Source organism: Tasmannia lanceolata, unplaced genomic scaffold (genome assembly GCF_043159265.1).
Source record: "Tasmannia lanceolata isolate RefF3 unplaced genomic scaffold, GAP_Taslan_0.1 ptg000011l, whole genome shotgun sequence".
NCBI classification, from domain to species: domain Eukaryota; kingdom Viridiplantae; phylum Streptophyta; class Magnoliopsida; order Canellales; family Winteraceae; genus Tasmannia; species Tasmannia lanceolata.
In genome coordinates, this window is record NW_027518688.1 from 21143233 (window position 1) to 21204180 (window position 60948).

At 39.7% G+C, this 60948-nt stretch overlaps 3 protein-coding genes across 3 annotated transcripts; all 3 read left to right on the forward strand.

Moving 5' to 3' along the window:
* Positions 1-16268: 16268 nt before the first annotated feature.
* Positions 16269-17884, forward strand: LOC143886250 (endochitinase-like). Its single transcript, XM_077390190.1, has 3 exons — positions 16269-16697; positions 17112-17268; positions 17361-17884. Exons 1-3 carry the CDS (start codon positions 16274-16276, stop codon positions 17728-17730), a joined length of 951 nt encoding a protein of 316 aa, XP_077246305.1. The 5' UTR covers positions 16269-16273; the 3' UTR covers positions 17731-17884.
* A 20301-nt stretch (positions 17885-38185) lies between these two features.
* Positions 38186-41603, forward strand: LOC143886251 (basic endochitinase C-like). Its single transcript, XM_077390191.1, has 3 exons — positions 38186-38667; positions 40836-40991; positions 41083-41603. Exons 1-3 carry the CDS (start codon positions 38186-38188, stop codon positions 41450-41452), a joined length of 1008 nt encoding a protein of 335 aa, XP_077246306.1. The 3' UTR covers positions 41453-41603.
* Positions 41604-46570: 4967 nt separating this feature from the next.
* LOC143886020 (uncharacterized) lies at positions 46571-48552 on the forward strand. The gene is made up of 4 exons (XM_077390022.1): positions 46571-46750; positions 47138-47329; positions 47937-48010; positions 48138-48552. The coding sequence occupies exons 1-4, from the start codon at positions 46571-46573 to the stop codon at positions 48550-48552; spliced, it is 861 nt and encodes a 286-aa protein (XP_077246137.1).
* Positions 48553-60948: the final 12396 nt, after the last annotated feature.

The window sequence follows — 60948 nt, forward strand, 5'->3', positions numbered from 1 at the left end:
CTTTATACCGTTCAATAGACCCATCCGATTTGGTTTTGATCTTATAGATCCATTTGCATCCAACAACAGATTTTCCAGGGGGGGAGATCGACAAGATCCCAAGTATTGGTCTTCTGTAGTGCTTTGAGTTCTTCTGACATAGCCAGCTGCCATTGTGGGTCAGAAGCCGATTGAGGCTCATGAAGAGATAAAATAGTGGACAAAAAACAATGATAATCTCTAAGCTTGGCAGGTAGATGATGGTCACGTTGTGGATGGCTACGAGTAGGAGCAATGAGTGATGGATCACTTGTAGGGGAAGTGTTGTTGGTGTCAGGCACAATGTAATCAGCAACGGGACCTTGTGAAATGACAGCTGGCAGTGGGCTAACAGAGATGTTAGAATCATCAGTAGAGGTAGAATTAGAAGAAATATCAGAAGGGGGATCAGAAAAGGGATCCACAAGTTGAAGAGGCTCTGAGGAGAGAGTAGAGGAGATGGAATAGAAAGGTATTTTCTCCCAAAAGATGACATGATGAGAAATACGCAATCTTTTTGCTTCAGGGTCATAACACCGATATCTTTTTTGTTGAACACCATACCCTAAGAACACACAAATAGCACTCCTTTTACTCAACTTATGTCGTTCTTGTGTGGGTAGAAGTACAAAGCAAGTGGACCCAAACACTCGAAGTTCAGAGTAATCTCGAAGTTCATAGTAGCGAATTCAATATAAACACGTAAAAACTCAGAACGAGATTGCAACAGATAAAGCCAAGTATACCTAGAATAATCATCAACAAAAATAACATAGTATTGGAAACCTCCCATAGAAGAAACATTATGATGCAGCCCACACCCATGAGGTTGACAAGTTTGAAGCCCAGATGAACCATCCTAAGCAAGTCAGAAGGTCAGCCCGCATCCAAGCCCAACACAAGGCCCATGTCCAACTTGAATCCATTAAGCATAAAGACCACCATGGACACGCTGATCGAGTTGGAGTCCCGCATTAATGAGTCTGACCACTTTTTGGAGTCCATTTTTAGACCTCTAGATGGACGAATTAGAGAAAATGCTTAACTAGGAAGTTGTAGGTCTTTGGATTATCTTTCCAACAGATATTCATGGTCCTAAGTTGGCTAAGTGATTGAAGAGTTATGGCTATTTTGGTAGACCGTGTTTGCTAGCTTTGACTAGTTAATGTGTTTAGAGTTCCTAAACTATTAATGATGTATGTGAGTCCCTAAACTAGTTAGTGGATTAGTTTGAACGAATTTTCTCATGTATTTCTCTATTTAAAGAGTATCAAACATATGTAATGGAGTTAGATGAATATTTGAATGAAAATTTGCTTAGTGCATTTTCCCTTGAACCTTGAAGAGTTCTTCCTTGAAACCTAGAAGAGTTTCACTCCTTCCTTGAAGAGTAGGAGCTTTCCCATATTGTTTGCATCCTTGAAGAGTTGCAACCATCAATCTAGAAGAATTGATGTCACCTATCTTCCTTGACAACCTAGAAGAGTAGCCATTGAAGTTATCTTTCTTTATTTTGCCCCGCTCTATTTTCAGAAACCTGTCCATTCGCATTCATCCACTTCCATCACCATTTCAAGCCCTTTCCAGTATTTTTCTGAGCAAACTTTTGTCAGCAACTTTGTAGATCTTTCAGTCCTTAAAATTTTGGCTTTTGAATCAAGTCAGTCTGACCTATATCGAGGGAGATACGCTCATTTTACCGAACTTGCGCAAATTTGTTTTTCTTGAATCCGAATTCTTGAGCATTTGAGTGTGTGTCTGTCACTCTCCCGATCCTTAGTCCAAGAAGCCTAGGAGAGGCTTGCATCATTTTAGTATCAGAGTTTTGGAGGAGAGGACAATGCCTCCAAGACAAGCCCGACGTCGAGGTGGTAGAACAATCCCCTTGGATGAAGTACACACACTTGCTGAAAACTTGCAGCAGCATATGCAACAACAAATCAATGATTTGACTCGAGAAGTTGAACGTCTTCTTGCTGAAGCAAACAATCCTCCACCCCATTCCAGATCCGGAAGAGCCAATGGTGATTCTTCTTCTTCAGAAAGTGTTCAATCTTTGCGACAAGGTAGGCGCCCTCAACCCCACACACAAGGTGTTCGAGAACCGGATTGGGAAAAGGAAATCACGAGAAACATTCTAGAATTTCTAGGAACTGATTCCCCTGATGAAATCATTGATTGGTTAACACTTGTGAATGAAGTTTTTGATCATAGAAATGTCCCGGAAGAGCGTCGTGTTGGCATCATTGCCATGCGATTCCGAGGCAAGGCCATAGCTTGGTGGAGACGTGAGAAGCAAACTCGCCACTCCGCCGGTAAAGATCCTATCACTCGATGGAGAAAGATGGAGGACAAGATCCGCAAGTACTTCCTTCCCAAAAGTTATAAGAGGGATTTGTACCAACGGTACCAAAATTTGAGGTAAGGTACGCGATCGGTGGAACAATACGCCAATGAATTCAATGAGTTTGTAATTCGCAACAATATTCAAGATCCGGAGGAGATGCTCGTGAACAAGTATTTGGGAGGCCTTCAACTTCATATCCAAGACACCCTTGATGTTCTTGACATCTGGGATTTGGGAGATGCACACCAAAGAGCTCTCAAGGTGGAGCGTTCGCGCTCTCGAAAGCAACAATCCACATCCTTCACAAATCGAGCAGTTCAAGGTGCGGTTAGCACCAACAAAGCCGGAAACACAAGTGCACACACCAATAGCATCAACAAAGCCTCTGCCCCACCCAAGGGTTCTAATCAACCCACTCCTACCTGTCAAAGCTCTACAACCGGTATGCGTTGTTATTCATGTGGTGAGATAGGACATCGTGCTAGCAATTGTCGGAAGCGACAAGCGGGTAAAGCATTACTTGTGAAAAATGAATCTGATGATCCGGGCGAGGAAGACAGTGATATTGACCCAAAGGATGATGAGAGTAACTTGGAGGATGAGCATGTGCTTAATGCCGATACCGGTGAGTTCCTTATGATGCGAACAAATTTTCTAACTCCAAAACAAGAAGCTGAAAATCGTTGGTTGCGCAATAATATTTTCCACTCGGCATGCACCGTTTCTGGAAAGGTATGTCGATTAATCATTGATTCCGGATGTTGTGAAAATGTAATTTCTGAGGCGGCGGCAAGCAAGCTGAAATTGGAGTTGAAAGAACATCCAACCCCTTACAAGATGTCTTGGTTAAAGCGAGGTATGGAGGTAACCGTTTCCAAACGTTATCTTGTCAATCTTTCTATTGCTTCCATCTTCTTTGACAAGATATGGTGTGATGTTATACCTATGGATTGTAGTCATATCATCCTTGGCCGTCCATGGCAATTTGATAAGAAAACAATCCATGATGGGTATCGCAACACTTACTCTTTTGATTATGGAGGAAAGAAGATTACTTTAGCACCTAGTAAAGAGCCAATTCAAACTCCTTTGGTTGAAAACTCCCCATCCTCTAATTTTCTTGTGATGAAAGATGTAAAGGGGTTAGTGTTATATACATCTTACTTAACAAGTCCGATATTGGAGATGTGGTTGCACCAATCATTCCGAACCTAGTCAAGCCTCTTTTGGAAGAATTTAAAGATATATTTCCATTAGACCTTCCCTATGGCCTTCCCCCCATGAGAGACATTCAGCACCAAATTGACTTGCTGCCCGGTGCATCTTTACCCAACCTAGCTCACTATCAGATGAGTCCAGTGGAGCATGAAGAACTACAACGGCAAATCATGGAACTATTGAACAAAGGTTTCATAAGGGAAAGCCTCAGCCCATGTGCCGTTCCAGCCCCTTTGGTGCCGAAGAAAAATGGCACTTGGAGAATGTGTGTTGATAGTAGAGCCATCAACAAAATCACCATCAAATACCGCTTTCTGATCCCTCGTCTTGATGATCTCTTGGACCAACTTTCTGGTGCCACCATCTTCTCAAAGTTAGACTTAAAGAGTGGATATCATCAAATCCGAATCAAGCCCGGAGATGAATGGAAAACGGCGTTCAAGACCAAAGATGGACTATTTGAGTGGTTAGTCATGCCATTTGGATTGTCTAATGCACCTTCCACCTTCATGAGGTTCATGACACAGGTTCTAAAGCCGTATCTTGGACGTTTTGTGGTTGTTTATTTTGATGATATTTTAATTTTTAGTAAGACTACTAATGAGCACTTGCAGCACCTTCAAGATGTGTTACGCTTGCTAAGGCAAGCACGCTTATTTATAGCTCCTGAAAAGTGTTACTTCATGGTGCCACAAATCCTATTCCTTGGATTTAACATTTCAAGAGAAGGGATTTCAGTTAATGATGCCAAGATCAAGGTGATCCAAGAATGGCCAACCCCAATAAACGTGCATGAAGTTCGAAGTTTCCATGGCCTAGCTTCCTTCTACCGACGATTCATTGCACACTTCAGTTCTATTGCTGCCCCACTCACTTCTTGTATGAAGAAATGTGTTTTTGAGTGGACCATTGAAGCCCAAAGAAGCTTTGAACAACTCAAGGAAAAGTTATGTACAGCCCTATAGCACCCCATTTTGACCGAACCCTTTCATGTTCTGTTTTAAATAATTGCCCTAATAAACTAGTGTTCTAAGGTCCCAAATTGTGCCCTAGGTTAGCTTAGGGTCCCACCAGGGTCCCTGTAAAATTTTGTCAAGATCCGTGCGCGTTTGCCTAGTAAACAAGCTAAGACAATGTCGTGGGGCAAGTTCAAAAGGGTGGCGATTTAGCCAGAAAAGGGGTTGTGCTGGAATTTGGAAAACCAGTTCAAATTTGCCATTTTGGGCTGTCCAGGAGGATATGTGGGTACACAAATTAGTGTATTACATAATCGAGGGGTGCATTATCCAGGAGCTGGGCAATTCTGTAAATAAGAAAGATTCCTTTCTTCTTTTTCAAGTAATCATTAGACCCTAATCTAGCTTAAGGGAGGTTAATGGTTAGGATTAGTTGGGAGAGCATCTTAGGAAGCTTCCAATGAAGCTTCCTAGGAGGTTAAAAAGCCTTAAATCCCCACCATTAAACATAAAGGGGATTTGGAGGGTTGAGATCAAGTTTTGAAAAGATATTTTCTCAAAAATATTTCCCCATGTTTTCTGCTGGGGACCACCCCCTCCTAGAATAAAAGGATGTTTGTAAATGGATTAGGGAGGGCTGTCCAGAGCAAAGGAGGGGGGCAACTATATCTTATTTTCGCTTAGGACTTGTCTTAACCGAGACACCCCCTCTGTGTTAAAAGGTATTAAAAATGCACTGGAGGTGGGCTGTTCGTGGAAAGAGAGGGTATGTAAATATATCATTTCCCATTATATATATATATATATATATATATATATATATATATATATATATATATATATATAAAGGGCATCGAATAGGAGGAGGAGATCTTCGTTTTTTTTTATCTGAGAAAAACCAGAGGGAGAGAGAGAGATACAGAGAGAGGGTGTTGACCGGAGAGGCCGTCTTCCCCAACCCCATCTCCGGCCAACAACATCGGTTTCGTCTTCTCCATCTTCTTCTTCCTCTTCTATCCCTTCCCCAACCCACAACCATTGCCATCACCACCATCTCAGCCGCACCACCCCCTTCTCCTCCGGTCGGATTCTCGCCGGAATCCGACCATCCACCATTAACCCCACTCCGGTCGGCAACCTCCATTAAACCCCCTCTCTCATCCACCTCCTTTATCCATCCTTACCCAAACCCTCTTCCCAAACCCTTCTTCCTCTCTTCTCCACCAACCATAACCTTCTCCCATCACCATCAGCCACCGTAACCATCACTCCTCTACCATTCTCAAAACCCCATTTCCCAACCTCCATCTTCATCTTCTCTGGCATTAAAACACGCCCAAATCAGCCACCATTAAAACCCATTTCATTTCCTCCATTATTTCAGAGAAACCTCATTTCCGGCCACCATTTTTTCCGATCACTTCTCCACCATCTTCTTCAATCTCCATCAAAACCCACATCAGCCCAAACCCACTTCATTTCTCTTCCCTCTGCAACCAAATCTGACCACCTTGGGCTACCATCGAACCCTATCTCCGGCCAAGCCGCCATCACCCGAGCCACCCAAACCCATCTCCTTTCCCTTCCCACCACCAGCCGAGCCACCCAAACCCATTTCCCCTGTTAAACCCCTACTCAAACCCACTTCGATTTCTCCATTCCCTAAACCCATTTCATCTTATCCCCTACAAAACTTAAACCCATTCCCACCACCAATCCCACCACCAATCTCACCACCATCCTCAACCTTTAAACACCACTCCCATCATTTTCATCATTTTCCCCTTTTCCAAACCCATTAATTCCGGTCATATTTCACCGGAATCCGGTGAAGCCATCACAACCTCCCCATATATCTACAATCCAGCAGATTCAAACCCCAGTCCATGAAATTCATTCGATTACGGTTTTTTTTTGTAGGAGGAGGAGCTGCATTTTTGTGAGAAATTTCGGGAAGAGAGAGATAGCAGAGGGGAAAATCCGGTGATCTTGCCGGATATCTTCGTCTTTTCCGGCCATTTTCTCCCTCCGGCCGTTGTTCAAACACCCATACCATCTCAATACCATCTTCTCCACCATCTCTGGCCCTCACTCTCCGACCGTTTTGGCACGGCTCCGACCAAGATCTAACCGGATTCCGGCCACGTTCTAAGGTTTGAATCCTTCAGGAGATCTCGATCTACTAATTCAAATAATTTGCAGATCAGAATAAGGTAAGTTTCTATTCTAGCTTGTTCATTTCATGGAGCTCGTTTGATTGCTTCACTATTTGTTCTATGAATTCTGTTGGCTGTGGAATGCCTCCCTATGAAATCCCTTAGCAAAATCTGCATACGATATTCGATCTTTAAGCAATTCCTCTGAGCTGAAATACCAAGGGTTGTGAAAATATTATCAACTTTATGTAAAAGCGACTATTCTGATGCGGCATTTCTTGATTCTGTATTGCGTTTGTTGAATTCACTCATCTCATATGCTTTGAGAAGGAGATCTGACGAAAAATTGTTGCAGGATGAGTCTTCTTGTCTAAATTTTGAGTCATTGTGCTTTGGATGGACTTTTCAGTAGCATTAAGCTCAGGAATGAGTATCAGGATGGTCCCGCTGAAAAGGTTCTCAAGGAGCACTGGTCATTTTCATCCTAGGTGCTGGTTCATCCTATCAAAGGAGGAGGGAAATTTTGCAGTCTTTATTATTATGGGCTGATTTTGCCCCCCCTGAGTCAATATCTTCTATCAATGATTGCCCATGTGCATTTCTGGATGTCATGGAAAGTTGTAAATCTTTTTTAGTCCGGACCTTAGGAAGTTTTGGAGTCCCTGTCTTTGATCAGAAGCCCCGCTTGCCCAAAGCAGGCGGTAATGTGTGAATACATTGTGTTGGGTTGGATAGTATATTTGATTTGATTGGAGGAAATAGTTAGAACATGGTAGCAGTTATGTTGGTATTCGGATTTGTCGATTAGTGAGGCTAAGACAGAACATGCATAGTCTCTGGTCATTATCTCCCATTACATGAACTATTTTTGTAACTTTAATGCTCCTCTTTCATCGGGTCTGTATAAAGCTGTCTTAAATCTGCACCCCATGTCATTGTCTTTGTAATTCTCTCCTGGACTTTTGTCAAGCATTGGAGATGTGGGAGCTTAGAAATTCTGTCAATTTCCGCAAACCTCCCTCTTGGGTTATGGCAATGACGGAATATTTCTTGAGCCAACCCCTTGCCCTTCTTATCACTTTTCCCATCTTAGGGTCTTCACAGGGTTTGAGGGGTTTCCTTCCTTTCAGGGACTATTCTTCGCACATTCCTCGGGATCCTTTTCGAGTTTCGGGATCGCCGTCGATTTTGGGAACACTTCTCTCGGGTTTAGGCGGCGACGATGGAACATTTCTTGAGCCAATCTCTTCCCTTCCTACCTTAGAGTTTTCGCAGGTTAAGGGTTTCTCCCCTCTTAGAGTGTTTAGCCAGTTAGGACCGTTCCTAAGTGACTGATCGTTTAGTAGATCTTCTTGTAGAGTTTTTTTTTTATCTGTCCCCTTTTGTTTAGAAGTTTACCCTTTGGGTTAGAGGTTTTTTCATCTCTCGTTTATTTAGGGTTTTCCCTCGCAAGTTAGAACTCGTCAGTTTTTGTCATATCTTTGAGATTATTTTTCTCATATCGGAATTTTTAGTTCCCTTGTTTTCATTTCTCTCCTCTTAGGCTTTAGGGATCCCGTTTCCCTCTAAATTACTCTACCGCGATATGGTGGGTAAGGAGGCTCTTCTATCGGATCCCCTTTAGCCGAAGGGTGTTAACACATTTTTAATCACCAAAAATATAAAAAGACTTCAAAAATATTTGAAAACATCAAAAACCTTTAAAAAAATCTAAAGTGTTGAGTTTTATAGCGTGTTAGGAAAGTTCGTTTCGAACTACGTTGGCTTGATCCTCTCTCACGAGGTACGTAGTGCAACTTGGGATCTTTATCCCAAGTCCAGCCAAACTTTTGTAAATAAACTTTGAAAATCTTTCAAAAACCTTTGAAAATCTTGTTTTCCAAAGATCTTCCTCTAGAGTTAGGAGTTTGTCCTAAATAGAGAGTTTTAGAGTTAGGAGTTTATTTTTTTCTTGTGTGCTTGTTTTGTGTTTGTCTTAGAGTTAGGAGTCTGTTACACCTCCGTCCGGGCAGTTGGCGATTCACATCGCCGACTGATGACTAAGTCTAAGATGCGTTAGTGATCCCATTGTTTTTCTTAGGACGCACAGCCTAGTTCCACTTAAGTTGTAGGAACCACCTGCATTAGCTTTGGGCTAACCTGCCTTTAGTTAGGGCATATAGGGTGTTCTAAAATCTACAATTCACTGGAATTTAAATAATCGTTCAAGAAGCTTTAATAATTAGTCCGGTCTTTTAGATCGAGTCTAAGATAGAGGTCTAGGTGTCTTAGACATCATAGCTTAGAATAGGCGCGAAGAACTACGTTGCTTTGATTCTCGTGGAGGCGGGGATACGTAAGCTTCTTTGGATGAACATCAGACCATTCGAGGACTCGGGCTAAATCGTTTAGAGTCTTAGGATTTGTTGTGTTGTTATATTGTATATTTTGTTGTGTTTTCTTACTTTCTTGTGCAGACCCTATACCTGTAGCTGTAGCATGCATGTGTTTGCACATCAGAACTTAGACACCCATTAGGCATGTCACTCATAACCTAGTTATGTTTAGGTGACACATTTATTTCGGTTCTTTTGTGTGTGCTTATTTTCATCTCCGAGACATGCATGATTAGATAGACATTTTCTTGGAGATGCGTGTTTCCATTTAACATGATTTTACGCAAAATTCTTTGGAGTTAATAATAAATGGCATAAGAGACCAAGTGTTCGCACTCGGGCGAATTGGGGGTGCTCTTCAGACCTTCTCCATTCGTCATCAGGCACGGACCTTTTGTATCTCTGGTTATCCATTGCAAACAGAGCATTTGTTTTGGTTTCATGGCGTATCCATGGACGACGACTCTGAGTTATTTTTAGATATATCTTGGTTTTGAGCCCTGGCTCCGGATCAGGATGTATCTCTTTTCTTTTATATCGCCACTCATGCTATGCTGCGAGGGTGGCACCGTTTCGAGAGTTCCTTGATAGAGCTCTCCTTAACGTTGTGGAGATCTAGAGGGTGTTGGGGGCTCGTCCCTCACACATTCTCTCGGATCGGGGTCCACAAGCCCCGGTCCTTGTGCTTCCCAACTTCGATCTCATTTTTTAGGTTCATTGTGATGCATCCGGAACCGGCATAGGAGGAGTTCTAAGTCAAGGAGGACATCCCATTGCATTCTTCAGTGAGAAGTTGAAGGGTGCCAAACTCAAAAATAGTACCTATGATTTGGAGTTTTATGCCTTGTTTCGCACACTTGAGCATTGGAGGCAATACCAAATCCATAGAGAATTTATTTTGTACACTGACCATGAAGCATTGAAGTACATTTCAGGTCAACAAAAGCTAAATTTTTGGCGTGCAAAATGGGCGGAATATCTTCAAGATTTCACCTTCAACATCAAGCACAAGGAGGGTGTACAAAATTAGGTTGCCGATGCTTTCAGCCGAAAGAAAAGCTTGCTCAATACCATGAGCACTACTGTGCTCGGCTTTGACTCATTCCAACAGCTATACATGGAGGATGAATACTTCTCCAAACTTATATCATATGCTGAAGATGAGAAGCTTGCTGATTTCACCTTATGGATGATTTTCTCTTCAAAGGAAATCGCTTATGTGTACCGGATTGCTCTCTTCGTCAAAAGGTGATTGGTGAGATACAAAATGAAGGTCATTTCGGCCGTGACAAAACTCTCCAACTTGTTTGAGCAAAGTACTTTTGGCCACATCAGAAACGGGATGTACATCGTTATGTTATGAGATGCCGAAATTGCCAAATTGGTAAGGGACAAACTACAAATGCCGGTCTCTATTTGCCTTTGCCTATACCACATGCACCATGGGAGGATATATCCATGGATTTTGTCCTTGGATTGCCACGGACACACCGAGGAATGGATTCCATATTTGTGGTCGTTGATAGATTTTCTAAAATGGCACATTTCATACTTTGCCGAAAGACTATGGATGCCTCATGCATTGCTAGCTTATTTTTCAAAGAAATCTTCAGAATGCATGGAGTACCAAATACCATCACTTCAGACCGAGACACGAAGTTCCTTAGTCACTTTTGGCGTCAATTATGGAAGAGTATTGGGACCACACTGCAGTATAGCACTGTGTTCCACCCTCAAACTGATGGACAAACCGAAGTTGTAAACCGATCATTGAGAAATCTGTTGAGAACCTTGATTGATGACAATCCCCGTTCTTGGGAAGGCCGCCTATCTTTTGAAGAATTTGCTTACAACAGTTCGGTGAACCGTTCTACAGGTTGCAGCCCTTTCTTGGTTATCTATGGGTGACAACCCAAGTCAACACTAGATCTTGCACCTATTCAATTTGCTGAAAAGCCCATTGCCCAAGTTGAAGATTTTGTATCTCAAATGAAGCTTATACATGAAGATGTTCATCGTAAGCTGGAAAGTAAATCTGAGACCTATAAGAAGGCTGTTGATAAGAGGCGTCGTGAAGTCATATTTGAATCCGGAGATTTTGTTTGGGCTTACTTGCTACCAGAATGTCACCTCGTTGGAAGCTACAACAAGCTTAGTGATAGAAAGCTTGGTCCACTTGAAGTAATTGAACGCATCAATCCCAATGCGTATCGTCTCAAGCTTCCTTCCCATATGAAGATACATGATGTGTTTAACGTCCGCCATTTGACACCTTATATGGGAGATTCCACTAATGATGATACCTCGAATTCAGAGACGAATTCTTTCAAACAATGGGGGAATGATGCAGCCCACACCCATGAGGTTGACAAGTTTGAAGCCCAGATGAACCATCCTAAGCAAGTGAGAAGGTCAGCCCGCATCCAAGCCCAACACAAGGCCCATGTCCAACTTGAATCCATTAAGCATAAAACCACCATGGACACGCTGATCGAGCTGGAGTCCCGCATTAATGAGTCTGACCACTTTTTGGAGTCCATTTTTGGACCTTTAGATGGACGGATCAGAGAAAATACTTAACTAGGAAGTTGTAGGTCTTTGAATTATCTTTCCAACAGATATTCATGGTCCTAAGTTGGCTCAGTGGTTGAAGAGTTATGGCTACTTTGGCAGACTGTGTTTGCTAGCTTTGACTAGTTAATGTGTTTAGAGTTCTTAAACTATTAATGATGTATGTGAGTCCCTAAACTAGTTAGTGGACTAGTTTGAACTAATTTTCTCATGTATTTCTCTATTTAAAGAGTATCAAACATATGTAATGGAGTTAGTTGAATATTTGAATGAAAATTTGCTTAGTGCATTTTCTCTTGAACCTTGAAGAGTTCTTCCTTGAAACCTAGAAGAGTTTCACTCCTTCCTTGAAGAGTAGGAGCTTTCCCCTATTGTTTGCATCCTTGAAAAGTTGCAACCATCAATCTAGAAGAATTGATGTTACCTGTCTTCTTTGACAACCTAGAAGAGTAGCCATTGAAGTTATCTTTCTCTATTTTGCCCCGCTGTATTTCCAGAAACCTGTCCATTCGCGTTCATCCATTTCCATCACCATTTCAAGCCCTTTCCAGTATTTTTCTGAGCAAACTTTTGTCAGCAACATTGTAGATCTTTGAGTCCTTAAAATTTTGGCTTTTGAATCAAGTCATTCCGACCTATATTGAGGGAGATACACTCATTTTACCGAACTTGCACAAATCTGTTTTTCTTGAATCCGAATTCTTGAGCATTTGAGTGTGTGTCTGTCACTCTCCCGATCCTTAGTCCAAGAAGCCTAGGAGAGGCTTGCATAACATTAGTGGATCCCCAAATATCAGAATGTAATAAGTCAAATGGAGATAAGGAGACAGATGTACTTCTAGTAAATGGTAGAGCTGATTGTTTAGCCAGTTTACAATTAATACAATTCAATTCTTTTTCCGTTTGAACTGACCCTAACAATCCTTTATTGACCATGTAACGAAGACGAGAGATAGAAACATGACCTAATCTAGAATGCCATGACACAAACGAAGGTGATGATGGAGTTAAAGCAGCAACTAGCGAGGGACGAAGAGTGGGAGGAACATGAAGCATGTCCAAACGAAACAATTGACCTGTTTTACTGCCTGTCCCAACTTGCTTCCCCGTCAAGCGATCCTGCACAACACAACCAGAAGAAGAGAATATCACATCAAATCCATGATCACACAACTGACCAACAGAGATTAAATTCATTGATAGTTGAGGAACAAGACGAACATCAGGCAGAGAAAGCATGGAAGAAGTTTTAACCGTTCCGATGTGACTAGCAGTAATTGTAGATCCATCAGCAGTATGAATGATAGGAGAAGTAACAGATTGAGAATTTTCGAATGAGTGCATATCAAAGTTCATGTGGTGGGAAGCCCCAGAGTAAAAAAACCAACTATCTGAATAAATACCCGAGGGTACCGAGAGGGCAGAGGCAGCGGGAGTCACATCACCAATCTATGAGATAGCTTGTTGGATCATCTCCTATACCATATCTGTTGTAAGATGGTTTGAAGAGACTAGGGTGGGAACTGCAAGAAAGCGGTTATCAGGAGAAGTTGCAAAACGCGTAGTTCCCTTCTTTTTGTTGCGCATATTATTAGAAGTAGGTGAGGGACAATTCTTAACCATATGTCCATATTCTTTGCAATAAATGCATTGAATTTTGGACATATCTAGGTATCCCTGAGGAGACTTTCCCTTTGAGTAATTGCCTTTGGGGTTAGAAGGTACAGCAAAGGCTGAAGCGGGATCAGGCAAAAGTCCTTTACGAGTTTCCTCAGCAAGTAACTCTGAGAAGGCCATATCAACAGTTGGAAGGGGGGACCGGTGAAGGATAGTAGCACGGATCGTCTCATAGTCATCTTGCAGAGCCATTAGAAAGTCCACCAACCGCATTTCTTCTCGATAATTGTACCATAGTTCTGCATCAGTTGTCCACTTGGGCTCCATTAGAGCTAATTCATCCCAAATTATAGTCATTTGAGAATGAACATCTGAAACAGACTGTCCCTTCCGATGTCACAATAGGCGAAGATCTTGCTCCAATTTGTATTTCCAAGCAAAATCAGATTGAACATACCTGCGAGACAAGAAATCCCATACATCTTTGGCAGTTTCAAATTTTCCAAATTGCATACTAATTGATGGAGAGACAGAATTAGCAATTCAAGTAAGGATTTTATTATTGTTAATTTCCCAATCATCAAATTTGGGATCTTCCTTTGCAGGGAGTTTAAGATCACCCGTGACATATTTCCAAAGGCCTTTTCCTTTTAAGAAACTCCGCATAAGAAAAGACCAATGACTATAATTTGTTCCATCTAATTTAACTGCAATGGGCTGAGTGATTTTTGAAGCCATACCAGAAAAAGTCCTTGGTACAAAGAAATGAAACCTGAAGTTTGGATTCTGAAAACGAAGTATGCAGGGAAGGCTTTGGATCCGGCGTTCTCACAAACGGCGTTCTTGCAAATGACGTTCTCACAAACGGCAGTAAGAGAACTTTCTGTATTCTGAAAACAAGGATGTCGGCTTGCAACTGCTGCAAGAAAACCAACTAATTGTTATGGAATGAACTAATTAACAGATAGCCAAGACCGATGCCGATCGGTGGCTCTGGTTCTTATAACTCTATGATGGCAACTAGAAAGCAGATTGGGTTGAGCCGTATGGCTTTGATACCATGTGAATTAATCAAAGAGACAAGAACACAAAAGGGAAGAAGAGAATCTTTTTTCTGTGTATTCTATTCTCTGCATGATCGATACATATGTATGAATATATATTACAAGGTTATAAAAGGAATGGCTTAAAGAGGCAGTACTAATACAAAGCAAGGCATGTGCCTAATGGGCAAATCAAACTATACAAGGAAACAATATACAGGGGATGCTGTAATGTGATTGTGCTTTCCGTCATGGGAGCCGGCTTTCCGTTGATAGTGCAATCTCCCCATTAATAGTGCAATGCAACACCATAGTGAGCTGTGCTTTCCGTTAACACTTTCCACCCTCTCTTTTTTTTTTGAATTGGCAATAATTATATATAGCAAATTAGGAGGCCGAGATGGACCACCCATATCTACAATAGGAAGCAAGAAAGAAACAGGAACGAAGAAAAACAAAATACAGAGAAAACCCCTTCTCAGGGAGGAAGGTGGTCGAACCACATAATAGAACCACCGGAGACACCACACTTAGCTAGCGCATCCGCCTTATCATTTGCCAATCTTCTAACATGTTGAAAGCCGATAGCGGACCCCGCAGTGAAGTCTTCAATCTCATGAAAATGGAAAGAAATCTCCACGGAGGAGCCACCCCACCTTTCAGCCAACGAATCACATTTAAGGAATCTTTCTCAACAATTGTCTGATCCATCAACCTTCTATCAATATTCAAAATGCCAAAATGTGCCGCCCTCACTTCCGCATCTGAGGAATCAGACACACTAATAGAGCCGTAGTATGCCCACATAACATCCCCCTTATCATTGTGACAAACCCCTCCCACTCCTGCCGGACCCGGATTGCCGGAACTCGCACCATTGAAATTAACCTTATACATGTTTTGAGCAGGGGGCTTCCACCTTTGCAAAATAAGATCTCTGCGCTCAACACTAAAGCACACCTCCCGCCAACCTTCCCAAAGATCAAAAGCCGATACAAACCGGAAGGATGGGAGGCATCTTACCCAAGATATAACCAAGGTGATGATCTTCAAGTAAATCCAATGAGGATTCATGGCTTTCCCGTCAAAGACTCTAGAGTTCCTCTCCTTCCATATAGACCAACACGTAGCTAGTAAACAAAAATTCTACAAGGTTTTTCCTTTTTCCTTCCAAGGAACCCCTCCCCATTGGTGCAATAGCGACGGAATAGATTTTGAAAAAACCCAACAAATCTGTGGATCACTTGTTTATGTATTGTTCGTTCACTAGGATCATATGGCAGACCACCCTCTCTAAAACCTACTTCTATTGCTTCATTGACGGCCTGCCCTCTCCCAACAGGAGTCCCAAGTATGTTGGAGGGAGTTGATCTGCCATACAACCCAATACGCTTGCCAACCCCGCCAACTCCTCTGCGGAAATATGTGCCCAATATATGGGACTTTCGAAAATTTGACCTATGCCCAGTGATTGTTTCTTAGCATACTAGGATTGCCTTGCTGGCAAGTGTATAGGAGAGAATTGTTCACCTAACAAATAAATAAGTTGTCTCATTTTGATAATTAATGACTATTAGAGAAGCACTGGCGTAGCTACTAAAGTGTCAAGGTTTTTTGGTAGGCTGGACTAGATGGGTGCCATTAGTGTATTCGTTCAATCGGTTATGGAAATCAACGTGAAGGACATTCCATTTGTCAGAGCTCCCCCCTGCATGGACTCCACCCTTCAATTCTTCTTTATTTCCTTTGGTTTTTCCTAACATACCGCCAACCATTATTCGTTGACATCATTCCCCAATCGTGTCTGCATGCATGATATGGTGTTGTAGATATCTATTGTACGTTCATGGATGGTTGGGTGTCAAAGAGTCTCATGCATGGGTGTTAGGGTGTCAAAAATCCCTCCATCTCTCTTCCTCTATAGTCTATATATAGGCTTAATGTTTCTTAACCAACACATCTACTAGCAAAAATGAGGACTTGGATCGTGGTTTTGCTCTTTTTAGCCTCTTTGATAGGAACCTTTGCACAACAGTGTGGAAGACAAGCTAGGGGGCCTCGGTGTGGGGGAGGGCTATGTTGCAGCCAATATGGTTGGTGTGGGGACACACCCCCATACTGTGGGGCCGGGTGCCAAAGCCAATGCCGTGGCCGTGTGGCTCCTTCCCTCTCCACTATGAGTGGTGGAGGTGTGAGCTCCATCATCACTCCAGCCCTCTTTGACCAAATGTTGAAGAATAGAAATGATGCAAAATGCCAAGGCAAAGGCTTCTACACTTACAATGCTTTCATAGATGCTTCAAATGCCATTGATGGGTTTGGCACTGTTGGAGACACCGATACACGTAAAAGGGAGATTGCAGCTTTCTTGGCTCACACATCCCATGAGACTGCTGGTGGGTTTTACTAGTTAAGATGTTCATTCTTCTTTGATTGTTTTGTTCATGGTCTTCTAACGAAGAAGCTAATTGAAGAACAAATAGAGTCGTCACATTTGAGTGAATTTTGCAAAAACAGTCTTGTAGTTTCACAATTTACAAATAGATTCGTCACATTTGAGTGGGTCATGCAAATCAAGTCATGTCATCAATTTGTTACCAATTTACCCATGTTAGATTTTTTGAACTTATAAAAGACCAAAATTTACGTATTCATGAAAAGACGAAAATTACCTTGTAAAAAGACCAATTAATTACCCATATGGTCAATGATATGTTTTGAATGAAGGGGGTGGGAACATGCATTTCTATGTATACTAGCATTTTTAATTCAACAACAAACTTTAATTATTAATTGATGTATGTATTCAGGTAAGTGGGCAACTGCGCCAAACGATCAATATTCTTGGGGATATTGTTCCCTCCAAGAACAAGGCAATAATCAAGTAGATTACTGCATTGCAAGTACAGACTTTCCATGCACTTCTGGTAAAAAATACCATGGCCGAGGTCCCATTCAAATTTTTTATTAAGTTCATCTTTTACAAAACATTTCTGATGTTGTTTCTAGATATTTATCTGTCCAGAGGACTAACTTGACTTGGATTCTAATGCTTGCAGCAACTACAACTATGGCCCAGCTGGAAAAGCCATTGGGGCTAACCTTCTCACCAACCCAGATCTAGTTTCCACTGATGCAACCATTTCATTTAAGACAGCCATATGGTATTGGATGACCCCTAAATCACAAAAACCTTCTTGCCATGATGCCATCACAGGCCAATGGACACCGTCCAATGAAGATAAGACTGCAGGTCGCCTTCCTGGATTCGGTGTTGCCACCAACATCATCAATGGGGGAATCGAATGTGGCAAAGGCAACAATGATGCGGTGGCAAACCGCATTGGATTGTACAAGAGGTATTGCGACATACTTGGTGTGAGCTATGGCGCCAACCTTGACTGCTACAATCAAAGGCCTTTTGCTTAATTAGACCCTTGTGATCTACTAAAATAAATGACTACTAATATCATCTAGACTAGTATGTCTAAGATAGTCCTTTGTCATTAGTATAAGACTCCTCTGTAATCAAGCATAAGTTGATGAAATAAAACTATATAGAGGATGCATTAGAAATCTATAATGAGACGACTCCATGAAAGGCAATGGTATATGAATAAAATAGTAAATAATAGGAACGGAAGTGTCTTTAATGGCTTAGTCAAGTCATTACCTTTTCATTAAGGTGATTGCCTTAACCATCTCCTGGGTTAGCACCCCTCCCCCCAGTTTGTCGAAGCAAAGCGGATGATGTATGGCGAGGTTGGTCGGAGGTATCCACTAACAGTGAGTATGCACTAACAGTGAGCTCAGACCAATTATTGTTCAGGCGTGTAGGAGCCTCCTAGCCAAGGTTCAAAGTTAATTTAAATTAAACTTTGATGGATCAAGCCTAGGAAACCTCGGGCCAGCGAGAGTTGGTGGTCTCCTTCGAGATCACAATGATGAAACTACATGGGTTTTCTCACATGCCTCATTGGGATTTCAGATTCCAATGAGGTAGAGATTAAACCAGTTCATCAAGGGATAAGGATGATTGAGCCTAGTGTTCTCCAGCAGGTTATAGTAGAAGAAGACTCCTTGAACATGATAAAATAGGTGAAGGGGACCTGTCATCTGTGGAGGTTAGCTTAGTGGATTGATGTGATTTTGGATCATGCGGATGGATCTTCTATCTCCTTTCATCACGTAAGAAGATCGGCAAATGGTGCGGCTGACTAGCTAGAGAGCTTTAAGGGCGGGGATATATAGAAATCTTTGATTTCCTTCCCAATGACGAATCTTGGTCATGTATTCTTCGTAAATTTTCCTTCCCTGGTTTCTGTTATTTTTTCCTTCTTTGGCTTTGTTTTCGATCTTAGCCCCTGGGCTTCATTTTTTGAAATATAACTTTGCCATGGAAAAAAAAAAGAATTGAAAAAAGATCTACTTCTTGTCAAAGTAATACACTTCCTTTATTGTCGGTCCTTTCAAAAATCGATATAAGGGGACCATATATAGGATATACATGGGATAGAATTTGAGATATTAATATAAACAAGATTTGCTATGAAATTTTGCGTAAAGCCATTTTGTGGTTGAATTATAAGAGAACAACAACCACCTCATATGAATTCAATGAATAAGACAAAATATGCTGAAAAGTGAGTTCGGGACAAAATGGTTTTCGGCAAAATTGCCTAGAAAATCCCTAATATAAGTAATTGTCCTCTAAAACATACACTTTGGTTTAATAGCCATATGATATGGACCACCCATATGGCTAACCCTAACTTGAACCAGCCATGGTTCAAAATCAAGCTGATAAGACAAACTTACTCAAATAATTAAGTGGAAATTTGGACATCTTCACCATTTCGATCTGCCCATTAAAAGGTGGTCACTCATCTAATAATAAAGACTACTAATTGATCATTTCAATATAGGTGCTAAAATGGTTTAATTTGAGGATGCCCTTATAGGACGGTACGGCTAGGATTGCCAAGTCCTTGAGCACTCTGCATGTGGGTCAGATTACCTAGGTGGTCTGGCTAAATAACACTGTGCTTGACCACTAAAATCTGGCTCAATAGAATTGTGCTTGATGACTAGGAACTTCTCCAAAATTTTATGACTGTCTATTGTTTGATTAGAACGTAAAAAAAATGAACCAATCTTGTTTAAGTTTAATTTAGTGGGAGTCCTTCAATTTAGGTAGATATCCTACGTAAGAGACATAATAACCAAACGCAAAGTCCACATAAAGGTTTTCCCACTGTGCATCGGGAAATGGAAGAGGCATGAATGACCTGATAAAGAGGGAGTTTGTCTTATAAACAGATCATTGGGATTTTCATTATATCAAGCAGCGTGAACAAAATGCTTGCTAGACGGAACTCCATCTTACCACTGTTCACTTTTATATTAAAGCACAAATCTGAACAATAGAATAGAGTTGCAGATGGCTTGAGTCAGAAGGCAAATTTGAATACGAGCTGAATTTGTGGGATTCGAGTGTCTAAAAAAAATACCCGAGGAATGGGATTGAATCAGTTTACAGTGGATATGCATTTCCATGATGGGTCCCTGTTCCTTGAAATTTTTTTGTGTTCTGCGGAGTTTGTTGATGGGGCAGATTATATGGGGGTTGCAAGGAGGCAGATTAGGAGATCACTTGGGATGTGACAACACCATTTCTTTTGTAGAGGAGTGATATTGTTGGCCAGTGGAAGAAGGATATGGTTAATTATGACCAGAAATGTGTTGAGATATTCAAATGTCAATCCTAGAATCCCAGCCTTTACCTTCCACTACCAGAAATATAGATATCGGCAACAGACAAAATCCGTCACCAATAGGCACAAATCCGTCCCTGAAAGTAATTAGAGACTGAAACCGTCTCAATTATAGGCGTCGCTTAAAGTTTTTGTGATAGAAATTCAAGTTGGTGACGGATAGATTTGTTAGAGTATTTTCAAAGAGTAATTTTGAAAAGGTTTTAAAAAAAATGTGAATCTTGTTTGTGTAAAATGGGTTGCTTTTGGAAAAGAGAGTGAAAAGTGCTTTGGGAGAATAGTCCCACATTGGAAACTCAAGAAATTGGAGAGGGGTATAAAAAGCTTTACCTGCCTCTCCCTCTCTTGCTTTGTTGCACAATGGGTTTTGGAATGGTCTGCACAGTTGCACCGTCCACACACGCTCGACGTGTGCTGTGGGGCGCTAGTTGCGCTTTTTGGCACACTTTGTGTTGTTAGGAGGGAGAACGTTCGTTTACACAAACCCACAAACCAACAGTCACTCCAGGAGTAATCTGGACCATATAATCGTGGATGGACGCGATCTAATTGTCAGATTTCTTTCCAATCTAAAAAGATGACTTGTAGGGGTGTGCTTTTTCAAACAAAAGACACCAGAAACTCTATGGAAGCTCTACATAAAGACCAAAAACCACTCATGTACAGTAGATTAAGAAAACCCACTTGGGGAATTCGAATTTGTGAATTTACATAAGCAATTTCATTCTCTTAAAGCCTTTCTAAATTCGTTTTTACCATCTTTTAGAAGTTTTCTCCTATTGTGCTGTCATTCTAGAAACACAGACACTAGTATCTTGCATACTTGTTAAATCCAATGGTGATTCGGGGTTTGCCTACATTTAGTGCAAAACGTTAACAAACATTTGGTGAAAAATTCACCGGGCTTGAGTCGAATTTGTGGTTCCCCTTGCACACAATTGGTGGGGGTGAATATCGTCTTAAGGAAAGCGAGACTGTGCCTTGAAGCATCTCAATTTACATCTTCCTTCATCCCACCGTCAACAATTTTCTCCAACAGTATTTCCTTTACCAATTGCCACCGATTAATCACAAAAATAAAATGGGAACCTATAACAGATTGGAGAACAAGAAGTCTGAGAAGATTAACTACAACACTTATATTGTTGATCTTCTTTAAGACATGACTATTTTTCTGACATAATATTGATAACGTGTTTGAATATAACCTACCAGATGAACCAAGCTATCCAATGTGTAACTCAAGACCGAGTTCTCTGCAAATAGTGGGGACTTAAGTAGCACATCAAGGCTGAAATCCTACTACCAACTAGGATTATTTACACATTAGGACTTTAGCTCAGGATACCAAGGGATTCTAGCTTCCTAGCCTAGTTATTTTATTTTCTATAGGAAGTTTCTTGAGTTGGTTGCATTCTAGTCTCCTAGTTGGCAACAAAACTTGGCTCCAGACCGGTCTGGAGCAACTTCCTCCAGCCCCACTTAGAGGAGGGATTTTCACCTGCCAAGAGGGCACACCGGGGTTACCAAACCCCGTCTCTGATACCACTTCTTGTTGTAAACGTGTCATCACCACCGACTCTTCATAGAGTCATTTTTTATTTTAGGATTTTGTTTTCTAGAAGGTTGGATAACTTCTTAGGAGAGTTTGATTTGGGTAGGTAGCTAGAGAGAAGTTGTGTTTATCTAGAATTCTACAAGATAAACTAGAAGAGTTATTTTATCTAAAATAGGTTTCGTAGTTTTGATTACCGATTTAAACAATCTACTGTTATGGATATAAAAAGGATGTTTATCCTATGAATAAAGCTAGCTTCCACGTTTTCTGATTGTGCCGTTTTCACTATTTGAAAAGTGTTTCACGTATTTAGCAAAAGCTCTCTCTCTTCAATAGTGTATTGTCTTTCTTCTTCTAAATAATATCAAAGCAGGTTTACAAGTTTGTTGAGAATTTAACCTGGTAGAACTCACCCCTAAAATCTAGCTGTTAGAGGGAGGGTGTACATTCCCTTATAACCCATCCCCATCCACTTCACTTTAGCGATGTGGGACTATTTGCTTTTGCGTGGAACTCCAACAATCTCCCCCTCCACGTGGAAGCAACGTGGACCATCTCGCCCCTCCACGCGGTGGCTTTGTGGGAACCACGAGATCTTCTCTGAGGGAATTCCACCGTCCTCGGAGGCATACCGGGGATCTCGGGGTTGCCGAGATCTTCCTGGGAGTTAGCACGCCCCAGCTCTGATATCATTTGTTGGGAATTCAACAGGGTAGAACTCACCCCTAATATCTAGCTGTTAGAGGGAGGGTGCCCATTCCCTTATAACCTATCCCCATCCACTTCACTTTAGCAATGTGGGACTATTTGCTTTTGCATGTTACTCCAATAGTTGTGACCCGTTATAACTCACCCTTAAAAGCTAGCTGTTAAGGGGAGGGGGCCCTTCCCTTATAAGCCAATACACATCCCCTTGCTTTTCCAATGTGGGAATCTTTACTTTTGCATGGAACCCCCAACAAATGATATAGCAAGATGTTTTTCCCTAGTGAATTCTAGGGTTATTGCAGGTCGTGGGCTTCAGCAACAATCCTTACGTTCAATCCGCTGCGTTACTAAGGCTGTGATTTAATTTTTGAACTTTAGAGTCTAAATGAATATCGACCATTGATTCTAATGCACTAACCATCTATTAAATGGCCTAATTCAGGAGGTTTGGGATTGTTTGATGTGGCCAATAGCCTAAATTGAATGACACATTCTTTGGGACTTCCAACCCATCTTTTTTAGTGGGATATGATATGTCTCGTCTCCTATTTTATATTTGCACTCTTTATCTTTATGTTACCCGGTTCTCATTGGCTGATATAATTCGCAACAATCTATTAAGAGAAGTGAAAATACAGATGATATATGCGCTCCCTTGTTTTGCTCCAATTTTCTACCTTTCGTTTGGATGTTGTTAGCTTATTTGATGAAAACAAGTTAGTTTCAGAGCATGTCTGGCTACCATGAACTTTTTTTTCCTGGAAATATTAGCTTACGAAATGGTGAGGGAGGGAGGGAGAGGGAGAGACATATGAGGGACTTAGTGAGGAAAGGGGAAGAAAGCATGAAAAAAAAGAAAAAAAAAAAAGAAGGTGTGTGCGTGGGGGTGATAAATCGACCCCTTTTAAAGTAAAACCTTAGGGGTGTGAGTTACTCACTTGTACGGTGTTTAACAGCAGATGAAAACTTTATTCACGCGCCCTAATGTTTTACGTTAAAAGGGGTCGATTTAAGATATATGGGGGTCCATTTATCATTGCCCAAAAAATATTATGGTTGCCAAACAGCCAAGCGGACTAAGTCTATAACAAAGAAACCAGTTATAGAGAAAATCCTAGAAAAAAACTTACGACATTTATTAGGATCTAATCTCATCCCTATAGACGGCTTGTAGAAAAATAAGTGACGAGAGACATTGTCGTCATTAGGTAAAGATAAAGTGATGAAAAACTTGCGCCATTTATTGGGCCCTAATCTTATCTGTAGACAACTTTCAATTTCTCGAATGCTTATTTAATCATAAAGATTTTCTAGATACGGTGGGTATGAAACAGGGGAACATCCTGAATGGAAGGTCGCAGTCATGCAGAATGTGAGTGGGCCCCATTTTAAGCTTCGGGCAGTATATCCTTTTTCTTTTTTTTTTAATGAAGATGCCAATTTTGTTAAATAGTAATGGATTAGATGTGCATGGTGGGCTAAGGATTACAGTTACCCCATGTGAAATGATTCGTTAGAAGCTTTTAATTTGGCTAAGTGATATCAGAGCTTTGGTTGTTTGGAAGTATAATTGTAGTGTGCGTTGAAATGGAGAATCCTACATTGTTGGATACGCGCAAGAATGTTACCGTTAGAGCTCCTTGCCATTCTTGCAATATTGCCATTGCAACCTAGTTGTTATTTGTGAAAGATTGACTGATTCTACGGGATTAGATTGGGAATGAATATTGGCAAGATATTGTATTCCTTCTCTTTATATATTGTTGATGGGTGTATGTATCTCCTCCATGAATGAAAGAATTAAAAATCTCTCCTTACCTTGGAGTAGGCAATCTGCCGAACCACGTAAACTATTGTGTTCTTGTATTGCTTTCATGGTATCAGAGCATGATCCGTAGCCTTTGTCTGCTTGCTTTTTTCTCTTCTTCTTCTACTGTGCTTGTGTTAGAAATTTTTAAAAGATAAAAGAGTTGAAAAGTCAAAGATGCATTTTCTTTTAGTTTAAAAATTTGGAGGGAAGATCCAAATTAATGTTTGCCACTCTTGTTTTAAAGTAAAAGGTTTTTGTTTGAATGGGGATTTGAACCCAAGACCTTGGTGTGTGTGTTTGAAAAGGGAGCTCTCATTTACAAGTAAAAAACAAATAGTCCCACATTGCTTTAGAACAAAATTCTTCTCATCCATATAAGATGGAGAGTTGGAGAAAGGCTTGGGCCTTCAAGAGGCTTTAGAATTTGTTGGATCCTAGGCTTTTAGAAGAGAACAAATCCATGTTGAAAACACACATACGCGCGCCTCGCCTCGCCGGGCCTGGCCGTGGCCCGTGGTTCGAGGTCTGAGTTTGGGTACAATAAAGTATCTTTTTAGTGCCCAAAATGTTTTTCATTTTCCCATTAAAATTAAATCAGTTTTTAATCTAACACAGCTTTTACAGCGAAGCGAGTGCACGTGGACTGGAGCCTTTCTGGCTGTTTTATCTTGGAGCGTCAGTTTGCGGATCCCGTTGCACCGTAGGGGGCGAATACGATTCTTAAGGAGAGTGACCATGTGGCACGACTCAGCCTTTCTTCCTCAAATCTGATTTTACCAATGTTTTCAACAAAACAGATAAGTACAAATTCGTTTTTATTTCTTTGGAAATCTAAATCAGTGCTAATTTAGAGACAGAATAACCAATATCTTTTCTGGATTCAATCAAGCCATAAATCAGACCTTGCTGGACCAATCTGCTTTTACAACAATCTTAAGAATAGTAATTTAAGATCTGATCCTATGGCTTCTGATAATCCAAACCCAAGTTTTGTTGATCCCATCTCTGTTGAGAATTCTAATCCAACTTTGGTTGTTCGCACCCCTGTTGTGAACAGAATTCTCAACACCGTTCCAGATTTTTTCAAGATCGAACGCCTTACTAGATTGAACTATAAAAGATGGAAACAACAGATTTTGTTTGCTCTGCAACAAATCGGTGCTACTTTTGTTCTTACCCAATCAAAACCATCTGAAGATTCTGCTGAATTTGAAAATTGGAATAATGCCGATTATATTTGCGAAAACCATCTCTTGAATGGTTTGTCAAATGACCTTTATAACGTATACTATTCATATGAACATGCTCCTGATCTTTGGAATGCATTAGTAACTAAATATGATTTAGAGAATGCTGGAAATAGGAAATATGTGATAGAAAATTATTTAGACTTTGCTATGGAAGATGGGAAACCTATTTCTGCACAAATAGATGAGTATCAGTTCCTAATTGGAGAATTGGCTAAGGAAGGTATGAAGTTACCTGACACATTTTGAGAAACTGCCTTTGTCTTGGAAAGATTTTAAGATCGGAATGAAGCACAAGACAAAGGAATGGACCTTAGACCAAGTAGTTGTTCAGATTAAAATCGAAGAGAAAAACAGACTAAATAGTAAGCAACAAAATGCCAAAGAGTATACCTCTAAGGCAAACATTGTTGAAACCAAGAATGATGGGTCTAAGAATCTGAAATCGAAGAAGGAAAAGAACTTTAAGAAATCTGGACCTAAGAAGAAAGGAGTCTGTTTTGAATGTGAAAAACCCAGATACTACAGGAAGGACTGCCGATACCGAAAGACTGGTTCGTCCAGTGCCAAGGTTAATCTAACCGAGGCGGATGTAATTGCAGCGGTTGTGACAGAGGTAAATTTGGTGGAAAATCCAAAGGAGCGGGTTCTGGATACTGGTGCTACCAAGCACATTTGTGGAGACCGAAGCCTCTTTCTACAACTACACCATAGTTAAGGAAGGGGATCAAGTTTTCATGGGGAACTCACAAACCTCAAAAGTCGTTGGAAAGGGCAAAGTATTGCTGAAGTTAACTTCAGAGAAATTACTTGCACTTCAGGAGGTGCTGCATGTACCGGATATACGGCGTAACATGGTATCAGGAGCACTTCTCAACAAGAACGGACTGAAGCTCACCTTTGAAGCAGATAAGGCAATCATTAGCAAAAATAATGTGGTTGTAGGAAAGGGCTACAATGCCGATGGTTTATTTATTCTTAATGTACTTGAAATCCTGAATGAAAAAGCATCATATTCTTCTGCTTACATTGTTGAGTCCTTTGATATTTGGCATAGTAGACTAGACCATAGAAGTGCACCTTATATTAAAAGAACTTAGGTTTAATAAATGAAAAAATTGAACCTAGTGAAAACAAATGTAAAATATGTGTTGAAGCAAAATTCACCAAGAAACCTCACTTTAGTGTTGAAAGGAAATACTAATTCATAGTGATTTAGGTGATTTCAGATCACTTGAATCTAGAGGAGGAAAGAGATATTACATAACCTTTATAGATGACTTTTCCTGATACACTAAAGTATACTTGTTAAGAACCAAAGATGTGGCTGAACAAGCCTTTGTAAAGTATAAAAATGAAGTGGAAAATTAATTAGATAAAAAGATAAGAAGATAGAGGTACAGAATACTCTATAACTAAGTTCTGTGATGATAATGGTATTATCCATGAAACCACAACCCCTTATCAACCTGAATCAAATGGTATAGCAGAACGGATGAACAGAATCTTAAAGGATATGTTCAATGCGATGTTGATAAGTTCTGGTTTACCCTTAAACTTATGGGGGGGAAGCACTTCTTTCGGCTTGTTATATATATAATAGGATACCCCCAAAGAATAAGGGTCATATACCATATGAATTGTGGCATAACAAGATGCCTAGTTTACTCATTTCAGAGTTTGGGGTTGCTTGGCTAAGGTTGGAATACCTGAACTTAAGAAAAGAAAACTAGGACCTAAGACTTGTGACTGTGTATTCATAGGATATGCTCATAACAGTACAGCCTATAGATTTCTAGCTTTGAAATCAGTTGAAAATATCCTAGAATATAACACTATAATTGAATCTAGGGATGTTGAGTTCTTTGAACATCACTTCCCTATGAAGAAAGAAATTCCTAAAGAACCTAGTAATGTTTCAAGAAATCAAACTGAAACTGAAAAGGAATTGGACCCTGAGTTTCAAGAACTCAGAAGAAGTAAAAGACAAAGGAAAGAAACGAATCTAGGAGATGGGATGTTCACCTATCTAATAGATAAAACTTATACTGAAGCTGTAACTTCTCCAGATGTTGTATTCTGGAAAGAAGCTATAAAAAGTGAACTAGACTCCATAATAGAAAATCACAATTGGGAACTAGTGGACCTTCCTCCTGGAACTAAAGCACTAGATAGCAAGTGGATATTTAAAAAGAAGCTAAGACCTGATGGGACAATTGACAAGTTTAAAGCAAGATTAGTGGCTAAAGGCTTTAGACAGAAAAATGAGAGACTACTTTGATACATACTCTCCTGTTGCTAGGTTGTCCACCATTAGGACACTATTAGCTAAAGCCTCTATTCATAAACTGGTAATACATCAAATGGATGTAAAAACAACATTCTTAAATGGAGATTTAGAAGAAAAAATTTACATTAAACAACCTGAAGGATTCATTGTGTCTGGACATGAAAACAGAGTTTGTAAACTAATTAAATCACTATATGGCTTTAAACAAGCACCTAAACATTTGAATGAAAAATTTGATAGTGTATTAGTTACAAATGGCTATAAGATTAATGAATCTGACAAGTGTGTTTATAGTAAGTTTAATGTGATAAAGGTGTAATTTTGTGTGTATATGTAGATGATATACTAATCATGGGTACTAGTTTAGACATAGTTAAATCTACTAAGAGATTTTTAATGTCAAACTTTGAAACTAAAGATATGGGTGAAGCTGATGTAATCTTAGGGATGAAGATCATCAGAAAAGAAAATGAAATAATATTGTCTCAGTCTCACTATGTAGAGAACATTCTAAGAAAATTTGGACAATATGATAGTTTACCTGTGAAATACCTTTAGATTGTCAGGCACACCTTAAGAAAAACAAAGGTGAGATGGTATCTCAAAACGAATACTCAAGTATTATAGGTTCAGTGTCATATTTAATGAACTATACTAGACCTGACATTGCACTAGCAGTTGGAAAACTTAGTCAACACACACATAGACCAGGACATGAACATTGGTAGGCTTTGACTAGGTTGTTGAGGTACTTAAAAGGTACAATGAACTTTGGACTACATTTTAAGGGGTATCCTGCTGTCTTGGAAGACTATAGTGATGCGAATTGGATCTTTGATTCAAGAGATTCAGTGTCTACCAGTGGATATGTATTCACCCCTAGTGGTGGTGCGATTTTTTAGAAATCAGTTAAACAAACTTGTAGTACAAGTTCCACTATGGAGGCAGAATTTATAGCCTTAGCCCTAGCAGGAGCTGAAGTCGAATGGCTCAAGAATTTCTTGGCAGATGTGCCTTTATGGCCAAGGCCAGTTCCCTCAGTGTCTTTACACTGTGACTGCCAAGTTGCTTTAGCCAAGGCCAAAAGTAAGACCTATAATGGCAAAAGAAGGCATATTCGCCTGAGGCATAATTTGGTAAAGCAATATTTGAGTGAGGGAACAATTGCACTCGACTTTGTAAGGTCAGAGAGGAATTTGGCAGATCCTCTGACAAAACCACAGATAAATAAGGTGGTTTATGAGACATCGGTAGGAATGGGGTTAAAGCCCGTGGCTTAAACCATTTGTGATGGACACCCAACCTATGTGAAAGGAGATCCCTGAAATTAGGTTCAATGGGTACTAACAAGTCACCGGATGGTTTGTTAACACTATCACTCCTATTCTTAGATGCAAAATGATTGAAGATAGTGTTCACTGCAAATAAGGTAGGGTGAGTTGAAGACTCTTAATCAGTTCATTACTTGTATTAGGTGGTATGTTACTTGCAGTACATACTTGATGACTCACCTAAGTGAATGTGGAGGTGAGGCCGCTTTCTTTGAGAATTTAACAGGTAATTCTCTAGAACATTCATGAGAACCAAGAGGGGAACAAGGCCAAAATGTTCAAATACTGTGATTGAATCACAAAGGAATCGATGATAGGGTGTGGGTAACAGGTTAGTCGGTTACACATACGAGGAAAGGTTGAAGGAGTCTAACTCTACCCGTACTTGGTAACGTAATCTGTTTATCCTAAATATCGGTTGAAGTCCAAAAGACACCGGTATGAATCCACTCTATTTTTCTAATGTGCTCAAATACTTCCGTTTTCAAATTTCAACTGTATTTTGAATCTTGTGGGGGATTGTTAGAAATTTTTAAAAGATAAAGAGTTGAAAAGTCAAAGATGCATTTTCTTTTAGTTTAAAAATTTGGACGGAAGATTCAAATTAATGTTTCCCTCTCTTGTTTTAAAGTAAAAGATTTTTGTTTGAATGGGGATTTGAATCCCAAGACCTTGGTGTGTGTGTTTGAAAAGGGAGCTCTCGTTTACAAGTAAAAAACAAATAGTCCCACATTGCTTTGGCACAAAATTCTTCTCAACCATATAAGATGGAGAGTTGGAGAAAGGCTTGGGCCTTCAAGGGGCTTTAGAATTTGTTGGATCCTAGGCTTTTAGAAGAGAACAAATCCATGTTCAAAACACACACGCGCACGCGCCTCGCCGGGCCGAGCCATGGCCGTGGCCAGTGGTCCGAGGTCCGAGGTTTAGGTTTGGGTACAATAAAGTATCTTTTTAGTGCCCAAAATGTTTTTCATTAAAATTAAATCAGTTTTTAATCTCCCCACGTTTTTGTTATTAACACCCCTATTAAGTGTATGAACCGTTTCATATCCAACAGTCATATTTGTGATTGTTGGGAGAGAAACGGTTAAGACACTAATAATGGTGATTAATCATCCTCCAACAGTTATTTTCTCATCTATAAAAAGAAGAGAACAACACCATTGGATAACACAACTTTTACAGCGAATTGCTTCTGTTTTCTGTCATCTTCTTCCTCCGTTCCTTCTGTATCTGAGTACTATTCCAAGGTGGTTCTTGGTGGACCAGTCAGCGAGTGCACATGGACTGGAGCCTTTCTGGCTATTTTATCTTGGAGCGTCGGTTCGCGGATCCCGTTGCACCGTAAGGGGCGAATACGATTCTTAAGGAGAGTGACCATGTGGCACGACTCAGCCTTTCTTCCTCAAATCTGATTTTACCAACATTTTCAACAAAACAAATAAGTACAAATTCATTTTTGTTTCTTTGGAAATCTAAAACAGTGCTAATTTAGAGACAGAATAACCAATATGTTTCTGGATTCAATCAAGCCATAAATCAAACCTTGCTGGACCAATCTATTTTTACAACAGCTTGCTCTGTTGCAAAGAGTGAAGGCTTTCTTTTCTAGTGTTTCTTTTCTCCCTCTTGGCTTTCAAAGCAGATTCTAATCAGAGCAACTTTTGTGTTGCTATTTTTTCTGATCCCACCACTCTTCAAATAATTTCACAGGACTTTTTTTCCCATTTCAAAGTCCCTGTTTTGGTGGCCTATCCCACTCGTCTCCAGCTTCCTGCAATTAAAAGCACCTTTAACTTTTTGGATGCTTATCCCATACGTCACATCCAGCCTATACCAAAGCCCAACATTTCAAAGCAATTGTACAGTTACTGCCCAGTGCTTTGATTAGACTTATCCTAATTAGCCACCCCTAGAAATTGATCATTGCACCCTCTTTTGATTGAAAGCCCATCATATCCTAATACCATCACCTACCTTGACCTTGACACTCATTTTTTGAGTGGTATTCATAGCTTTGGCTGCACTATTACACGCATCAGAGATAAGAACGAGATCTTGTCTTTTGGCTTGCTTTGTGACTAGTGGCACTCTAATATTTCCGAATACTTAGGCTCTTCTGTGCTCTTTGCCTCTTCAATACCGGTACACTCGCTCCATAGTATTTTTTATTTTGTGAATAATGGATGATAGTGCTAAATATAAGGTTAAAACCATTCTTCGTGAGTCTGAACATAATACGGGGATAAGGCTTACCTTTGTTCCTCTCAATGGGCTAAACTATGTCTCATGGTCTAGAACCGCATCGTTAGCCCTTGGAGTGAGATCAAAGGCAGATCATATAAATGGAAAAAAGAAAATCCCTAAAATCACTGATCTGGATTTCGAAGAATGGCAAACTAATGATCAATTAGTTATGTCTTGGATTTTAAATTCAATGGAGGCAGCTATAGCTGAAATATTCACACAAGCTGTGAACGCTAAAGAACTTTGGGACTATTAAAGAGATTTACAGGCACCAAGATAGCTTTGCTAGAATATTTCAGCTAAAGCAAGAAATCTCTAAAGTCAATCAAGAAAATAAGACTATAACTGAACTCCTTGTCACATTGAAACCCATGTGGGATGAATTAACTGTTTATTGTCTCCTTACTGCTGATATTGTTGAGTTAAAAAGGAGGACTGAACAAGAGAAAAAATTTCAACTCTTGCGTGCATTAATACCTGAATATGAGCAAGTTCGGAGTCAACTCATTCTTTCTTCAGAATTGCCAAGTTTGTCAAATGTATGTGCGACCTTAATAAGAGAAGAAACACGGAAAAAGGTTATGAGTGTTGGCATAAAGTTTGAATCTGAAACAAGTGAAAAATATGCCTTTATTTCAATTAAGACAAACTCCGAACATAACAAAAGGGCTAGAAATAATGTGGCTGAAAAAGAAGAATATAATGGGCCTACAACTCATGGGAGAGGTCAAGGCAACCGACCTCCTCTTCGTTGTACTCATTGTGGAAAAACTAAGCACACTATTGATCGATGTTGGATAAAGTATCCTCATTTAAGACCTAATCAAAATAGAATAGGTGAATCTTCATTTGCTCAGACTGCTGATACTCAAATCACTATTGAAAAATTGGCTCACCTCCTTCAACAGTATGAAAAAATTGGTTTGTCTTCCACAGAGGTCGCAACTCATGAAATAGGTAATCCCTATGCTTTCCAATCAACTATCTCACCTGATCATGATAGTTGGATTATAGATTCAGGGGCTACAGACAATATGACTGGCAACAAAGATTCCTTAACTTGTTATCAAGATGTGTCTAATAAAACCCCTATTTCCATTGCAAATGGTTCTCTTGTTCCAGTCAAAGGGATAGGAAGAACTAATTTCTTTTCTGAAAATACAAATTCTGATGTCCTTTTTATGCCCACATTTCCGTCAAATCTTCTATCTGTTAGTAAACTTACTCGTAACCTGAATTGTAATGCAATTTTTTCTCCATCCACTGTGTCTTTTCAGGACCAAGTCATGGGGAAGAAGATTGGTGAATGAAGAATGTCTAGAGGACTTTACTATTTGGATCAGAAAAATAAAGCCTTGATTGCCAATAATGGTGACCTAAGTAAGACTTGGCATTCTCGCCTTGGTCATCGTTCTACTAAGGTCTTACATTGTTTGAAACCTGAATTACCTTCAGTCTTTTATGATTGTGATGTGTGTCATTTTTCTAAGCAACAAAGACTTCCTTTTCAAGCCTCTGAAAATAAGGCTGAAAAACTTTTTGAATTAATCCATTCTGATGTTTGGGGACCAGCCCCTGTTGAGTCCTATAATGGACTACGATATTTTGTGCTTTTCATTGATGATCTCTCTAGGATGACTTGGATATTCTTACTTAAATTTAAAAGTGAGGATTTTGAAAAAATTAAGGAATTTTCAAATCAAGTTAAAACTCAATATAATGCTAAGATCAAAATTCTACGTTCAGATAATGGGACGGAGTATACAAATAACATTTTTCAAGGATATCTTAAAGATCAATGCATCTTACATCAAACTTCATGCATATACACTCCTCAACAGAATTGCGTGTCTGAAAGGAAAAACAGACACTTACTAGAAGTTGCTCGATCTATTATGTTTGAGAAGAGTGTTCCCAAACATTTTTGGTCTGATGCTATCCTAACTGGTTGTTATTTGATTAATAGACTTCCAATTAGGATTCTTGGAAATAAATCTCTTCTTGAAATTTTGAAGGGTGGAAAAATTGATTTATCTCATTTACGTATTTTTGGATCTGTTTGCTTTGTTTACAATAACTCTCAAAAGCGAGATAAATTAGATCCACGTACTATTAAATGTGTCTTCTTAGGATACTATTCTACAAAAAAGGGATATAAGTGTTATGATTTCAAAACTGGATATAAGTGTTATGATTTCAAAACTAAAAAAAAAAATATCTCTAGAGGCGTACAATTTAATGAAACCGAGTCCTTCTTCCAAGATTACGACTCAAATAATCCTGGAAAAAGGACTAGGGGGGGTATTCTGGAATGGTTCCTACAATAAATGGTGAAAATAGGAAAATTGTTGTTCAAGTTCAAAAAGATCAAGAAAATTATGTCAATAACGATGAAGAAAGTGAAGGAGGACAAGGCGACCATGAACAAGAAGTACCTGTGACCCGATCCGTTGAAGAAGCTCACTCTCTTGATTCTCCGCCCTTACGTAGGTCTGATCGTATCTCTGATCCTCCTTCTCACTTGAAAGACTTTTTTACATATCATGCGAGCCTGTATCCCATCCAAAATCATTTATCCTATTGCAATGTGTCCGCTTCGCACTCTACATTTCTTTCAAATATTTCTGATAAAGTTGAACCCACATCCTTTCATGATGCTAAGTCCCAACCTGTGTGGAGGAAGGCCATAAAAGAAGAGCTTAATGCATTGGATAAGAACCATACATGGGATATAGTCTAATTACCTGTTGGAAAAAAACCAGTTGGGTGTAAATGGTTTTATAAGATCAAATACAATAGTGATGGCACAATTGAGCGATACAAAGCAAGGCTAATGGCCAAAGGGTTTACCCAAACCTATGGGATCGATTATAAGGAGACTTTTGCTCATATTGCTAAAATGGGAACTGTTAAAATCCTTATATCTATCGCAGTTAACCATGGATGGAACTTATATCAAATGGATGTTAAGAATGCCTCCCTCCATGGGGACCTGGAAGAAGACGTCTATACGAATCTTCCTCTTGGACATCCCATGGAAGGGAAGCCTGGAATGGTGTGTAAATTAAAAAAGGCATTATATGGGTTGAAACAATCTCGCCGGGCTTGGTATGCTAAGTTGAGTGATGTTCTATTTAACGTAGGGTTTAAAAGAGGTGATGCCGACTCTTCTATGTTTACAACAAGAAGTTTGAAAGGAATAATTATTGTGTTAATCTATGTCGATAATATTGTCATTACAGGAAATGACGAAGATGGGATTTCAAACTTAAAAGCCTACTTTCACAAAAGATTTGATATTAAGGATTTAGGAAAATTAAAATATTTTCTAGGGATTGAAGTTGCATATTCAAAAAAGGGAATCTTTTTATGCCAACGAAAGTATCCTTTGGACTTGTTAAAAGAAACTAGAAAATTAGGTGCAAAACCATGTGAGACTCCCTTTGAAATAAACAAAAAAATGAATCCCTCTGATGGAAAATTGCTTGAAGATATTGGGAGATATCAAAGATTGGTAGGGAGGTTAATATATCTCACTATTACCCGTCCTGATAAAAGTTATGCTGTTGGTATTGTCAGTCAGCATATGCATGCTCCTAGAACGAATCACCTTGAAGCTGTTGAAAGAATTCTAAGGTATGTAAAAGGTTCACCTGGTAGGGGAATTTGGATGAAAAATAATTCACACGTAAATATTATGGGATATACAGATGCAGATTGGGCAGGAAGTCAAGCTAATAGAAGATCTACAACCGGCTTTTGTATGATGGTAGGTGGTAACCTTGTCATTTGGAAAAGTAAAAAGCAGTCAGTAGTTGCCAGATCCAGTGCTGAAGCTGAATATAGAGCTATGGCGGCTGGAACGAGTGAAATTGTTTGGATAAAGTTTCTCCTCCAAGACATGGGTTTTCACACTAAAGAACCAATTAAAATGTTTTGTGATAACCGTGCTGCTATCCATATTGCTGCTGATCCCTTTTTTCATGAACAAATCAAACACATAGAGGTCGATTGCCATTTTGTACGCGAGAAGGTTCAAGATAGAACTATTTTCACTCCTTATACTCGAAGTGAAGATCAACTTGTAGACATATTCACAAAAGCAATTTCAAAGTCAAGACTTCAGCAGATTCTGTCCAAGTTGGGCTGTATTAACATTTTTGCACCAACTTGAGGGGGAGTGTTGGATACGCGCAAGAATGTTACCGTTAGAGCTCCTTGCCATTTTTGCAATATTGCCATTGCAACCTAGTTGCTATTTGTGGAAGATTGACTGATTCTATGAGATTAGATTGGGAATGAATATTGGCAAGATATTGTATTCCTTCTCTTTATATATTGTTGATGGGTGTATGTATCTCCTCCATGAATGAAAGAATTAAAAATCTCTCCTTACCGTGGAGTAGGCAATCTGCCGAACCACGTAAACTATTGTGTTCTTTTATTGCTTTCATACACGAACCATGATCAAGTCTACGGGATCAAATTGGATGATTTGAAAATTGAAACAGGAGGATATCTTACCCCGGTGTGTCACCCTCTCTACTCATTGTGGCGTCTAAGTATCTCCTCCCAACCATCTAGCTACCTCTCTCTCACCACTTAAGAAACTAATTAATCATTGAAAATTATTCATGGTTGCAAAACATGGCCTTAATACGAGCTCTTGTCGGAAAAGTCATAAAACAGCCAAGCCCACTGAGTGAATAACAAATTAAGAAACGACTAATAATGAAAATCCTAACTAAACTTATGCCATTTATTGGGCCCTAACTAATAATGAAAATCCTAACTAAACTTATGCCATTTATTGGGCCCTAATCTTATCTCTATAGACTGCCCGCGGAAGCTAGAGATAAGGGACGAGAGAGACATTGTCATTCGGTAGAGATCGGTGATGTACCTTTAGTATCATCCACCTGCAAAATTGGGGCCCCATTAATGGCATTTGTGAAGGGAAAATTCAAAGCCACCCTAAATTTGGAGCCTTCTCGGTATCAAGATATAGTTCGATGCTTACACTGTTTTTGATATATGGTGGGTACGAAACTGGGGACCACACTGAATGAAGGGTCAGGATCACGTAGACATCTGCAGGTGCGTGGACCCACTTTTAATTTTTAACTTCTCGTGACTCTCATGATAAGCACTTTGCATAGAGCATGGTATATTCTTATATTCTCACAAAAAGTGAGCTGCTGTTGGATCAAATATCAAGGATGAGGATGTGATGATGAGTATGTGTTTGTACGACATTTCATCATATAATTTCTCTATTTTTTATAATTTTAAGGGGTTTTTTTTTCCGCAAAAAGAGTAAACCAATATGCAGTAATTGCAAAAAGAGTAACATAGAAACCAATATGCAGCATTTCGCCATTTCATCATATAATTTCTCAATAACAAAGAAACCAATATGCAGCATTTTGCCCTATTTTGCGAAATTGGTATTGGTTTCTTTTTGCTATACTATATGCAGCATTTCCCCATTTCATCATATAATTTCTCTATAACAAAGAAACCAATATCCAGAATTTAGCCATATTTTCTGAATCGGGTATCTCCTGACGGAAATCATATAGAAGAAGACGTTTCAATTCAAAATTCAAAACGAGAAAAATGACCTTCACTACAAAACCCAAAAACCCTATTCGATTTCCCCCATACACAAGGAGGCAAATAAGCAGAAAGGGTACTGGACGGCCTACACCATAGTATGATCCAAACCGTCCATTTGACGGCCCCCAACGTAAATAGGTTGTGCCCAAAAAATCATTTCGATAGGATTATTCTAGTCTTCCAATCTATAGAGCATAATTTTTGGGACAGAACCTATTTACATTGTGGCCCATCAAATGGATGGTTCGGATCATCCTATGGCCTTAAATAGGTTGTGGCCAAAAAAGTATTTCCATAGATCATAGCCTTCCGATCTATAGAGGTTTCCATGACATGTGGTTCCTCTATAGAGTAGATGACTAGAAGGCTGGGATCATCTTATGGAAATGATTTTTTGGGGCACAACCTATTTACATTGTGGCCCATCAAATGGATAGCTTGGATCATCCAATCGTATGCCGTATAGTACTTTTTCAAAAATACTGAACTACGCAAGCTTACACCATATAAAAACTCTAAAAATCAGGGGATGTTGGAATATCATAATCCCACACCTAAAATTCTTGGGGCACAACCTATTTACATTGTGGCCCATCAAATGGACGGTTTGGATCATCCTATGGCCCTAAATAGGTTGTGCCCAAAAAATTATTTCCATACGATGATCCTAGCCTTCTGAAGGGATGTTGGAATATCATAATCCCACACCTAAAATTCTTGGGGCACAACCTATTTACGTTGTGGCCCATCAAATGGACGGTTTGGATCATCCTATGGCCCTAAGTAGGTTGTGCCCAAAAAATTATTTCCATAGGATGATCCTAGCCTTCCGACCTATTAAGGGTTCCATAACATGCATTTCCTCTATAGATCGGAAGGCTGGGATCATTGTATGGAAATGATTTTTGGGTCACAACCTATTTACATTGTGGCCCATCAAATGGATGGTTTGGATCATCCTATGGTGTCCCATAGCAAAAAAATGGCCAAATGTCATTACTCTATCTACCAATTAGCAAACTATGTTACTCTTTTTACAAATAGTGCATAGTAGGTTACTCTTTTTGCAAAAACCCCTACAAACACGAGAAGGCATATCCAGTAACTAATTTGGGTCATTATATGGGCATTTTTCCTGTCACCTTTGTCAATTGGTGATTCCCCTACACTGAATTCCTTTTTCCTTAAATTGAATTGTGGATGACTATTATTGACTAGTCATAAGGAAAAAAATCCTCTCTCTCTCTCTCTATAAATAGCGCTTGTGTTTCTTAGGCAACACATCTATCTACTAGCAAAAATGAGGACCTGGATCTTGATTTTGCTCTCCTTAGCCTCTTTGTTAGGTTCTTTTGCAGACCAATGTGGAAGCCCACCTGGGGGAGCTCTGTGCCCCGGGGGGCTCTGTTGCAACGAAAATGGTTCCTGTGCCCGTATCTGTACGGCAGGACCCCCGCAATGTGGAAGCCCACCTGGGGGAGCTCCGTGCCCGGGAAGGCTCTGTTGCGACCATAATGGTCGCTGTCTTAGCATCTGTACGACACAAAACTCCACTATGAGCGGTGATGGAGGTGTGGCCTCCATCATCACTCCATCCCTCTTCGACCAAATGTTGAAGCATCGAAATGACCCCACTTGCCAAGGCAAAGGCTTCTACACTTGCAATGCTTTCATTGATGCTGCAAATGCCTTTGATGGCTTTGGCACCGTTGGGGACTTTGACACACGTAAAAGGGAGATTGCAGCTTTCTTGGCTCACACATCCCATGAAACTAATGGTGGGTTTCTAATACCATCCTAGATCGTATTGTGAAAAAAATAAAAATTGAAGAACTGAAAGAAGGGAGATTGCAGCTTTCTAGGGCCTCCTTACTTCAAAAAGTTTCATTCACTCCATTCCTCAATAGTAATGACAAAAGATACATAACTAATAACTAGTTAGAATAAAGGTAACTAAGATAAGGATAAAGAGAACTATAATGTAAGCTAACAAAACAGCTAATTAGCATGTGAATGGATAGAGCTGTGTGGAGAGAGCATGCCGGAAAGTAGAGTCGTATCAGTGTCCCTATTTAGTATGTCCAATGTCGATGATTGTTTAGTTCATAATCTTCTAGCTCGAGCTCACAAATTGTTAGGGGTACGTATTCAGTTAAAACCAAATCAAAAAAACCGAAAAGTTGAAACCGAATATATTTCGGTTACCTAAAATTGGAACCAAAACCGAAACCGAATAGGTGAGGAACCGAACCGAAACTGAAAACCGAAATCAGTTTTTCGGTTTTAACTGGAAAACCGAAATCACCGAAAATCATCAGATTGGGTATTTCTTCTTACTGAAAATCAAAGTGGGTTTGATGGAGGGTGAATGGAGAAGAAGAGATGGTTCGGTGGAGATCAAAATCAGTGGTGGAGATGGAGGCTAGGGAATATGGAGGCTGTGGAGGATTTTGCCGGATTCCGGCTAGAGTTCCCGAAGAAGGTTGCAAAAGTGGCTGAAAAATGGAGATGAAGATATAGGCTAGTTAGGGTCAGATTTGAATGGGGTGGTCGGAAAATGTGCAGATAAGGTGGGCGTCGCGCCGGATTTGCAAGGGGTAGTGGTGGTGGCACTCGGGTGGAGACAAAGGTGGCTCAGATTCAATGGGATTTTGAGAAGATGGAGATGGGTTAATGGTGGAGGTGGCTGATGAAGGGAGATGGGGTTAAGGTGATAGTGGCCGGAGACGGTCAGATCCTTGCTTCTCCTTCTATCAAACCTGGCAAAATCAAAGGACAATTGATAGAGATGTTGCAATTTGGGGGTTTCTGAAATCATTGCCCTACAATTGATGAGAAATGAAAGCTTGGATGCAATTTTGTTGAAATTTCACCCAAATGACTTTGTTAAAAATTTGTAATGGAGGTACAAGTCACGTGGGTTGTCATAACTTTGTTAGAGGGGAGAATGTGAAAACCAGCCCATGGTTTTGAAGAAATGGTATTAGTGCTCAAAAGCTGCCAAAAGGCAAAAGCATTTTTAATTTCACTAAAAACAAATGAGCAAAGACCAAAGAGGACAAACAAAAGAGCAAATGGAATCTTAGCAAAAGCCACTATACGGTTAATCGGATAGAACTGAATTTTTTTAAGAAAAACTGAAGCCGAAACCGAAAATCGAAATTGGTGCAACTTGTTAACCAAAACCGAACCGAATGATCCTATGGAGCTGATTTTTTGGGCACACCCTATCTATGTGAGGGCTCATCAAATGAATGGTTTGCATCACCCAAACAATGTGGAGCCCATTGTATTTTAAGCCATTTGTGTATCTCTCTCTCTCTCTCTCTCTCTCTCTCTCTCTCTATATATATATATATATATATATATATATATATATATATATATATATATATATATATATATATAGAGAGAGAGAGAGAGAGAGAGAGAGAGAGAGGAAAGTGTTGGTGAGCTTAAGCTCATCAAACTTATGGTGAGCTTAAGCGCCCAATCACATTGGGGCCTACTTTGTTAGGATGATCCAAAGCTTTCATTTGAAAGGCCCTTACATAGATGGGGTGTGTACAAAAAATCAGCTCCATAGGATCATCCTAACCCATCCATTTGTGGAGGTCAAAATGGACGGACATTATTTGTCCACAAATCTGCCCATATATATGTATATATATATATATATATGGGATTTGCTAAGCTCCATCGCAAAAAGAGACAAAAGCTGTCATCTCCATTCACGAGGTGGCTGGTCTGAATTGCGACAGACCGCCTGTGAAAATCCTTTTGCGATGGACGCTAGTAATTCCCTATATATATATATATATATATATATATATATATATATATATATATATATATATATATATATATATATATATGAGTGTTAGTTTTTCAACTTAACATGGATCTAGAATCTGTGAATAATTAATGATTCATTAATTGATGTATTCAAGTAAGTGGGCAACTGCACCAGGCGACCAATATTCATGGGGATATTGCTTCCTTCAAAAACAAGGCAAGAATCCAGTAGATTACTGCGTTGCAAGTGCAGAATTTCCATGCGCTTATGGTAAAAAATACCACAGCCGAGGTCCCATTCAAATCTCATAGTAAGTTCTTCTTTTTCCATGCATTTTTTTCTGCTGTTTCTAGATTTAGCTTTCTAGAGGACTATCTTTACTTGGATTTTGATGCTTGCAGCAACTACAACTATGGCCCAACTGGAAAAGCCATTGGGGCGAACCTTCTTACCAACCCTGATCTAGTTTCCACAGATGCTACCGTTTCATTTAAGACAGCCATATGGTATTGGATGACCTCTAAATCAGAAAAACCTTCCTGCCATGATGCCATCACAGGCCGATGGACACCATCCAATGAAGATAAAACTTCGGGTCGCCTTCCTGGATTCGGTGTTTCCACCAACATCATCAATGGGGGACTTGAATGTGGCAAAGGGAACAATGTTGCAGTCGCTAACCGCATCGGATTCTACAAGAGATACTGTGACATACTTGGTGTGAGCTATGGCACCAACCTTGACTGCTACAACCAAAAGCCTTTTGCTTAGTTAATTAGGCTTTTTCTATGTATTTGAATAAGTGACTACTAGTGTCATCTATGTAAAGGTATATGTATATGTCAAAGACCATTTGGCATTAGTATTAAAATCCTCTGTAAATATAAGTTGATTAAATAAAACTATAAGGAGGATGCATTAGAAATCTAAAGTGTGAGGACTCTATGAAACGCGGGGATCTCCCTTAAATGACAAAATAATAAACGAGACCTACTATTTGTCAAGGGTATTTCATAAAATTATCATCGATTACCCCTTGATATAAGGTGCATAGGACATACATGTGTCACGCCCCCGACTCAATATCTAGACTGGGCACACGACAACGTTGCACGCCTGCAAGGCGAACCCTCAAGCATGCGAGGCATTTGATACCACAAGCAATACAATCATATGTCTAAAATAAATCTAGGCATATATCCGAGTACTAAAGTCAATGTAAAACTAAAACATCAATACGTAACAATGCTTACTAAATTTGTATGCTCACTCAAGTGTAAATTGATTATACCAGTGTTTTTCCGAAATAAAGTGAGACTACACTCCCGCTTCAAATCCTTGAGAGAGTCAGGTCTCAATATCTGAAAAGTATAATCCACGGATGAGCTAACGCTCAGCAAGTAATAAAGCATTACTCTAGCTGCCTCTAAGCCTGCCAAGGAAACAGAGATTGAAGCTGAAAGTAATTATGGAACCAAAATACGAAAATATGAGGCATGGAGCAATGCAAAGTAAACTAAGCATGGATTGAGCAATCAAGAGATTCATTTTGTCATAACAAGGACCAATTGAGATGATGTACAAATCACTTACTAAGACTGAATCTGATCCCACTTTGTTCGAAGATCAGAAAGTTAGAATGTCATTAGAAATCTCTAAGGATCGGAAGGTTAGAATCATCATATGGAGATGGTTTTTAGGTACGATCTATTTACGTTGGGCCTACAACTAAGTAGTTTGGAACTTCTAACAAGGTGGGCCAGCTCTCTTTTTTAACAAAATACATGCACCTATGTACGGACACCGTATAATGCGTATTTATTAGAAAACTCATTAGGGCCAACCTTGTTTGAAGATCCAAACCACTCATTTGTTGGGCCCCGGTGCATATATCCTTTCCCATAAAAGCATATAACTAGGATGATCCTAACTCTTCAATCTGTTATACGGTGTCCTCGGTATAGAGATCAAAGGGTTAGGATCATCCTATGAAGATGATTTTATAGGAAAGGCATGTTTGCATTGGGCCCAGCAAATGGATGGTTTGGATTTTGAATAAGGTGGCCCAAGTATTTTTTTTTTTTAAATACGTCATATATGGTCTTCGCATGTTGGTGCATGTATTTTTTTTAATACAGTTGGGCCTAGCTGTTGAAAGATAGAAAATACTCAGTTGTTGGGCCTCAACTAAGAGTTGTGTTGAGAGAGAGAGAGAGAGAGAGAGAGAGAGAGAGAGTTGTGAGGGTGTGTACGGTGTGCTAAAGGACATAGAGAGGAAGAGCGAGCGAGAGGTTGTACTGGTTGTAGGCTTCACAAATCACAACCAACCTTGTTTGAAAATCCAGACCTTTCATTTGTTCGCCCAATGTAATTAGGCTTTCCCCCAAAAAATCATCTCCATAGCTAGGATGATCCTAACTCTTCAATTTGTTCTATGTTGCCTTCAATTGTAGGATTAGGATCATTCTATGGAAATGATTTCCTGGGCAATGTCTTTTTTCTCCAAGGCCAACAAATGAACCGTTTGGATCTTGAATAAGGTGAACCCAAGCATATTTTTTTTGAAAAAAAAATGCGTGTTATAATGTGTCCGCATGTAGGTGTACCTATTTTTTTAAAATACGGTGGGGCCTACCTATTCAAAGACCTAAAAATTTTGATAGGCCCACGAAAGAGTTGTGTTGAGAGAGAGAGAGAGAGAGAGATAGAGAGAGAGAGAGAGAGAGAGAGAGAGAGAGTAGGGGTGCAAGTTTGGCCCTGTCAGCCCTGACCCGCCCTGAGCCCGAACAGGGTCAGGGCTGGATTTTCCAACCCTGAGGGCGGGTCAGGGTTCATTTTTTTAGACCTTGACTCAAGTCGGGTCAGGTTCTGGGTTAATGCCTCGGGTACCCTGACCCGGCCCGACCGTAAGTTTTATATTATAGAATTGAACCATCTGTGCATGTTTCTTTTGCCAAGTTTTTCTATTATCTTGGATTGATGTTTCTTTAGATTATTATTATTAATTGTCTCTATTTCCTGTCATGTTGTTAAATTCATATTGTCTTATTTTGTTCCCTTTCTCTGTTTATCGATCATTTTGTTCTATATGATAAGTGGTTGCTTTATTTTTGGCACTCTTAACAGGTATTTGCACTAGGGTCAATTAGGGCCGGGCAGGGCCAATCAGGGCGGGCCAGGGCCAGCACTGAGCCCTGTAGGGCGGGCAATGGGTTGAGGTTTTTCGGCCCTGACTCGGGATTAAGACAGGTCAGGGCCGAGATAATGGGATCAAGGGTTGGGCTAGGGTTTTGAAAAACCCGACCCAACCCGACCCTGTTGCAGCCCTAGTTGGGAGGGTATATACCGTTTGTGAGTGTGTGAGTGTGTGTGTGCGTGTGTGTGTGTGTGAGTGAGTGAGTGAGAGAGAGAGAGAGAGAGAGAGAGAGAGAGAGAGAGAGAGAGAGAGAGAGAGAGAGAGAGAGAGAGAGGAGGGGTGAATTTATTTTAGAAGGGTGTGAATCTATCATTGAACTTTAATTTAAAATAAGGGATTCGCTAGAGTCCATCGCATAAGGCATTTCGCAGATGGTCTGTTGCATCTGACAACAGCCACATAGGCTCTCTTTTCAGCAGATTTTATCTTCATTCACGAGGTAGCTGCTATCAGATGTAACCGTCCGTCAAATGCCTTTTGCGACGGACGCTAGCAAGCAAGATAAATAGAAGTATGAGTATGGTATAGTCTTATATTCTCACAAAAAGTGAGCTGCTGTTGGATCAAATATCAAGGATGTGATGATGAGTATGTGTTTGTACGACATTTCATCATATAATTTCTCTATTTTTTATAATTTTAAGGGGGTTTTTTTTCCCGCAAAAAAGTAAACCAATATGCAGTAATTGCAAAAAGAGTAACATAGAAACCAATATGCAGCATTTCGCCATTTCATCATATAATTTCTCTATAACAAAGAAACCAATATGCAGCATTTTGCCATATTTTCCGAATTTGGTATTGGTTTCTTTTTGCTATACTATATGCAGCATTTCCCCATTTAATCATATAATTTCTCTATAACAAAGAAACCAATATCCAGCATTTCGCCATATTTTTTGAATCGGGTATCTCTTGACGGAAATCATATAGAAGAAGATGTTTCAATTCAAAATTCAAAAAGAGAAAAATGACCTTCACTACCAAAACCCAAAAACCCTATTCGATTTCCCCCATACACAAGGAGGCAAATAAGCAGAAAGGGTACTGGACAGTCTACACCATAGTATGATCCAAACCATCCATTTGACGGCCCTCAACGTAAATAGGTTGTGCCCAAAAAATCATTTCGATAGGATTATTCTAGTCTTCCAATCTATGGAGCATAATTTTTGGGACAGAACCTATTTACATTGTGGCCCATCAAATGGATCGTTCGGATCATCCTATGACCTTAAATAGGTTGTGGCCAAAAAATTATTTCCATAGATCCTAGCCTTCCGATCTATAGAGGTTTCCATGACATGTGGTTCCTCTGTAGACTAGAAGACTAGAAGGCTGGGATCATCTTATGGAAATGATTTTTTGGGGCACAACCTATTTACATTGTGGCCCATCAAATGGATAGCTTGGATCATCCAATCGTATGCCGTATAGTACTTTTTCAAAAATACTGAACTACGCAAGCTTACACCATATAAAAACTCTAAAAATCAGGGGATGTTGGAATATCATAATCCCACACCTAAAATTCTTGGGGCACAACCTATTTATGTTGTGGCCCATCAAATGGACGGTTTGGATCATCCTATGGCCCTAAATAGGTTGTGCCCAAAATTTTATTTCCATAGGATGATCCTAGCCTTCTGAAGGGACGTTGGAATATCATAATCCCACACCTAAAATTCTTGGGGCACAACCTATTTACGTTGTGGCCCATCAAATGGACGGTTTGGATCATCCTATGGCCCTAAATAGGTTGTGCCCAAAAACTTATTTCCATAGGATGATCCTGGCCTTCCGACCTATTCAAGTTTCCATAACATGCATTTCCTCTATAGATCGGAAGGCTGGGATCATCGTATGGAAATGATTTTTGGGTCACAACCTATTTACATTGTGGCCCATCAAATGGATGGTTTGGATCATCCTATGGTGTCCCGTAGCAAAAAAACGGCCAAATGTCATTACTCTATCTGCCAATTAGCAAACTATGTTACTTTTTTTACAAATAGTGCATAGTAGGTTACTCTTTTTGCCAAAACGCCTACAAACACGAGAAGGCATATCCAGTAACTAATTTGGGTCATTATATGGGCATTTTTCCTGTCACCATTGTCATTTGGTGATACTGATTTGGATCCTTATATCCGAGAATTTATATGATGGGTGGCCGTGAAAACACGCGAAGTCTAAAAAAAAGTAGGTACGGCCCGGCCCACTTTATTTGATGATCCAAACCGTTCATCTATTTGGGCACAACATAAATAGGTTGTGCCCTAAAAATCAGTTCCATAGGATGATCCTAACCCTCCGATCTGTAGAAGATTTTTGGAAATCTCCATATTCAGATCAGTTCTGATCGGAGGGTTAGGATCATCCTATGGAACTGATTTTTGCGGCACAACCTATTTATGTTGTTCTCAAATAGATGAACGGTTTGGATCATAAAAAAAGTGGGCCATACCTACTTTTTTAGACTTCACGTGTTTTCACGGCCACCCATCATATAAATTCTCCATTATATCCATTATATGGACATTGAATTCATTTTGCCTTAAATTCAATTAGGGATGACTATTATTGACTAGTCATAAGGAAAAAAAATCATCTCTCTCTCTCCGGCCACCCCCCCCCCCCCTCTATAAATAGCGCTTATGTTTCTTAGGCAACACATCTATCTACTACCAAAAATGAGGACCTGGATCTTGATTTTGCTCTCCTTAGCCTCTTTGTTAGGTTCCTTTGCAGAGCAATGTGGAAGACAAGATGGGGGAGCTCGGTGCCGGGAGGGCTCTGTTGCAGCCAATATGGTTACTGTGGCACCAGCTGCGCGTACTGCGGGGCAGGCTGCCAGAGCAATTGCCATGGCTGTTTGACACAAAACTTCACTACTCTATCTGCCAATTAGCAAACTATGTTACTCTCTACAAATAGTGCATAGTAGGTTACTTCTTTTGCAAAAACCCCTACAGACACGAGAAGGTATATCCAGTAAGTAATTTGGGTCATTATATGGGCATTTTTCCTGTCACCTTTGTCAATTGGTGATTCCCCTACATTGAATTCCGTTCTCTCTCTCTCTCTCTCTCTCTCTCTCTCTCTCTCTCTCTCTCTCTCTCTATATATATATATATATATATATATATATATATATATATAAATATAAATAGCGCTTATGTTTCTTAGGCAACACATCTATCTACTAGCAAAAATGAGGACCTGGATCTTGATTTTGCACTCCTTAGCCTCTTTGTTAGGTTCCTTTGCAGACCAATGTGGAAGCCCACCTGGGGGAGCTCTGTGCCCGAGGGGGCTCTGTTGCGGCGAAAATGGTTGCTGTGGCCAAATCTGTACGGGAGGAACCCCACAATGTGGAAGCCCACCTGGGGGAGCTCCGTGCCCGGGAAGGCTCTGTTGCGACCATAATAGTCACAGCTGTCAATATCGCTGTACGGCACAAAACTCCACTACGAGCGGTGTGGCCTCCATCATCACTCCATCCCTCTTCGACCAAATGTTGAATTATCGAAATGATCCCACTTGCCAAGGCAAAGGCTTCTACATTTACAATGCTTTCATTGATGCTGCAAATGCCTTTGATGGCTTTGGCACCGTTGGGGACGTTGACACACGTAAAAGGGAGATTGCAGCTTTCTTGGCTCACACATCCCATGAAACTAATGGTGGGTTTCTAATACCATCCTAGATAGAATGAGAAATAGCCAGTGGAGGGGCTAGGGCCTCCTTACTTCAAAACGTTTCATTCACTCCATTCCTCACTAGTAATGAAAAAGGATAACTAATAACTAGTTAGAATAAAGATAACTAAGATAAGGATAAAGATAACTATAAAGTAATCTAACAAAACAACTAATTAGCATGTGAATGGATAGAGCTGTGTGGAGAGAGGATGCCGGAAAGTAGAGTCGTTGATTGTTTAGTTCATAATCTTCTAGCTCGAGCTCAAAAGATGGTTTCCCTATATATATACATATACGTAGGGAAAGTGGGCAACTAGTATCTGTGATTAATGGATTCATTAATTGATGTATTCAGGTAAGTGGGCAACTGCACCAGGCGACCAATATTCATGGGGATATTGCTTCCTTCAAAAACAAGGCAAGAATCCAGTAGATTACTGCGTTGCAAGTGCAGAATTTCCATGCGCTTATGGTAAAAAATACCACGGCCGAGGTCCCATTCAAATCTCATAGTAAGTTCTTCTTTTCCCATGCATGTTTTTTCTGTTGTTTCTAGATTTAGCTTTCTAGAGGACTATCTTTACTTGGATTTTGATGCTTGCAGCAACTACAACTATGGCCCAGCTGGAAAAGCCATTGGGACGAACCTTATCACCAACCCTGATCTAGTTTCCACAGATGCTACCGTTTCATTTAAGACAGCCATATGGTATTGGATGACCTCTAAATCACAAAAACCTTCCTGCCATGATGCCATCATAGGCCGATGGACACCATCCAATGAAGATAAAACTGCAGGTCGCCTTCCTGGATTCGGTGTTTCCACCAACATCATCAATGGGGGACTTGAATGTGGCAAAGGGAACAATGTTGCGGTCGCTAACCGCATCGGATTCTACAAGAGATACTGTGACATACTTGGTGTGAGCTATGGCACCAACCTTGACTACAGCCAAAAGCCTTTTGCTTAGTTAATTAGGCTTTTTCTAAGTATTTGAATAAGTGACTACTAGTGTCATCTATGTAAAAGTATATGTATATGTCAAAGACCATTTGGCATTAGTATTAAAATCCTCTGTAAATATAAGTTGATTAAATAAAACTATATGGAGGATGTATTATAAATCTAAAGTGTGACGGTTCTATGAAACGTGGCGATCTTCCTTATATGACTAGATAATAAACCAGGCCTACTATTTCTCAAAGTAACGTTATTATTGTGGTTTTCTCATAAAATTATCATCGATTACCCCTTGATATAAGGTGCATAGGGCATATATATCTGTCACACCCCCGACTCAATTTCCAGGTTGGGCACATGACAGCGCTGCACACCTACAAGGGGAACCCTCAAGCATGCAAGGCATTCGATACCACAAGCGATACAATCATAGGTCTAAAATAAATCTAGGCATATATCATAGTACTAAAGTCAATGTAAAACATCAATATATACTAGAAAGTTCATTAGCCCACCTTGTTCGAAGATCCAAACCACTTATTTGTTGGGCCCCAGTGCAAATATCCTTTCCCATAAAAGCATATAACTAGGATGATCCCAACTCTTCAATCTGTTATACTGTGTCCTCGGTATAGAGATCGAAGAGTTAGGATCATCCTATGAAGATTATTTTATAGGAAAGGCATGTTTGCATTGGGCCCAGCAAATGGATGGTTTGGATTTTGAATAAGGTGGGCCAAAGTATTTATTTTGAAAAAAAACGCCATATATGGTCTTCGCATATAGGTGGATGTATTTTTTTTTTTTTAATACAGTTGGGCCTAGCTGTTCAAAGATAATGCTCAGTTGTGTTCCCCAAAAATCATCTTCATATCTAGGATGATGCTAAATCTTCAGTTTGTTATATGGTGCCTTCAATTTTCTTTGCAGCATGAGCTTTTATAATAAATGTGAATGATTTTTTTTACATTAAAAGCAATTTGAATTAAATTTGTGTATTTATAATAATTTATCGATTATGATATAACAATCCTTCTTTGCCCCCTCCGGAGCGAATTTCTGGCTCCGCCCCTGATCGGACGGTTCTCTTACTAGTATATATATAATTCAAAAGAACAAAATGCTCTTGTGCGTGTGCTAATGTGGATAGCAATGTTAGACAGCGACCGTACTTATGTTTAGGTTGTACAGACACATGGGGACGTTGACACACGTAAAAGGGAGATCGCAACTTTCTTGGCTCACACATCTAATGGTAGGTTTCTAATACCATCCTAGATCGTATTGTGAAAAAAATAAAAATAAGAACAGAAAGAATGAGAAATAGCCAGGGCTAGTTACTTCAAAAAGTTTCATTCACTCCATTCCTCAATAGTGATGACAAAAGATATATAACTAATAACTAGTTAGAATAAAGATAACTAAGATAAGGATAAAGATATAACTATAATGTAAGCTAACAAAACAGCTAATTAGCATGTGAATGGATAGAGCCTCGTGGAGAGAGCATGCTGGAAAGTAGAGTCGTATCAGTGTCCCTATTTAATCTGTCCAATGTCGATGATTGTTTAGTTCATAATCTTCTAGCTCGAGCTCACAAACTGTTAGGGCCAGGTGGGTATTCGGTTAAAACCAAACCAAAAAAAAATGAAAGTTGAAACCGAATATATTTCGGTTACCCAAAATTGGAACCGAAACCGAATAGGTGAGGAACCAAACCGAACCGAAACTGAAAACCGAAATCACTGAAAATCATCAGATTGGGTATTTCTTCTTACTGAAAATCAAAGTGGCCGGGTTTGATGGAGGGTGAATGGAGAAGAAGAGATGGTTCGGTGGAGATTAAAATCAATGGTGGAGATGGAGGGTAGGGAATATGGCGGCTGTGGAGAATTTTGCCAGATTCCGGCTAGAGTTCCCGGAGAAGAAGGTTGCAAAAGTGGCTGAAAAATGGAGATGAAGATATAGGCTAGCTAGGGTCAGATTCGAATGGCGTGGTGGGAAAATGTACAGAAAAGGTGGGGGTCGCACTGGATTTGCAAGGGGGTAGTGGTGGTGGCACTTGGGTAGAGATGAAGGTGGCTCGGATTCAATGGGATTTGGAGAAGATGGAGATGGGTTAATGGACGAGGTGGCTGATTAAGGGAGATGGGGTTAAGGTGATAGTGGCCGGAGACGGTTGGATCCCTTGCTTCTCCTTTTCTCAAACCTGGCAAAATCAGAGGAGGATTGATAGAGATGTTGCAATTTGGGGGTTTCTAAAATCATTGCCCTACAATTGATGAGAAATGAAAGCTTGGATGCAATTTTGTTGAAATTTCACCCAAATAACTTTGTTAAAAATTTGTAATTGAGGTGTGTAATGGGGGTACAAGTCACGTGGGTTGTCATAACTTTGTTGGAGAATGTGAAAACCAGCCCATGGTTTTGAAGAAATGGTATTAGTGCTAAAAAGCTGCCAAAAGGCAAAAGCATTTTTAATTTCACTAAAAACAAATGAGAAAAGGCCAAAGAGGACAAACAAAAGAGCAAATGGAGTCCTAGCAAAAGCCACCATACGGTTAATCGGATGGAATTGAATTTTTTTAACAAAAACCGAAGCCGAAACCGAAAACCGAAATTGGTACAAATTGTTAACCAAAACCGAACCGAATCATCAAAAAACTGAACCGAAATAACAAACCAAATTCGGTTTGGTCAGTTATTTCGCTTTTAACAGTATAGTGAACAACCCTACAAATTGTTTTCCATATATATATATATATGAGAAAAGTGTTCCTGCGGAGCTGCTCCAATAGCTTATCTGACCAGCTGCTTCAAAAACTCATGTGGCCCCACATTTTTGGGGTGATCCAAAGCATTCATTTGGAAGGCCCTTCCACAGATAGGGTGTGTACCAAAAATGACTCCTTTAGGATCATCCTAACCCTGCCATTTGTGGAGGGAAAATATGGTCAGAAACAGTGCCTGTCCATTTTCCCTTCCACCTTTGATTGGGTTAGGATGATCATATAGGGCTGATTTTTTGTACATACCCTATCCATGGAAGGGCCTTTCAAATGAATGCTTTAGAACACCCCAAAAATTTGGGCCACATGAGTTTTTGAAGCAGCTGCTCAAATAAGCTATCTGAGCAGCTATGCAGGAACACTACTCTCTCTCTCTCTCTCTCTCTCTCTCTCTCTCTCTCTCTATATATATATATATATATATATATATATATATATATATATATATATATGAGAAAACGGTTTCTCCACACTAGCTTAAAATACAGTGGGGGCCCACATTGTTTTGGTGATCCAAACCATTCATTTGAAAGGCCCTCACATAGATAGGGTGTCCACAAAAAATGAGATCCATAGGATCATCCCAACCCTACGATTTGTGAGGAAAAATGGACATGTATAAATCTTCACAAATTAGTCCATTTTTGCATCCACAGGTCGAATGGTTAGGATAATCCTATGGATTTATTTTTTTGTAGACAACCTATCTATGTGAGGGCATTTATACTGAATGGTTTGGATCACCCAATCAATGTGGGATATATATGCGAAAAACGGTTCCTACACACAATTGTAGATAAGTTATCTACACACTAGCTTAAAATACAGTAGGGGCCCACATTGTTTGGGTGATCCAAACCATTCAGTATAAATGCCCTCACATAGATAGGGTGTCCACAAAAAATCAGATCCATAGGATCATCCTAACCATTCGAATTGTGGAGGCAAAAAATGGAATAATTTGTGAAGGTTTAAAGACATCAATTTTACCTCCACAAATCGTAGGGTTGGGATGATCCTATGGATCTGATTTTTTGTAGACACCCTATCTATGTGAGGGCCTTTAAAATGGATGGCTTGGATCACCCAAACAATGTGGGCCCCCACTGTGTTTTAAGCTAGTGTGTAGAGAACTCTCTACACATATGTGTAGGAACCGTTCTCTCTCTCTCTCTCTCTCTCTCTCTCTCTCTCTATATATATATATATATATATATATATATATTTATATCTACTACTATATAGCTAGAGAAAAAAGAAATTTCTTTTCTTTTTCTGTGAGATTTACACATCTGCATTACTCTTTTACCATTAACCTCTTTGCTGATATCTAACATCTATCTCTATGAGAAATTATTTGAGGGTAAAATCATAATCTACATACGAAAAGTAAAGACTCGGGTACTTGTCTATGACAATTACGAAAAAAAAACTACCAAGAAGAGGTAAAGACATATGACAATGACGAAAGAATTACTTTATATTACGCATGCAAGACGCTTGCAAAATATTGACGAATTCCGGGCACCGGAAGAGGAACAACCATTATGGAAACCTCTATCGATTGGAGGGCTAGGATCAGCCTATATCGATTGGAGGGCTAGGATCAACCTATGGAACTGATTTTACGGGCACAACCGATTGATGTTGTGTTCCATCACATGAACGTTTTGGATCAACATATAACCCGCTATAGATCGGAGGGTTCGGATCAACCTATGAAAATTATTTTTGGGGCACAACCTATCTAGGCAGTGGCCCATCTGATCGACAGTTTGGATCATCCTATGGTACGGGCCATACCGTACATTTTAATAAAGTGAGGAGTGCGGTCATAAAAATACGATGAGTAGTGTCATTATAAAATATGGTAATGAGGACATTAGCACTATATATAATTTGAAACCATCGTTGTTACTTGGATGTTCTCACGCGGGTCGGGTTCAACCCGAATTTGGGTTGGGTCGGGTTAAGCTTTTTTACAAATCGGGTTGAGTTGGGTTGGGAAAAATCAACCCGAATTGGAAATCGGATCGGGTCGGGTTGGGCTGTCGGGCAACCCGACCCGACCCGAAACCCGAATTTGGGTTCCATCTGAAGAAGTTATGTATATGTGTTTTTCTTTTTCAACATTGAAATAGTCTCCACAATACACAATGGACGGTCTGGATAATCCTATGGTGCGGGTCATACCGTACTTTAATAAAGTGAGGAGTGTGATCATCAAAATATACTAGTGCGGATAACATTTCCGTTTGTTAATTGTTAGTCCCTATTTGGTTTGGATTTTGAGAACCGATTGTGAGTTCAAAACTGATTATTGGTGACTTACTATTGGTTCTCAAAATCCAAAACAACCTGCCTTGAGTTGAGATGGTCAACAATTGGTACCATATCAAATCGGGTAAACCCAACCCAACCCAACCTGAATTGGAAATCAGGTTGGGTCGGGTTGAGGAAATTACAAATAGGGTTGGGTCGGGTTGAACCTGGTCGGGTTGAACCCATTCGGGTTGGAAATCGGGAACAACTTTTCCTTATTCACTATGTGCGAGTCAAATTACGGAAAGTTTGATATTACAAATGCAGGACACCTGTAAAAATATTGACGAATTCTGGGCACCTTAAGAGGGACAATAATTATCGAAACCTCTAGATTGGAGGGCTAGGATCAGCCCATGGAAATTATTTTACGGGCACAACCTATTTATGTTGTGTTCCATCACATGGACGGTTTAGATCAACCTATGATGTGGTCTGTACAATTCTTTGTTAGCCTGTGTATCGCACGGGGTTTTTTGCTAGCATATATATATAGAGGAATCGAAACTAAGTGAATTATTTCAATTTCTCCCAAAAATCTGTGAGAATTACACATCACTTTTTTTGACTTTTTTTAACAAAGGCACCATTCAACCCACATATTTACAATCATACCCCCTCCTTTATGCTTTCTAACAAAGGCACCTGTTAAAGCCAAATAATTTCAATCCTACCCCCTCCGTTATGCTTTTTAACAAAGGCACCCATGAAAGCCACACAATTTCAATCTTACCTCCCTCCTTTATGCTTTTGTAATAAAAAATCTATAGGGTGATCTTAACCGTCCGATGTAAGAGGAACAGCATATTATGGAAACCTCTATAGATTGGACGGCTGGGATCAGCGTATGGAAATGATTGCTGAGGCACAACCTGTTGATGGTGTGTTCCATCACATGGACGGTTTGGATCAACCTGTGATGTGGTCCGTACAGTTCTTGGGCCGAATACGGGTCCAAGATTCGTGACCCGTAAATTTCCCCGAGTCATTTTGACCTGGCCCGTGTCACCCGGACCCTTACGGGTCGGGTCAAACCCTCCCATATTTTTCAAAATCTTTTTGATGGGCCCAGAAATTAATTTCTTCAAATCTTTGCACAGGTCTATCCCCCACAGTTGGTGGGCCCAAAAATTAATTTCTTCAATTCTTTGAACGAGGTAGGCCCCACCTGTATTTTTCAAAGTGCATTGTACGCACCGCCCCATGATCCAAACCCTCCATTTGATAATCATATCCCTCCGATCTAAAGAAATACTGCATATTACAGAAACCTTTATAGATTGGAGAGTTGTGATCATCCAATGGAATTGATTTTTGGGGCACGACCTATTTACATTGTGGCCCATCAAATGAATGGTTTCGATCATCCTATGGTGTGGGTCATGCATTAACATTAAGGCCAAATTGTAGGCCCCACCCAAAATTTTCAAATGAAGTTTGCGGTCACCGCCATAGGATGATCCAAGCCGTCCATTTGATGGGGCGCGGCGCAAATAGGTTGTGCCCCAAAATCATTTCGATGGGATGATCGCAACCCTCCGATCTATAAGGTTTCCGTAATATGCAGTTTCTCTATTGTCTATCATGAGAATCTAAATATAATGTTTTCCCACTCCCCGTGCATAGCACGGGGTGTCCCACTAGTATATATATAGGAATGGAACCTAAGGGAATTATTTCAATTTCTCCCAAAAATCTATGGGAATTACACATCACTTTTTTGACTTTTTTTAACAAAGGCACCCATTCAACCCACATATTTACAATCCTACCCCCTCCTTTATGCTTTCTAAAAAGGCACATGTTAAAGCCACATAATTTTCATCCTATCCCCCTCCTTTATGCTTTTTAACAAAGGCACTCATGAAAGCCACATAATTTCAATCTTACCCCCCTCCTTTATGCATTTGTAATAAAAAAATCCATAGGGTGATCTTAACCGTCCGATGTAAGAGGAACAACATATTATGGAAACCTCTATCGATTGGATGGCAAGGATCAGCGTATGAAAATGATTTTTGGGGCACAATCTGTTGATGTTGTACAGTTCTTGGGCCGGGTACGGGTCCAAGATTCGTGACCCGTAAATTTCCCTGGGTTATTTTGACCTGGCCCGTGTCACCCGGACCCTTACGGGTCGGTTCAATCCTACCCCCTCCTTTATGTTTTTTAACAAAGGAACCCATGAAAGCCACATAATTTCAATCTTACCCCCCTCCTTTATGCTTTTGTAATAAAAAATCTATATGGTGATCTTAACCATCCGATGTAAGAGGAACAACATATTATGGAAACCTCTATCGATTGGACGGCTAGGATCAGCGTATGGAAATGATTTCTGGGGCACAACCTGTTGATGTTATGTTCCATCACATGGACGGTTTGGATCAACCTGTGATGTGGTCCGTACAGTTCTTGGGCCGGGTACGGGTCCAAGATTCATGACCCGTAAATTCCCCCCGGGTCATTTTGACCTGGCCCATGTCACCCGGACCCTTACGGGTCGGGTCAAACCCTCCCATATTTTTCAAAATCTTTTTGATGAGCCCATAAATTAATTTCTTCAAATCTTTGCATTGGTCTATCTCCCACAGTTGGTGGGCCCAAAAAATAATTTCTTCAAATCTTTGAACGAGGTAGGCTCCACCTGTATTTTTCAAAGTGCTTTGTACGCACCGTCCCATGATCCAAACCCTCCATTTGATAATCATAGCCCTCTGATCTAAAGAAAAACTGCATATTACGGAAACCTCTATAGATTGGAGAGTTGTGATCATCCAATGGAAATGATTTTTGGGGCACGACCTATATACATTCTGGCCCATCAAATGAATGGTTTCGATCATCCTATGGTGTGGGTCGTGCATTAACATTAAGGCCAAATTGTAGGCCCCACCCAGATTTTTCAAATGAAGTTTGCGGTCAACGCCATAGGATGATCCAAGCCGTCCATTTGATTGGCTGCGACACAAATAGGATGTGGCCTCCAAAATCATTTCGATGGGATGATCACAACCCTCCGATCTATAAGGTTTTTCCGTAATATGCAGTTTCTCTATTGTCTATCATGAGAATCTAAATATAATGTTTTCCACTCCCCTGCATCGCACGGGGTGTCCCACTAGTGTGTGTGTGTGTGTGTGTGTGTGTGTGTATATATATATATATATATATATAGAGAGAGAGAGAGAGAAAGAGAACGAGAATGGTTCCTACACACTCGTGTAGATAAGTTATCTACACAAGAGCTTAAAATACAATGGGGTCCCACATTATTTGGGTGATCCAAACCATTCATTTTTAAGGCCCTCACATAGATAGGGTGTCCACAAAAAATCAGATACATAGGATCATCCTAACCATTCGAACTGTAGAGGCAAAAAATGGACTAATTTGTGAAGGTTTAAAGAGGTACATTTTACCTCCACAAATCGTAGGGTTGCGATGATCCTATGGATCTGATTTTTTGTGGACACCCTATCATAGGTTGATCCAAACCGTCCATGTTATGGAAAACAACAGAAATAGGTTGTGCCCATAAAATCATTTCCATAGGCTGATCCTCGCCCTCCAATCTATAGAGGTTTCCATAATATGTTGTTCATCTTAAGGTGCCCTGAATTCGTCAATATATTGAAAGGCGTCCTGAATCCATAGTATTATGTAATATGTTCACAAAAATCTGTAGTATTATGTAACATACGTACCCAATCCGTAATTTTGCAAGTCACTATGTTGACTTTGTCCACCTTTTTTGTTACAAAAGCATAAAGGAGGGGGGTAGGATTGAAATTATGTGGCTTTAATGGGTGCCTTTGTTAAAAAACATAAAGGAGTGGGTAGGATTGAAAATATGTGGGTTGAATGGGTGCCTTTGTTAAAAAAAGTCAAAAAAAGTGATGTGTAATTCTATTAGAATTTTGGGAGAAATTCAAATAATTCTCTCATTTTCTCTTCTGCTATGTAGTATAACTAGTTAAAAAATAGAAGTGTAGTTTTTTCGTAATTGTCATATTCCCATACCTCTTTTTCGTACTTTTTTTCGTAATTGTCATATACAAGTACCCATTTCGGTACTTTTTCCGTAATTTTGCAACTTTCAAGCACTTTTTCCGTAATTTTCCTCCAAAAATTTAGTACCTAATGATTATTATTGATAGCTTCTTTCGGTACTTATTATTGCTAGCCACCTTTCAAGAAATAGTATTTCCGTCCAGTTTTCACCACTTCTAATAAGACAAATCTCTGAACATATACAATTGCAAAGGATGGGCGAGACGTAGCCTTTGGAGAAGGTGGCTAGCAAATACCTATAAAAACAAAAATGACATGAAAGAATGATTCGAAATTACCGTTGACGTGTTAATTCCACAGTTTTTTTAAATAATTCAAAAAATTCAAGCATTTTCTCTTCTGCTACATAGAAGTTGATATATACACGGGGCGAGAACAATATAAATGGTTAATCACTTTCCCATTTGATGCAGTGGAGTATTTCACACTCATGCTTTGACAGGTGGGTCTCACGCACCATCTATAGCCAAACCCATGCATTCGAGTGGGACCCGAAATATTTTGACAGGTGGCGAAAATCCATAGTATTATGTACTAAATGAACACGTTCTGTATTAAAAAATAATCGGGTTCATCAATATTTTGAAAGGCGTCCTGAATCCGTAGTATTATGTAAGATGTTCACAAAAATCCGTAGTATTATGTAACATATGTACCCAATCTGTAATTTTGCAAAGAAAAAAAGTCACTATGTTGACTTTTTCCACTTTTGCAAAGTCCCCTTCCCTTATAAGCCAATCCACATCCCCTTGCTTTTCCAATGTGGGAATATTCACTTTTGCATGGAACCCCCAACAAATAATATAGCAAGATGTTTTTCCCTGGTGAATTCTAGGGTTATTGCAGGAAGTGGGATTCAGCCACAATCCTTACGTTCAATCTGCTGCATTACTAAGGCTGTGATTTAATTTTTGAAATTTAGAGTCTAGATGAATATCGACCATTGATTTTAATGCGCTAACCATCTATTAAAAGGCCTAATTCAGGAGGTTTGGGATTGTTTGATGTGGCCAGTAGCCTAAATTGAACATCACATTCTTTGGGACTTCCAACCCATCTTTTTTAGTGGGATATGATATGTCTCGTCTCCTATTTTATATTTGCACTCCTTATCTTTATGTTACCCGGTTCTCATTGGCTGATATAATTCGCAACAATCTATTAAGAGTAGTGAAAATACAGATGATATATGCACTCCCTTGTTTTGCTCCAATTTTCTACCTTTCGTTTGGATGTTGTTAGCTTATTTGGTGAAAACAAGTTAGTTTCAGAGCATGTCTGGCTACCATGAACTTTTTTTTCCTGGAAAATATTAGCTTACGAAATGGTGAGGGAGGGAGAAAGAGGGAGAGACAAATGAGGGACTTAGGAAAGGGGAAGAAAAGCATGAAAAACAAGGTAACAGAAAAAAAGAAAAAAGAAAAAGAAAGGTGTGTGCGTTGGGGGGGGGGGGGTCGATTTAAGATATATGGGGTCCATTTATCATTGCCCAAAAAATATTATGGTTGCCAGACATGGCCTTGATATGAGTTTTTTTCAGAAAATTTATCAAACACCCAAGCGGACTAAGTCTATAACAAAGAAACCAATTATAGAGAAAATCCTAGAAAAAAACTTACGCCATTTATTGGGCCCTAATCTCATCTCTATAGACGGCTTGCAGAAAGATAAGTGACGAGAGACATTGTCGTCATAAGGTAAAGATAAAGTGATGAAAAACTTGCGCCATTTATTGGGCCCTAATCTTTTATGTAGACAACTTTCAATTTCTGGAATGCTATTAATTAGTCACAAAGATTTTCTAGATATGGTGGGTATGAAACGGGGGGACCATCCTGATTGGGAGAAATCATGAATTTTCGAAAGATTGGGAGAAATCATGAATTTTCGAAAGACCTACTGTTAGTTTACATTAATCTGCCTGAAATCTAGGTCCGAGCTCTGTTACGACTTAAAAACGAAGGTCCTATAATCTGATTTAGGTTTTGATGTATTCTGAAAAATTATATATTTTCGAGTCTTCTTTCAAATGGATTTGATTTCGTAATTTTTGGATTTCAGATGATTATTTTTGTACAGTGCGTTTAATCTGCCTGAAATCTGGGTCCGAGCTCTGTTACGACTTAAAAACGAAGGTCCTATGATCTGATTTAGGTTTTGATGTATTCTGAAAAATTATATATTTTCGAGTCTTCTTTCAAATGGATTTGATTTCGTAATTTTTGGATTTCAGATGATTATTTTTGTACAGTGCGTTTAATCTGCCTGAAATTTGGGTCCGAGTTCTGTTACGACTTAAAAACGAAGATTCTATGATCTAATTTAGGTTTCAATGTCTTCTGTAAAATTATAGATTTTTGAATCTTGTTTCAAATGGCTTTGGTTTCGTAATTTTTGGATTTTAGATGATTATTTTATGAATATTCTGGTACAGTGCGTCTAATCTGCCTGAAATCTGGGTCCAAGTTCTGTTACGATTATAATTTGATTTAGGTTTTGACGTGTTCTGTGAAATTATAGATTTTTTAGTCTTCTTTCAAAAGGCTTTGGGTCCATAATTTTTGGATTTTATATGAATATTATATGAATATTTTCTGTCGAGTGTCTAGTCTGTCAAAAAACGTGTTTGAAAATTGGGTAGCACCTTCGTGACGTGATTAAACCTAAAATTTATATTCTAAAAGTTTACTAAAATACCTTTAACCCCTATTTCTTAGGATAGCAACACATGCTATAATTTTACTTGGTCACATACGTGTACTGAAGGAACTTCCTCCTAACTGTACTGGAGCGAAGTTTTGTTCTTTATTGGGCCCTAATCTTATCTCTATAGACTGCCTGCGGAAGCTAGAGATTGGGAGACAGTGTCAGTCGGTAGAGATCTGTGATGTACCTTTAGTATCATCCACCTGGACAAGTAGACATATCATTGTGGCCCCATTAATCGCATTTGTGAAGGGAAAATTCAAAGCCGCCCTAGATTTGGAGCCATCTCCGTATCAAGATGCTTACACTGTTTTTGATATATTGCGGGTACGAAACTGACGACCACACCGAATGAAGGGTCACGATCACGTAAACATCAGGTGAGTGGACGCACTTTTAACTTATCTTGACTCTCACGATAAGCACTTTGCATACAGCATTACTGGATTAGCATGGTATATTCTTATAATCTCACAAAAAGTGAGCTAAGCACTTTGCATACAGCATACAGCATA

Bases quoted from the DNA above. Each gene is read 5' to 3' on its own strand.
- LOC143886250 (XM_077390190.1), top strand. From the start codon at position 16,274: ATGAGGACTTGGATCGTGGTTTTGCTCTTTTTAGCCTCTTTGATAGGA. The intron at 16,698-17,111 runs GTGGGTTTTACT...GTATGTATTCAG, and splicing joins CACATCCCATGAGACTGCTG to GTAAGTGGGCAACTGCGCCA. The intron at 17,269-17,360 runs TTAAGTTCATCT...TAATGCTTGCAG, and splicing joins GGTCCCATTCAAATTTTTTA to CAACTACAACTATGGCCCAG.
- LOC143886251 (XM_077390191.1), top strand. From the start codon at position 38,186: ATGAGGACCTGGATCTTGATTTTGCTCTCCTTAGCCTCTTTGTTAGGT. The intron at 38,668-40,835 runs GTTTCTAATACC...GATGTATTCAAG, and splicing joins TCCCATGAAACTAATGGTGG to TAAGTGGGCAACTGCACCAG. The intron at 40,992-41,082 runs GTAAGTTCTTCT...TGATGCTTGCAG, and splicing joins GGTCCCATTCAAATCTCATA to CAACTACAACTATGGCCCAA.
- LOC143886020 (XM_077390022.1), top strand. From the start codon at position 46,571: ATGAGGACCTGGATCTTGATTTTGCTCTCCTTAGCCTCTTTGTTAGGT. The intron at 46,751-47,137 runs GTTTGACACAAA...CCTCTTTGTTAG, and splicing joins CCAGAGCAATTGCCATGGCT to GTTCCTTTGCAGACCAATGT. The intron at 48,011-48,137 runs GTAGATTACTGC...TGTTGTTTCTAG, and splicing joins AAAAACAAGGCAAGAATCCA to ATTTAGCTTTCTAGAGGACT.